The following is a 72,089-nucleotide window of genomic DNA, read 5'->3' as shown; positions in this document are numbered from 1 at the left end:
GGGGTGGAAAAAATGAATGTGTGAATGAGCACATTTCCCAGGGTCATAGACAGCTCGATGCGGACGTTATTGCAGATCTCGTGATAAGTACCTTTTTTGTATTTTAGATGTGTGAATGAACACGAATGTGTAATTAAATTCGTTCGATGTTATCGAGGCACTGATATCCTCTTCAATGCAGGGATGATAAAGTCTGAATCATCTGTGTCAATCTCTATGGTGCAAGAAAGGATAACTGCTAAATATGGCTTTCAAGTTTCCTACAGAAAGGCGTGGTATGCGAAGCAGAAAGCGATGGCAATTCTGTACGGTGATTGGGAGGAATCGTATGCTTTTTTACCAAGGTGGTGCGAATACATGCTTCGCTTTTCTCCAGGTTCATTTTATCATATACAAACTAATGATCTTTATGCCGAGCAGAGCTTAGTTTCTGGAAAAAAAGGTTTTTCATTGCATTTTTTGGACGTTTAGACAGTGTTGTGAGGCGTTCAAATTTGCCAAACCCGTCATCCAAATTGATGGAACACATTTATATGGAAAGTACAAAGGGAAATTGTTGGTGGCCACAGCCCAAGATGGTAATAATGAATGTTTACCGATCGCATTTGCCATCGTAGAAGTAGATATCCGGTTGACATGCACCAACTATCGCATGCACCTATCCGGTTGACATGCCTCAACTGTGTGGAAGTAGATAATAGGTGTGGGAGCAAGCCACAGATACTGCTGCTCTGGAGTCACGTCAAGCCACTCATATTCTATATATGGCTGCCACACCACCTACAAACAAAATGTGAAACAATATATAGAGTTACAAAAAAAAATAAACCCATAGACAAATAACAACACCGTAAGTATCTAACACCAAACCGCATCTCTACAGAGTGTGTCCAATGTTGCCCGATAATGGGTGACCTCATGAGGTTTAAACTTTTGTACAGCATTAAACCTGTCAATCAGAAACATTATCAACCATACATAATCGTCCAAAGTCAAGAAGTATACAGTTAGTATATACATTATTAACCATACATTATCGAAATCAAATGAAGTAAATAAATCATACCGACATCCATAATGTGTGCCCGGCTCTGGATGAGGAGGAAGGGGTGGAGCAATGGGTGGGAATCGTATCCATGCCCAAATTTGAAGGAGAATATGGCAACCACCCCATGTCGCTTCGACGGGCATATGTCACTTCACACAAATTCCTGAACAAGTGTGTCAAAACTGCAGATCCCCAGCTGAATCGGCCAATGTCCTCAAATCCTCCACCTAGCAACGGGACAAGCCGACAACCAAAATTGCTACCTCCAGACTTGTCCGCCAGCAACCAAGTCCCCAACATCCGGGCAATGTGGGCTTTTGTGAAGTAGATCTCGGCAGCATGATTCCCCTCATGATCAGTCCACCGAGTATAATGCTGATCCAAGAATGAGATGCGGAGGTCGCCGGAATGATGGAACTCACCGGCCTCTAGAACATGTCCAAAAACAGCAGCACAAACAGCGTGCCAATCCTCAGAGGTCGATCCGATGACGACAGTACCGTTGGTCGGCAAGCCCAAGATGCCTGCCACATCTTGTAAGGTGATCGTCATCTCACCTTGGGTCATGTGAAAGGTATGTGTCTCTGGTCTCCACCTCTCGACCAGAGCACTAATTAAAAATGTATCTATTTGTGATAAATTACGCAGTTATCACGTGTTAACGAGTTTTATTAAATAATTACATAAATACAAAACGACATAAATAACATACCTGGATATGTTGCATCCTGGCAACATGTATGAAACCCGCCTATCTGAGGTACTCTTCCACAACCTGTGGAATAGCACCGGTAGGTGGGCCCCCTTGTGGCTTCCCACGCCTAGTCTTAATCTTTCTTACATGCTCAGTATTCCACACTCGCTGTGAAATATGACCTTTCTGCGTCCTCTGACGGAGGACCTCCCACCTGTAGGGTCCAGGTATGATCCACATGCTGGGATCGGTGGGCTCTACATCCGAATCAGATCCCGAAGAAGATGATGACTCAGCCATTATCCTCAACTAACTACAAAGTTATGCACTCCCGCATTAATAACATCATAATACGAAATTTACAAAGTCTCTAACACTATTTATAAATCACTAATTAATATGCTAAACCCTAATACATAATTAAAAATCGGTAATAATAATAACTACGTAATAATAATATTACTATATCATTACAACATTCATAGCATGGCACAAAATTTCTAAGTAACTATCCTAATGTTCCAAGTCTCTAATATACAATCAATCCTAACATGTATTACTAACTAGCACTGTAATTTAAATGTATACATATGAGGTATTATGACCTTACCTACGTTGGCAGAGCTTCGCTACGAACCGCGGTTAGAGAGAGGTTGGAGAGAGGTTAGAGAGGTAAATGAGTAAGGAGTGAAAAAAGGAAAGTGGGGTATATATAGGTTGCACATGAGACGCCCTCTTTGGGCGTCACATGTGACGCCCAAAGAGGGCGTCTCATTGTGCAACAGATATATAATTTTTAACAAAACAGCATTAAATGCGTAATTATTTTAATTAATTACATTATTTTAATTTTTTTTGCCGTGGAACACTATCGTTCTCCCTTCGTCGCTTTCGTCTGCGTATTTGAAGATTATTACACTCTTTACATAGTTAAAAAATATTATCCAATTTTGTATTTCATCTTGTCATTTGTAAAATTATTGTTAAAATATTGAAAAGTTAATTGTGCATTTCAAAATTTGAAGTTGATAAATATTTACACGGGTTCTTAGTTTTAAAACTGAAAAGGAAATGCAAATGCAAGAAGTCATGATAACAAAAACATATTTCAAGGATATTTTGTTGTTTTATTTAAGGCTTTAATCTTTCTAAAGTGAATGTAGATAAATTATCTACATTTGCTCCAAAAACGACGTCGTTTTGGATTTAAAAACTAAAAAACTATTTACAAAAAAAAAAAAAAAAAAAAAAACTAAAAAACTATAATAAAAAAGACTATTATAACCTTTAAATAAATTATAATTATAAAAATACTTTGATTTTAGTCTCAAAACGACGTTATTTTGAGCTCAATGTAGATATAGATAAATTATCTACATTGACTGTAAAAAAAATGAACCCTTTATTTAAAGTAGTTAGACGCTATTTACCACACAAAAAAAGTAGTTAAACGCCTATGGTAATATATAAAAGGGATATAGGATGTTTTACCTATTTTTTTTATGCCTACCTTACCTATTTATCTCCAATATCATTATATCAGAATTTTAACTAATTTTCACTATTTATTTCTTCTCTTAAGATTCTGATAAAAAGTGTTGGAGATAAGTAAGTAATGTAGACATAAAAACAAAAAATAGACATATATCTTATCCCAATATAAAAATAAAGGAACAGACAAGTTATAGTAGCATTAACTTAATACTAAAAAAACCACTAGGATTAGTCTAATAGTGAGGGGTTTAGATAGTTTGTATTAGGTTACGTGTTCAATTTTAACTATTATACCAAAAAAAAATTAAAAACTTAATACTAAAAGAGGTGGAAATGTCATCCAATGGATATAGCTTTGGTAACACAAGTTGAGTAAGTGAGAAAATAACATGGCTTGATTTTCACCACACACTCGATTCTCACCAAATACATTTTTTAAATAGTTGAAGCTGGTGGGGATAAATAAATAAAAAAGAGGAGATTATTGTATTAATTGAATAAGTTGCATCTTTTAAAAAAAAATCAAAACTTACATATTATTTGTAACTAAGATAACCAAAAACCACTTATAGGTAAGAGGGAAAACATTTTCTTATGTTGCATGAGAATTCAATTCTCATGTTGTGATCCTTCGATTTGCGTGCAAAACTTTTTTTTCTTTTTCTTTTTTTAATATATGTGAAGTTCACTACTAGTTGAGTCACAACATGAAAATTGAATTCTCGTGCAACATGAGAAAATCAAATCCCTGGTAATTACAGTATAACTAAGGTTCATTTTCCAATGACAAATAATTTCTAACCTCACGTTAAATCCAAAACTAAAGATGATGATTTGCTCTTATTTTATTTTTATTTTTTTGGTAAATGATTTGCTCTTATTTTAAAATGGACATAGTCTCCCCTCACCCTAAATATTATTTTACCAAAAAAAACTACGCTCACAAAGAACAATGCCTGAGTTCATTTTCCAATGATAAATAATTTCTAACCTCACATTAAATCCAAACTAAAGATAATGATTTGCTCTTATTTTAAAATGGAGATAGTCTCCCCTCACCAGAAATATATTTTTACCAAAAAAAAAATAACGCTCACAAAGAACAATGTCAAATTCAGAGTAACAATAGCACTTCAAACTATGTAACTAGGAATGCCTTCTTGTAGTAAATGTAAGAGTCTTCTTGTACTACTACTTTTGTATCTCAAAGAGTCAAGACCACTCAAGTTAATTAGGATACAGACAAAGTCTGAATCAAGAGTACAACCCTCTAGGAGATCTCGAGTCATAAAAAGCTGTATCCTAACCATGAATACAAAAATCTCATAAATCTAAGTAAAGATATCTGAGGGAAAGCCATGAAGTAGACCATAAGATAAAGCCATAAGCAATATCGCAGCCTCCTTCTCATCCTTAGGGAAAACTTGTTGGAGAGCCAAGTTATTACTCAAGCTTATTGTCAAATCCTCAAAACCGAACTTCTTTCTACCTCGAGATGAATTGGCATTGGCTTCAAGTTTACGCTTCTTTTTCAACTTTGGTGCACTCTCGGTTTTGGACTTCCTCTCTTTGTTGTGCAACTTATTTCCCTTCACATGAGGTTTCTCAGCCCCCACTAAAATTGTACCATTTGCAGCGGCAATGGCACGTCTTGCCTTCCTTTGCCGTATCCCACAGGCATTGCAAAGTGACTATTACACCAAAAATTAATGGTTAATCTTTCAACATAGTTTAGTTAATTTAAATGAAATATTTCAATTGTTCAATTTCTACTTGCATTGTTTAGTGTCAATTTTTATCAAGTTTAATGTTGTTAATGTAAAGTTTGATTAGTTATAGGGACAATAAATGAAAATCCTAGAGCTAATTATTTATCATGAAAAAAATAAAATTTGTTAGGGGATGGATGAATCAATAGAGAGGTTAAACAAACAAAAAAAAAAAAAAAGGAAAAAAGATGTACCTTGGGACCTCTTGGTCCACTTCTCCAAAGAGGGGTCTTAGTGGTGTGACAATCAGAGCAAACCCTAACAGTGATACTACTGCTTTGGTTTGAAGAATTGTTGCCGCTATTATCAGTTCCTAGAAGTGATAATGGTAGCTTTTTCTCTTCATAATTTTTCTTAGAGATACCTGTTATATCAGAACAAGTTTGATCCAAGACCATCATCCTTTGCATCATTCTCACCTTTGAAGGCATCCACTTCACTGAACTATCCTCAGCTTGAAGATTTTCATGACTCCCATCTTCTTTCTTCCAAACTGTACTCAGCTTGAGGTCGCTGCTGTTTTCATTAAGATCCCATGATCCTCTTGAAGGAACAATCTTCTCGGCCTAAAGATAACATGATCAATTTGATTATAACAAAATATATATATATTTATATATATATATATATATATATATATATATATATATATATACACATCTTAATTAAAAAATAATGAAGATTATGATTTGCTACTTATTATACTATATCTATATGTGTGTGTGTGTGTAATATGCGTCACCTCTTCATCAGTTTGTAAGTGCTTTGGTTCCACGTGGTAAGATCCTCCTTGATCTTGATCCAGGTTGAAGAGTATAGAATATGACAAAGAAGAAGATGAAGAAGAGGGTTGATGGTTTATACTGAAGAGTTGGTGGGTGTGATCTTCATTAAGATCTAAAGGCATAGGAGAAGATACTGAATAACGATAAGTTGGTATCATGGAGTCATACACATAAACACACACACACACACACAAACAAAGCCAAGAGAGACAGAGAAGCAGAGAATGAAAGGTAATAAAAGGGTTGGGGGCGAGAAGAGAAGAAATAGAAGGCAAAAAGGTTCTGAGCATCTTACTCATACAAGACATAGTAAGACTCATTTAAAGGCGATAGAGATTACACATTTACAACTTTTACAGCCTTAAAAACACATAGCAAAAGCTATCACTATAAGACATTCACGTGACTTCAAGACATCTAAAGCCGACAAATCGAAAAGACAAACGGTTTCAGGAGTGTGTGGAATGCTACTGCGCTGACCCCATACTTATGACAAAAACCATATTTGCAGACTTTTTTTTTTTTTTTTTTTTATTACTGCACAGTGCCACAGCACTGGATTCTGCATATCTACTACTGATTAACCCTAGCTAGTTGAAACTAGAATCGATGGAAGAGATAGAATTTGATGATAGCCACACATGACAAAGATAATGTAGTCACACATCTCAAACCAATAATTTTGTCACAGGAATAATCTTGTGAATCAAATTCTTTTCCGCCAAACATATATTTGTATTTGGGCCCGTATATGGGCCAATTATATACGGGTTTAAAATTTTTAAAGTTATTTTAGATAATTTATTATAATATTCAATAAACTACAGGTCCATGTGGATTTATGTGATGAGAAAAAAATAGATCTCACACACTTTCATGAGTGTATTTTGATGAACATTAAATAAAATTATCTAAAGTAATTTTAAAAACTTTAAACTATCAGGTCCAATTGAAACTTGATTAATGTCTGGTTGTTGTTATTATTATTATTATTAATTTTCTGTTACTATGATAAACTTTATTATTTCACAACACATTTTTTTAGTGTAATATTTTATATCATTTAACCTTGGGTAAAGTGTGTGTCATTTTAAAGGATGTAAAGTTGTGTCATTTTAAGAGGGAGAAAGAGATAGATAAAGGAGGAAAGAGAGTTGACAAAAAAAAATAAAGGTGTAGGTCCCATTTTTTTGTGAGAGTAAAAGAATATAAGTTGTGTCATTTAAAAGCATAAATATTTTTCGCTTTAACTCTTAATATAATTGTCTCAAGAAATATTTGGCGTTAAGTGTTTGAACAGTTGTAGGAGTGGATTCCACTCTCGGGCTTCAAGCCGAGCTAATATAAAGTTCGATTTGAATCGAGCTCAGTTCAAATATTTAGTTTTTATAATTGTAAAATGTAATTACTTTATAAAATTAGAATTTTTTAAATTAAATTTTGTTATAATTTAATAAATAGTATGTATAATTTATTGAGACCAAGCCAATTAATTCAGCTTAATTAGTGTTTGATTTGGATGTGAAGTTAAACTTTAGGTTGATTTTCATAATTCAGTATTACCGCATTCAGTTATATCATTATTTGATAATAATAACATTAACAATTCAAATTATTGATAATCTTCTATGTCATTAAAGTATTTTTGGCGATTTTTAAATTAATGGGATGGTAAATTTCATAAAATGTATACAATATATATATATGGCCATGCTTCAGCCAAGGCACATGACTACACACAAAATCCATTCACCATGGGTAAGTTAAAAAATTTACACTCAGTTCTCACCATCAATTTTTATCAGATCTAGTGGCTTACACTAACACAAACCAATATTCATTAATCCAAAATAAACTATAAATCATGTGATCAGAATAGAAGAATCAGGAAATGATCATTATACTGCAATTGACGAGCCGGGAAAGAGGGTAAGTACTGGGATTCAATATATGCTGCAAAGGAAGCACACTAATCCTCGTGCCAACAAAGACAGGGCTATGGCGTAATAGTTCTCATCTCCAAAATGTTCCATTCTCCTAGGCGATCCCAGTTCTATGGCGTGTGTCCCAAAATTCATGCCAATTGATGTATTTGACTGCAATTTAGAGCCAATATGATGGCATTTGTAGTATCATATCCCCTCTCTGTCTTTGAAAGCTCATATTGATTGGTGGATTAAATATATTATAATTAGGGAAGGTAATTTTTTACGCAACCCGCTAACATAACATGAACATGATACTGAACATTCGTATTTAGGTTGATTCATTTTTAAATTTGTGTTGTCTTTATGTTGGCAAAAATTGACACGAAAAAATTCATGTCGTGTCGCATGTCAATCCGCAAACACAAAATTGACTCGCATTAATCTTTTTATGCTATTTGTTTCATATCGTGTCATGTCAACCAACATAATAAGATATACTCTTAAATATTGGTAGGTTATTTGTGTCATGTCATGTTATGTCAACGTGTACAGACTTTGAGATTAATGGGTTATTCTTGTTGTGTCAAGCTACAAAATAAGGAGGTCGTATTCATGACAAAGGTTTTAACCCGTTTTCAAATTCATATCGTGTTCGTGTTGAGTATATTCATGTTCATGTGAAATTCATGTTGTGTCATGCATATCAACTTATAATCGAAAGTATGGTTTAGATTATTCTACGTAGCAATTAGGTAAGTGTTGGGTCCATGACCCATGATGGATCTAGCCCTAATATCTTATATAGAAAATATGCTTAGATGCTTAGCCGCAACTGCTCAGAGTGAGAAAATAGAGGCAAACACAAAGAAAAAGAAACACGCAAGAGAAAACGAAAGCCAGAAACAAAGATCCTTTCAAGAAGAAATCTACTGTCATTGCTGAAGAAGAAAAATATACTGTAAAATAGGATTCCTATCCCTTTTTCTGAGGAAAACACTTGCTTAAGACACTTGTCTAATCCATCCTTTTAGAGGGTAAAGTCCTCTAGTTATTGTGTCAGAGGGAATATTTGTGTAATCTCATTATTCATAGTGAAAGTTTTATGGACTTGGTCATGTGGTTTTTATTTTCACATTGAAGAGATTATCCACATTAAAAGTTTTGGTGTTCTCTGTTACTCCCTTTATCTGTTTGTTTTTTATTTACTGTTTGTCCATTAACGCTTTCGCAGGCAGGCTATTGGATATTCGTTTAATATAAAAAAATAAAAGGAGAGAATTTCGTGTTAAGTCTACTTACACCAGTTGTAAGTGAATTATTATTATTATCATTATTATTATTATTATTATTATTAAGTCTAAGATATCAATTAAGCTGAACGGATGGTTACTAGTTGTCTTTATGTGGTATATAAAATGAAATTTTTTCACAAAAGTTAATTGTGACTATATAAAATATTGAAAAATAGATATGTCATGTTGTAAAAAATTGGTTGTGTCATGCTATAGACACAATCAATGTGGACCCCACCACTTTTAAAATAAAAAAGAAAAGAAAGTGGTGGGATCCACATTGGTTGTGTCGATAACATGACACAACCAATTTCTTACAACATGATACATCTATTTCCCTAAAATATTTTGAGTTTGACCTTCCTTAATAACTTATGTAGTCTAAATTATAGATTTAGTCTTATCTATATTTAAAAATTAAAAGACCTTATCAAAGCCTATTTGTCTTTTTAAACTTAGGACTATGAGACCGTATCAAAAAATAATATAAAAAATTAGAATAATAGTATTTTATGAGACAAGTTATTCTTACATCAATACAAGATACAAAGTATTACATTCATCTATTGGCATTGATTCACATGTATTGCCATTGATTCACATAACTAAAAAATTAGAAACATTAAATTCAAGTGGTATCAATGATCAAGATTAAGATATAACTTACGTTCTTAACCCTTATTTTATTATTTAAATTGTCTAAATAATAATTTTTTATTATATTTAAAATAAATAATATGATATTATATTGACCAACCTGTAATCTTATAGGACATGCTTTATAAAAATTTACTTGTGACCAATTTTATAAATAAACTTTTTGAGGCTTAAATATATTTTATTTTACTGAATATATTAGATATCATATGGCCTAAGTTGTAAGCTTCGAATGGATAGCATGGCCTATTTATATAAAAACATTAAGTGCGATAGTTAATGTGTGACATTCCATACGTTATGAGTAAATTAAGTTACGGTGAAAGGATAAGTTAAGCGCCGTTTGGTACAAGGTATTTTTTAGAATTTTCGAAAAACTGAAAGTGGTAATCATATTCACCCACGTTCGGGACAAGATTTTTAAAATTTTTTTGGGAATATGATTTTCTCGAGATTTTATTTTATGTGTAACTTTTTTTGAAAATACTATAAAGAAAATACTATCCAGGGGATGCACTACAAGAAAATATGTATTTTGCGACGGACATTCTGCGACGGTTAGATGCCAACCGTCGCAGAATAAGTTACAACGACGGTTACTTCGACGCTCCAATGAAACCTAGTTGAATATCACAATTCCACGACGGCAATTAGCGACGGTTCGGAACAGCCGCAGAATATTTAATTTTACGACGGTTACAAGCGACGCAGAATACAAAATCAGGGACGGTTATAAACAGCCGCAGGATATCTCACTTAACGACGGTTACAACCGCCTCAGAATACAAAATCAGAGACGGTTATTAACTGCCGCAGAATATTTCATTTAACGATGGTTGGAACCGACGCCAAATACAAAATCAGAAACGGTTATGATCAGCCGCAAAATATTTCATTTAAAGACGGTTACAACCGACGCAGAATACAAAATCAGAGACGGTTATTAACTGCTGTAGAATATTTCATTTAACGTCGGTTGAAACCGACGCTAAATACAAAATCAGAAACGGTTATGATCAGCCGCAGGATATTTCATTTAAAGACGGTTACAACCGACTCAGAATACAAAATCAGAGACGGTTATGAACAGCTGCAGGATATTTCATTTAAAGACGGTTACAACCGACGCAGAATAAAAAATCAGACGACAGTTACCAAAATGAATCAAAATATATAATTTCACGACACCCTGCCAAACGTTGCAGAATATACAATTTCATGAATATGTTTTTTGCGAACGTTCTTTGCGCATAACGGCACTTAGCAGGATTTGAACATAGTATACATTAGAGGAATTCAACGACAACAACCATTATGGCTTTAAATTCATAATTATATTTATTAGATACTTTTGTATAAATTTAAATGAAGCTTTTCCACCGAGTCAATGATAGGTGTAGGGTGTGCATAACAACCATTTTATTCCATAGCACTGTTTCTGAAAAGAAACAATTCTTTTATATTTCTGTGCATTGGAACAGTTTTTGAGAAAAAAATGTGTTTGATAACACAACAAATAATATACTAAAAAATAATATTCCTATTAAATATAAAAAAAAAATTGGATTATCATTTTGCTTTCCATATGGTGTGGTTGTGGTGGTGGTAGCGGCGGGGGTGGCATGGTGGTGGTGTTGCGACGGCAGTACGGTAGTGGTGGTAGCAGTGACATGGTGATGATCATAATGGTGGTGGTTGTGACGACAATGGCTTTGGTGATGGTGGTAGTGGTGGGCATGTTTGTGGTGGAGGTGACGGTAGCTGCGATAATGGTGGTGGCGTATGTGGTTGGTGGCATGGTGGTGGTGTTTCGGCGGTGGTACAGTAGTGGTGGTAGCAGTGACGTGGTGATGATAGTGGTGGTGGTTATGACGGCAATGGTCGTGGCGGTGGTGGTAGTGGTGGGGATGGTGGTGGTGGAGGTGACGGTAGCTGCGACAATGATGGTGGCATATGTGGTTGGTGGTGGCGATAATGGTGTAGCGCTGGCAAGGTAATGGTGTTTGTGATGACATCTTGGTGGTGGTAGTGGTTGCGGCAGTGGTGGTAGTGGTAGGTGACAGTGGTGGTAGCAGTGGCGATGGTGTTGTTATGATAGTGGCGATGGTGGTGTAATGGTGGCGATGATGGTGGTAGTGACGGTAGTAGCTGTGACGATGGTGGTGATGGTTGGTGGCAACAGCAGCGGTGACGGTAGTGACTGCAGTAATGGTAGTGGTTGTTGGTGACAATGGTGGTGATGGTAGCAGTGGTTGTGGTGGTGGCGGTGGTAGTGGTGGCGAAGGTGGCAATAGCGGTGATGGCAGTGGTCGCGATGATAGTGGTAGTGGTGATGGTGGTGGTGACGATGACGATAATAATGGTGGTGGCGGCAGCGGTGGTAGTTGTGGTGGTGGTGATTTAACTTGTTGTAGTTTCAAAGTACCATATATACCCATTGTGGTTATAAAAATGTATGACTAAGATCCCTTATGGTCTTATATATATAGAAAATTCATTTATTTAAATATATCCCTTTTGATTCACAATAAAAATAAATATTTTATTGTAAAAAAAATATTTGGACCTTATTTTGAATTTAATTCATTACATGATAGGGATTTGAATCTCATGTCTTATATTTTTATCATGAAAATAAATATAAATCAATTTTTTTTATCTAATATTGTTATAATATCATAGAAATAAATTTAAATTAAATAATTTCTTTTAGGTGCTTTGCTTGTGTTCCTCGTTGCCGTTCCGTTTGTGTTAACTTCAAGTTTGCTGCATTTGCCAAAGTTTTATGCTCTTCTCATAGGTAGCCTTCTTAGTCTCGTGAGCATTTGTTGCATGTGAATGTCTGCATTATTTGACAATAAGATGTACTAAAGGGATGATCATAAATATATATCTTGATTAATTCAGCTTCATTTTTAACTAAAAATAGCAGGTCTGTTGAGCCTAATTCATTAATTGTTATGTGATATGCCTATAGTATAAATTTTCAACTTTAATATGCGTGCAAGTTAGATTAATTAATAGTAATAGAAAATGAAAGGCAAAGAAGAAATTTGAACACGTAAAAGTTATTTCTATATGAAAGTACCGCTTGAAGTATATTTTTAAACATCTTTATTATAGTTGCAGGTAACTTGCTTTCATTTGAGTAGCAATTTCTAGCATTACTTTGGTTCTGTTGATAATATGATTTGAAAATAACTCACTATATTGATTTGGTAGGGAAGAAGGAAGAGAGAGAAAAGCAAATAAAAAGTATAGTACTACTAGTATAAGCATTGGTGTTCTAATACAAATTATGCAGTAAGACTACTAACCTTAATTAAATAATGAAAAAATAAGGAATTATAAATTAAATTAGGAAACAACCCCCAAGATTGCTTCCTCAATTAGATGACTAATTGATTCCCTGCTATATTTTAAATATCTTCGTAGATACTCCAAATATAGGTTAAAATAGTCTAATAAGATATACTGAATATATTATGACATATTCGTACTTGCCTTTTTTTTCATCTTGTATAGATGAGTGTTAACTATCTGGTCTTCTTTTGCAGGCTGTATTGGAGACTGTAGCTAAAATTACACATGAGAAAGCAAAGAGAAATGATACACATGAGGGAAAGTATGGTCATATGTTGCCTGATGTAGTTTCTCGATTTCAACTTACAATGCATAATTGGATGGAACTTATATTCATTGATAACTTTTTTTCTTTTTGAATGATTATTTTTAGTGTCACAAGATCATTTCAGTTGCAATATGTGTTCTCCCTGGAAAATGAAGATTCTGATGATGTGACAACCTTGATTGACAAAAAGGTGGGGTTGTTCTTCACTGTGATGTTAACTACTTTTTTTTTCATGTTTCAATCTTCTTACTGGTTTATGTAACTGTATGGCAGGACAATGTCTTTGTGATGTCAAACAAGAAATCCAAATATCCTGTTAAGAGGTCTTTATTTGTGATTTGTAGGCTTCATGTTTGGATTCCTCCATTTGTATCACAAGGTCTTCATCAAATATTAACATATCATCCACACAACAAGGTCAAAATGAAGGATTCGCAACTCCTTTTGATGACTCTTTCATGGATGACATTTAAATTCTAAATATTTTGAAAACTTTGTATTGACATTTTATTGGGTTTTTTTGTGATCTTTAATTTCTGTTTAGATATTATAGTACTTTGAGATTTTGGGATCTTTATTTTGTGAGCTATGGGAATACATTTTGTTGGACTTTTTTGTGATATTTACTTCTTGTTTAGATTACAATATTTTGAGATGATATTTTGTTACACTTTTTTGGAATCTAAACTTTCTGTTTAGATGATATTACAAAATATCAAGTTTGATGTTTTTGAACATTATGATCGATAAATGGTTTAACAAAAAAAAAAACACATTATCATAAATGAAATTTTTATGAATGATCCTTTTTTGTTAATAATTTTAATTATACTTGGACGACATGTGATCATGGTTTCATTGCTAGTAAAAAATTAAAGATATATTTCATAAATTATGTATGGAATATAATATTGTATATTTAAATATATTTATGAAATAAAAAGTATTTCAATAATAAAATAATAACAAATCACTATTATTCAAATTTAAAAAATTGGATTTTTGAAATATTTCATACACAAGTATTTCAAAAATTGATTAATTTTTTTTAAATTATTGAATAAAATCATAAAAAAGTATTATATAAATTTTTTAATTAAATTATCAAAATATTTAAATTAATTATTGAATTATTAATCAGAGACTGTTAAAAACCGGTTTCAAATTATTCAAAGGCGGTTCGTAACCGACGTGAAATAATACAGTATTACTTAATCAGCGACTGTTAAAAACCGATTCTAAATGTAAATACAGCGGCGGTTAGTAACCGACATAAAATACAGTATTACTTAATCAGTGGCTGTTAAAAACCACATCTAAATGTACATACATCAGCGGTTAGTAACCGACCTTAAATACAGTATTACTTAATCAGCGGCTGTTAAAAACCGCTTCCAAATTTACGTACAGCGGTGGTTCATAACCGTCGCTAATGATGGTGGTACTAAATCAAAGGTCGTTACAAACTGCCTCTAAATGTAAATACAGAGGCAGTTTGTAACCGACGCGCAATACATTGTTACTTAATCAGAGGCGGTTTCAAACTGCCTCCAAAAATAATATATACTACACTCGATGGTCATTCTGTGGCGGCTACACCGCCTTTGTAACCGTCGTTATATTGTTTTCGACGGTCGTTCCAGCGGGTCATTTTGACCGTCGTTGATTCCCTCCCGACGATTTATTTGGCGACGGTTGGTTAACCGCCGCACTACTATTTTTGCGACGGTTATAACCGTCGCAAAATGATAATTCAACCGCCGCTAAATGCACCTTTTCTTGTAGTGATGGTATTCTAAGATTTCTATGGAAAGAGAAAATTTAATACAACTAAATATAGAATTAAGAAAATTAATATAGTATTCCTGAGAATATTTTAGTCTACCAAATAACTTTTTGTTAACATTCCTAAAAAACTCATTTTTTTATCATATTCTTAAAAATCAGGATTCTCGGATAAAAAAAAATTTTCCTTTACGAAACACCTCCTAAGAAAATATGAATGAATACGCATGAGATTTCAAATGGGTGTTTTTTTCATATTCAAACAAGGAAACGTTGCATTTCTCGGGAATACATAGTCAAAGTGTTAAAATTGTTTTTTTTCTATCTACGACCGGAGCATATTAAATATTTTTTTCCTTGTGGGCTGTGTGATTACCGTTGACAAAAAGTACTGAATCATGTCCCAGCTGCACAAGATTTTCAGAATCTTGTGGGGTTACTGGCAGACAACTTTTAGCATCCACTCTCAGTAGGCCGACTAGATATTTTTCATGTATGCAGATATATACCATATCTAGCTTGCGAAAAAGGGCGAAAATAGTGACCTCCCTACACATATAATAACATAATTAAATTAAATGTAAATACACAAACATTACTGGCTAGCAAATATGAGAACGTACTACTCCTTTTTTAATATAATATATCAGAATACTATGGAGTCAAAAAAAAATTCAAACTGTCACGACACTATAGTCGTTGAGATAGTCAATTATTATGGATGAGACATGTGTCACTTTTCAAATGGTTGGACATGCAACCCAAAGTCGCTAAGGTAGTCAACTACTTTGGTTTCTAACCGTTGGGGAAGTGGTAGAAAAAAAATTTGATTCTGTGGCATATATTAAGATATATTATATTAAAAAAAAGGGACAATAGGGTCAATGTTCCAGTAAATATGCTAATGAGTACACACAAAACGACAAAATAGAGTGTACTGGTGTAAAATTTAATATATATTTTTGAGATATTTCAATAATTTCATCGTTTCGCAACTAGTTTGATTCAGGATAAATTTTGAGATTAAAACTTTAAACCCCTCCCAAATACGATACTGAAGAAGAATGAATATATGTTTTCACCATCACCTGCTCAATTCCGCCAATTGAACTCTCAATATTTGGTTGTAAAATTTAATATTGTACACATGCGAAGTATTTCACAATGTCAAAAAAAAGATAAAATTAGTATAGGGACTACATCAAATTTATACTTTAGTTTATAATTAAACGAAGATTAGAGTATTTTCCTCCTAATTAATTGCATCGATCTTCATGGTTATTATGATTAATTAATCTTCTTAATTAAAACCTAGTAAGATTGGTATCTAATATATTTGTTGATTTCATACTAGCATAGCTCGATTGTGATTCGAACCAATTAGCATCCTTGTATCTTGTGTGTTGTTCTCTTTAAATCATAATAATGACAAATTGATCGCGAGCCGTGAACTATACGAAACAGAAGGCTCTTTTTTCTCGAAGAAATTTTATATTATTAGATAATATTTTGTATTAATCTTTTTGAATAAAAATTATACTAAAAAGAAAACGTAAGATAATTGATACCTAGGCTAGAATGTCAAAGACTGCGCAAGAATGTTTTCTTTTTTTGTATAACAAAGGAAATTAAAAACAAAGCAAAAACTACAGGACCCTGACCAATCTAGGCCAAGCTACACCTCTAAAATCTCTATCTACTAATTCAGCACACCCTACAGGCGGGTTATCTAAAAACAGTACATCCCAATCAAGTGAGCAGGCATAATTGGAGAGCCAATCAGCTATCCCGTTTCCCTCTCTATAGACATGCTTAAAATCCACTTGCCAGTCCCAGCTTCTAATTAGGCCAATTCTTCTAATTAAACCCGCTAGAGGATGATTACTAGCAACTCCCTCAATGATTAGATCTAGAACAGATTGAGAATCAACTTCGATAATAACTTTCCTATGACCAAGATCCCATGCCATCTGCAGGCCTAGAAGCACTCCCCAGATTTCAGCTTTAGTCGAGTTTCACACTCCCAGTCTTTTCGCAAATCCCTTCAGCCAGAGACCAGAATCATTCCTCAAACATCCACCACAGCCTCCCTGCATATTACCATTCTTTGAGGATCCATCTGTGTTAACTTTAACCCAGCCCATAGGAGGAGGTGACCACTACACCAGAATTTCCTCTCTCCTTCTATTCAGCAGACCAGATCTGTTATATAAAGAGTTAGCATCCAAAATTTTTTTGAAATAAGTACAAGCCTGCCTGGCAGTGCTTCCCTCACTAGGTATCACACCTTCAAAAATAAAATTATTCCTTTCTTTCCAGATAAACCAGCAAACAATGCCAAAAAGGATGTTCCCTTTTACTCCTCCCAGCAGACAATTCTTGGGATCAAGATTGGTATACAACCAATCCTGAGTATGAGGAGCAAAAAACTCCGTCCACTTCTCTAGCTTAACTAGAGATTTCCATATCTTTTCTGACCACCTACAATCCCTCATAACATGGATGCACTCTTCAGGATCAAGGAGGCACCTGGGGCATAGGTTTGAAATTGCCAAGTGTCTATGAACTCTTCTTGAGTTTGTTAGAAGATTTTCCCCAAGCAAGAGCCACAGAAAAGTCTTTGCTCGAGGGGGACCACCCCACTCCCAAACTGAGTTCCAGTCAAACTCCAAAGAATTGGCTTCCTCCCTGCATAGCAAGTTGAAGGCAGATTTGATGGAAAAGCTGCCATCCTGAGAGTCCTCCCAGATTATTTTATCCTCATCATCCCCTGAGCTTGGAGGGTAGACCCCAACTATCAGATCCAGGGCCTCTTGGGTAATATACTGATTAAAGACCTGCCACTTCCAGCCTCCATCAGCATCAACCATGTCAGCTAAGGTTAAATCCTTCAACTCTATAGGAATCTCCTGGACTGAATGATTCAAGAGTGGGCCAATAGGTAGTCATTTATCACACCAGAAAGTAGTTCCCAGACCATTCCCCACCATCATATTCGAGCCTTCATAAACCTTTTGCCAAATCTTAGAAATAACCAGCCAAAGGTTTGAACAAAAGGACTGTTTAGGAATATTAGGCAGAAGCCCATCCTTAACTTTATACTTGTTTTTCAAAACTTGAACCCACAAGTCTTCTCTATGAGTCATTAGGCCATGCCCAATCTTCATCAGACAGGCTTTGTTAGCTAGTCTCAAGTTCCTAACTCCTAATCCCCCATTCTTTTTAGATTTACATACCACACTCCAAGGAGAAGCATGGATCTTCCTCTTCTCTTTATTTGATCCCCAAATGAAGCTTCTCATTTTCTGCTCCACAGCCTCACAAGTGGCTATTGGTATCAACGAAGTCTGCATTGCATAGGTAGGAAGAGCTGACAGAACAGATTTTGTCAGGACCAACCTATCAGCCAGGGATAGGCATTTTTCCTTCCAAGCATTCAGCTTCCTATTTGTTCTATCCAAAATAAATCTGAAAGTATTCTTATTCACCATTTTATGAAGAATAGGGATTCCAAGATACTTACCTAGATCAGTAGACACAGCAAAATTCAGGGATTGACTTAGCTCCCTTCTTCTAATGTGGTTCACATTCTTAGAAAAGAAACATCTGGTTTTACTGTTACTAATTTTATGACCAGAGGCACAGCAAAATTGATTCAGAATACTCCCAATTAGACTAGCTTGATCTCCACTAGCTTCTGAGAAAATTAAGAGATCATCCGCAAAAAATAAATGGGAAATAGGAGGCCCATTCCTTCCCATCTTAATCGGATGCCAGTCTTTCCTCTCTACTGCTGAGCTGATTAAATGCCCCAACCTCTCAATACATAGCACAAACAGATAGGGAGAGAGGGGGTCTCCTTGTCTGATGCCTCTTGTGGGGGAGAAATATTCGGTTTGCTTCCCATTCCATAAGATGTTCATAGCAGAAGAAGACACACAAGTCATAATGAGAACTACAAGCTTCTTGGGCATACAAGTCAAAAGTAAAGTCTCCTCCAAAAAAGACCAATTGACTCTATCATAGGCTTTCTCTAAGTCTACCTTTATAGCCATCCAACCCTTCCTACCTTTCTTAGTTCTCATAGTGTGAAAGATTTCCTGGCTAATGATGATATTATCAGACGCATGTCTGCCCTTCACAAAACTGCATTGATTTGGCATGATAAGGGAGCTCAAGTGATCTTTAAGCCGAGCAGTAATAATCTTAGTGATGACTTTGTATATCACATCACAAAAACTGATGGGTCTAAATTGGCTTATAACTTCAGGGCTCTCAACTTTAGGAACTTGCAAACTAAAGTCTGATTTACACCTAACACCTTCACTGGATCATTGAACACATCAAGAATAAAATTAGTGACAGATCTGCCCACCTTATCCCACTGTGACTGAAAGAAAATCGCATGGAGACCATCAGCACCAGGTGCCTTGTAAGGCTGCATCTTGGTAATGGTTCTTCTAATTTCCTCCACTGCAGGAATCTTCCCAATATTACTCCAAATCTGATCATCAAGAGCTGGAAACAGATTCACTGAATTTAGCTTCTGGGTACAGTGGTCTTCTCCTTCATAAAGCTTCTTAAAGAAACCAACAATCATATCTTTGAGAGCTTCTTGGTCCTGAACCCAATCTCCCCTCTCATCTTTTAGAGCTATGACCTTGTTTCTCCTAGTTCTAGCAACTGTTGCAGTGTGGAAGAAACTAGAATTCCTGTCACCAAACTCGAGCCAATTGCTTCTAGATTTCTGGAACCAGGTAATCTCTTCCTGGATGTAGATTTCATTTAGATCATGCCATAGCTCCCTGTGTAGTCTTTCTAGGGACTCATTCGGCCCCTCATTAAGTTGGATTTCAACTCCTTTTAACCTCCTCTGGATCTGAAATTTCCTTCTCTGACCTTCCTTGAAAACATGCTGATGCCAAGCAGCAGCTTCCTTTTGGAACTCGTTCTTAGCTGGAATCCAGCTTTTGTTCCCAATCCAGCACTTGTTAACAACTCCACTAAAACTCTCATTGGTTAACCAGGCAGCTAAAAACCTAAAAGGTTTAATTCCTCCCAAACAGAGGTTTCCACTACCATCCTTTACAATAATAGGTCTATGATCAGACCCATGGAAATGGGCATGAACTGAGGATCTGTTGGGGAACTCCAGAAACCAATCATCATTCACCACCAGCCTATCAATTCTTTCTTACAAATTTCCCATTTTCCAAGTGAATTTGGGTCCTGAGAAGCCTAGATCCGATAGACCACAATCACTTAGACAATTCTCAAAATCTTGTATGCTGCCCCACCCAACAGCAGAGCCACCTTGCTTATCACCTTCTTCAATATAGGCATTAAAGTCACCTATGACAGCCCATTTTTCAAAACCCCTAGCAGCTATACTCCTCAAACCATTCCATAACTCCATTCTATCAGATCTCCTGGGGCTGCCATAGATAAAAGTGAACTTCTCTTCAACTCCAGAAATATTCCACCGCAGGCTAGTATGAACAAACTGGTGATCCTCCTCAATAATCTTCACATCCGTACACATTTTATTCCATAGAATCCAAATTCCTCCCGAAAAGCCAACAACATCTCTAATGAAAAAACTATCAAAACCAAGCTTCCTAGCTACATTCTCTGCTTTTTTACCACTTATTCTAGTTTCTAGCAAAGCTAGAACTTGAATCTTATTTTGGAAAACCAAATCCTTAATGAGGGATGAAAATCTTTTTTTCCCTGCCCCTCTACAATTCCAAGAGCATACTATCATGAAAACTGACAAATAAAAGGAATGGGACAGAGACCAACCTCAAGACTAAACCAGTAATTTGGTTGCTGACTGGCTGCCAATGGCATTAGTGATGTCATCCAAGGCCATTGCAGCTCTACCATCATGACATAGGACTATGCCATCACCAACCTCATCAGGAGGGACTTCCTTCAAGCTAGGAGAAGACAGCTGGATCACTACCTCACTCCCTGCAGGATAATTCGAAGCCAAACTCCCAGAGGCCTTTGAACTTATGGGAAGTTCTCCCTGAGAGCTCCCCTTATTCCTACCCCTGTCTACAAGGATGGCTTCCCTTCGAGTGATGCTTTGACTGCTCCCCCTGGAAACCTTCTGCTGATGAGAATTTAAAATATTCTTCCCCAATGTTCTTGCTTCTGCTCCTAGCAACTGTTTCGAAGAACTGTTTTCAGAGTTGTTCTTCTTTTTTCTCCCATTATGGTTTTTCTTCTGGTTAATAACACCTTCAGCCTTGATACCACTAACACCCAAAACTGGGAGTTTAACTCCCTCCCCTACAGTAGCCTCCACTTCCTTTTCCTTCTAGTGGCCCAAATCTTGAACCAGTAGCAAGAATCTTAGGAGATTTACTGCTACTATCTATACCAGATTTCTCTTTATTCGCAAAGATCTCCTTCTGCTTCTGGAACTGCAATTGCCTCTTATTATTCCTTTTCTGGACAGTCATCCAGCTCCCAAAGCCATCTTCTTCTTGGCTTTTCTCAATTTCCCCTTTACTGATTCCTACTGATTGGTTGTGATCTGAGTTCTGACATGGATTCTCCTTGACAGCATCATCACCATTTGTATTCAAATTTGCTGGATTCATCAGACACTGATCCTTCCTGTGTCCATACTTTCCACACAGGAAGCAAATCATGTGGAGACCTTCATACCCAATGTATAACTGTCTCTGACCTATCCTAAACTTCGAGATGAGGCTCTTGCTCAAATCAATTTTCACACAAATTCGGGCAAACCTTCCCCTATCTGTGATTTCTTCCAGATGGCCTTGACCACTGATTCTTAGAGAACTTTCATCAATCCTCAACGTCTTCCCCACCATGTTTCCCATCCTCCAAAGGTCCTTGTGGGAATAGAATTCCCTGGGTACACCTGGAATTCTGATCCACACTGCTAGATTTTTCACCTGATCATCATACGGATCAAAATTAGGCCTCCACCTCTGAACAATTAGATAGTGATCAGCCACAATCCATGGGCCTTGTTGCTGGACAAAGAAATAATCCTGTGATTTCTCAAATTCAACCATGTAATGGTTGTTTTCCAGATCCAAAACCTTATACACTCCTTCGAGGTTCCATAGTCGATGCAGCCTATTCCGCAAGAATTTCGCTCCAAGATTCTTTCCCATGAGCTTGACTATCAGAGCCTTTCTCCATCTCTTGCACTGCTCAACCTTCTCCAGCACATCGAATTGGTAGTAAGGGTTTAGGGGATCATCCTCCCCTGATTGTGTGTACGCCTTCAACGCCTCCTCATCTTCGCACTCCTCCCTTCTGCATTCAGCCATCCAGTCATTATCATCATCTTCGGGGTTGCCATCCCAGACACCATTGACACGCAGAAGATGATCATTATACGAGACCAATTTGCGCGGATCCCTCTTCGGGTCTCCTTTGTCACCTTGCACCAGATCGGCGACCTCCACATCCAGTGGCTGACCTCCGCTCCCAACTTCAACCTCCATTGCGCCCGCAACCTGAGGTTCATCATGCATCTCCAGATCCAATAAAATCTCACCCTTCGCCTTCTTCAAATCCCTACAAATCATTGTTTCTCCCTCTGGAATGAGGGATCTACCCCCTTTTCCCACCATAAACCGCGTAAAACCTAGCAGAGCTCTAAAATTGCTTCCCACGCGCCCACGCGCTTTTTTTTAGACCTTTTTTTTTTTTTTTTTTTTTTTGATAACATAGACCTTTTCTTTTTCTAGCAAGAATGTTTTCCTCTTCAATTGAAACAACATATTTTCCTGTCTACATGTTCCCAACTAATAATATATGGGGTCTATTAATCTCATGTTTCATGAGATAATTATCTCATGTTGCATGAGATAATTATCTCATGCTACAAAGATAAGATTGTGGGGTTCATTATTTTTTTAATAAAATAAAAATAAAAATAATAAACCCCATTATTTTGTCTCTGTTGTATGAGATAATTATCTCATGCAACATGAGATAATTATTTCCCATAATATATAATCATAATATTTTTATGATACTGAGGTAGGCTACGTAAACAGTTTGAAAATCATTAATGCAGCATTGACGTGTCACTGACGGCAACGTCACAAGAAGTAGGTCTTTCCTTATAAAAAATAAAGGACCCATTTATCTCATGTTATGAGATAATTATTTCACATAATAGAGGAGATAGATTATTCTATCTACTTTTATTTTGTCTACTTTTGTGTACCTCTCTTAACACCGTTACATTATAATCTCATCTAACGGTGGAGATTTGCAGAATAAAATAAATCATTTTCTATTTTCTCTCTCCTTATTGTCTTCCACACGCTTTTTCTCTCATCCCCTTTCTCTCTATCAATTTGCATAATTTACAACCTGAATTTATTTTTGAATCTAAATTCATGCATTGATTAATGGCATGATAGTTCTATTGGATGAGTATAATTTTTAAAATTTATTGAATCTGATATAATTGAACATGGCAGAAATCACAAAATTACAAAAAAATGAAAACCACGAATAACCCTTCATTTAAATTAATCCACAATTATCGTAACGTTTCTACTTTGTTGTTGAAATTTGAAATGAATCAACTTATCTCCTTCTTCGTATCTTGTTTTTCACCTTAACTAGTGAATTACCCATGCGATAGGCGGGGGGAAAGAACGAAATTGTTGTCGGCCGTCGTTGGTTAATCATCGTCTCGTGTAAATCAACATTTTCATCGTAGCGCGAAGCTCTGAATTATAATATGCTAGAGATATAAACATAAAGTTATGAATATAACGGAACAAAAAACACAAAAAAACCATACCTGTTAGTTGTGAAATATCTAAAAAGGAAATCAAATATCGTGTTATTCTGTGGTACTTTTGAACTTGAAAAAACTACCGCATTCACGCAGAACTTGCCGTATTATTGAATGAAGCAAAAAATGCAACCGAATCCAGGACAATGCACAACAGTCAATGCGGCCAACAAATTTCAATTATTATTTTTTTTTATCTTTCATTCCTTGTGCAAAAAGTACACGTCGAGCAACCTACAAAAACCAAAAAGAAAACAACCATAAATTATATAGGATGAACACTATTTGAGAATGGAAATTTTAAATTAATATAGCAAGCAAGGAGTAAAAAAAAATTATAGATCGTATTAAATAAATTGGTCAAACATTTGAGATAATTTATATACTAATAATTAAACACATAACACTTATATTTTAAGATGTAGAAGAAATAGAATGCAATAAATCTTGTCTTATAGTGGATAAAAAAATCTACACCAATCTCTGAAATTCCTCCTTGTAGACAATGTTAAAGGTGCTCTCCGTAACACAACCATTACCATCAAGTATCAATATCTTCAATCCTTGTTTGCTCTTTACTCTCGATAGTGCCACATATAATTGTCCATGAGTGAAGACAGGCCTAGGGAGATAAATTTCAACATGAGAAAGAGATTGTCCTTGACTCTTGTTGATAGTCATTGCAAATGAAACAGTCAGGGGGAATTGTCTTCTCTGGAAATATACAGGAAATGTATGATTGGATGGGTTCATCGTCATTCTAGGGATCAAAACACTCTCACCTATATTGCTTCTTGTAAGAACAGTTGCCTCAACAACATGACTGCCTAATCTTGAAATAAGCAATCTTGTGATGTTTCATAAACCTCTTGACTTATCAATATTTTTCAACAGCATAAGTGGCACATTAACCTTCAGAGTTAATTTATGTTCAGGAAGACCTGAGCAGGAGAAAGTATTTAAAATATCAGGAGAGAATTCGTTGTCCTCTAGTTGAGTATTTGCATCCTGCTTCAACACATTATCCGAACTCAAATATGTTTTTTCCTCTCCCGGAACAAAGACATTAGGCGCTCGTTTAAGATGGAAACATCTGTCAATCTAGGAGTTAAAATTGCACGTTCTTTGAAGAAGCAAGATCTAAAACATGATCCATGATATTCGGGTACACAAATTCAACCATTTCCGAGAGTGGATCTTCAGATTCCCCAATCAATAATTTAGGTGGAATTACGATGAGAGATTCTCCATCGACACTATCTCCAATGTCACCATCCCCTGCCTGAAGAAGCCAATCAGAGAAATTTTTTATTTCCACTAAATTATGAACGCCACCTCCAGAATTAAGACGCATGTTCTTGGTCATATTCAGTAAATGACAATGCGTCCAAAGATGTGAGGAATTAATGGTTGCATGAACTATGTCCTGTCTGCTGCCATGAGGAATAACTGGCAATATCTGTTGAAAGTGACCTCCCAGAACAATGACCTTTCCACCAAATGGCTTATCAAAACAATTGGTATCAGAAAATCTCAGAATATCCCTTAGTGTTTTGTCCAAAGCCTCAAAGAAAAATCTGTGTACCATTGGGGCTTCGTCCCAAATGATTAATTTTGTTTTTGACAACAGCTCCGAAAGAGGAGAATTTTGCCTGATATTACAGGTTGAATCTTCAGTGATCTGAATGGGAATACGAAATCTAGAATGAGTTGTTCGTCCTCCAAGAAGCAAAAAGGAAGCAATTTCGCTGGAAGCGACATTTAGCACTATTTCCCCTTTAGATCTAACGAAAGCTGATAGAGTATTCCAAATGAATGTTTTTCCTGTACCACCATATCCATAAAGAAAAAAAATCCCCATGTACCTGCTAAAACAGCTGAAATAATCTTCTCATAAACAACTCTCTGCTCTTTAGTAAAAGAATTATTAAGTCTTTTATGCTCTTCCATCAAAGACGATGTATCATATGATAATTCATCCAACACCAATCTATTTTGCATATCAAACAAAGATGCATTGATTACGCGGGGCATTGTTGGATAATCAGAGAGGCGCCTTCCATTGCTTTGCAGTACCTTATCAATTTCAGCAAGTGTTGTGCTTTTGATAGACTCTTCATCAAGAACCGCATCTAATATTATATTATTAAAGAGTTAGAAAGAAATAATTAACGAAAAGAAAGATAACATGGAAAAACAAAATCTCTACAAAAACACGATCCAACTTAAAAAGAATTATTAATATATTTCGGATTTCTTAACGTACAAGAACAATTTTAAATTGCGCACTTCTGATTGACAACATGACAAGCACTGGCATAAACAAATAAAATGATTAAAAAAAAGTCACCAATGAGAAAGATAACACGGATAGAAAAATAAAATATAACACCAAATAATAATAATAATAAACAACACATACCTTGACGTCCGGTGTGTTTTCTATGCCTATAAAGAACATCGTCGGATAGAAATTTTCAACATTTATCCCAAACATTTTCTGGTTTCGTCATTGAGTTGCTTAATAAAAACAGAGCAAAAAGATTTCGAAGATAATAAGCAGACGCCCAGAAACTTGCCTCCTTAATTGCATCAAAGTACTCATTGTCATCACCAACAGTCCCAAAGAATAGCATGCATCCTTAAATAACGAAAAAAGCACGCCATTAATTGTTCTCAAATCATCATAACTTGTACAACCCTTTTGATAAGTAAGCAGGATCCGAAGATAGGAATCTTCTCCATTATTTGAGGAGAAAAGATTTATTCTTCCAATTGAAAATGCTCTTTTTCTCTGACGCCATTCTTGGGCGTCTTCTACGTAAACAAAATGAGTTGGATACTTGGCATAATTAAGACCTCTCTCTTCTGGAAATTTTTTATTTGCTTCCATCCATGTTTCAAAAATTGTTCTTCTAGACTCAGGCAATGTCTTTACATCAGAGATTGAAGCACTGTCATTGAAAACAACACTCTTTTGATTGGGGGCAGGTGGAAAGGCAGTCTTTGAATAAGAGGGTATCTGTAATGAATGTCGAATCCAAAAATACGCCATGTCGCTTCACATGCAGATACATACTTATTGTTAAAAAAGCAATGAAGTGAAATAAGCAGATAAAATTTCACAAATTAAATATGACAAAAAACGACAATGGACGTGAATAAATGTACCTGCAATCATAAAACATTTTAATTTCCTCGTTTGTGCGAGTTCCATGATGAGTTAAATTTGAATGATGTATGGCAGTTGTAACTCGATCATTTCCCTTATGAATGTATTTAAAAAGATATTTAATGGCACTACTCTGACAAGTATATTCAACGTTAATATGAGCTTGATACTTTAAAAGAAGCTTTGCATTATAAGGCACAATAAAATGATTATCAAGTTGAACACCATTTTTGTTCACAACCCTCCCATTGTTTAGTCTCCTATAATGAGCGAAGCCATCATCATCAATTAACGTACGAGAACAAAAGCTCTTGGGAAATAACAAAGGATACTGTAAGCCCAGATATAATGGATGTCTGACATCTATGCGCTGCAAAACTCTGTTTTGTGTCTCCACAATGATGTCCCTTTCACTCATTGCATTGTCTATATCTCCAACAATAAAAACAGCAACTTCAAATGCAGATGGGAGATTATAAACTCTTCCATCACTGCCAGGTCTTCGAATAAGCCGTAACTTGACACCATTGAAGTTATCTTCATCATAACGGTCTCTAGCGTACCGGAAAGATTGGGCAATACTATTGTGTTTATCTAACATCTCCTTCAAAGACCGGACAATATCAGGATCGAGAACATCTTCATTGTTGGTAGAACTGCAGTGGTAATAGAAACTAAATCAATGATCGAAAATTTAATCTCGAGAAAGAATGTAACGCATAAACGAACAATAACAAAACAACATAAATGGCATTACCTTAGGTAACCCAATCTATTGTCAACTTCATGCTCAGTATCGTATATATAGAGTTGAGCAAATTTAGGAGTTTGAAGGTCACCGGGAAGAAAACTGCCAATTAAATGATGAACCTGTCCTCCAACTCTAAATCAGTAAGGGCCAGAACCTTGATTCACTGAACCATCCACATTTCCCACAAATGAAGTGAAGGAAAAAATCATGTTGTACGCTTGAATATTTCTCAAGAAATGGCGGCTTTTCATATTTGAATTCTCATGCAGTTGAAGCAATGTATCAGGAGCTTTCTTTAACAAAGGAAGTTGAACTTTCCCATGTACGCAGCACAGATTAAATTGTGGTGCAATGGATTTACGTTGTTTGTTAATTTTTTCATCATACCACATTTGTGCTCCACAATTAGCACTTATATAGGTAGGATCCCCTACATTTGAATAATCTACATACATGGAAATACACATAAGTAATGTTAGTTGGCCAAGCCTATTTTGTATCAAACAAATAGAAAACTTTGAATTTATGTATATCATAATTTTACACAAAAAATAAATAAATTAAATTACAAATTAAATTTTTTGCGCAAGAAAAAGTGATGTCGCGCTAACATATGTCGTATGTTAATATAAACTAAATATATATCATCATTCTGTAATACAGTAATAGAAAACAATAAATTTATGTATGTCATTGTTTTGGACAAAAACAAAATTATGAAAACCACCTACAACATATGAATTATATAAAAATATTCTTACACCAACAGAATCACAAATTAAATTATTTGCGCAATAAAAAGTGATGTCGCGCTAACATATTATGTCGTATGTTAATATAAACTAAATATATATCATCATTATGTAATACAGAAATAGAAAACCTTAAATGAATGTATATCATGTTTTTAAGAAAAACAAAAAAGTAAACAAAATTACACAACACAACTAATGAATGATTTAAATAATTTTCAAACATTGTCAGAAACAGAAATTAATTATTTTTCGCAATAAAAAATGATGTTACGCTAACATATTATGCCACATGTGAATCTAAGCTAAAAAGATTGCAGGAGTACAATACCATCCTCAAACGTGATCTGAATTCGTTGACAATTATCTCTTGAAGCATTACCTGAACAATAATCACTTCGGAAACAGTATCCCAATATTTCAAAGAACAAAAAAGTCAGACATTAATATATCTACAGAATTAGCTAACGGGAGAACATATTATCCGAATATTGTACCGCAAATTGGAGTCGTCATTACATAAAGCAGTAACCGTTTAATGCGTGGTCATATCATCAGCGACATCAATTCCTGTTACCACATTCAAACATTTTATTTAAACAATTCTTAGCAAAAAATTGATATCTTCCATGGTATTGAATATATATTTATCATGAAATCAATTATTTAAATATTATGAGAAAATTACCATCCAAATCTGCCATTTTACTGATATTGAGAGAATTCACAAATAGGGTATCATTCCTCTTCTGACAAATTATTTTTTTGCGCCTCATCCTAGCATTTCTACTGTCTACAAAACATATCATAAGAGATAAAATTGTAACCAAATATATTTTTGATTTATTACCTGGTTACATATAATAGCATTTATGAAAAGCAATTAACAATTGAAAGGAACACTACCTTGACCTGGACATGAGTCATTATAGTCGTCTGCAACTGAGTAAAAAGCATTTAAACATGTCCACGTACTGTTTATGTCATGCAGCGCGTTTGAATTAAACCTGAAAAATATTATGAACTTATAATTAGTCACTTGGAACAATTGCGCTGAATCTATAAAATAATAAATGATGACCAAAAGGAACCTGTTTATGGGGGACACATTCCTTGGAGAACAATTTTCTACAGTTGATTTGTTCGTACCATTTGACGGTATAGAAGAATTAAAATTTGCAAAGGTGGAATTACATAAGTTATTATGCAAACGTCCTTTATTTCTTTTACTTTTCAAGGGAGTATCTGGTCACAGAAAAAAACAAATAACGTTGAAAAACAAAAATATCAGAATATATTAATTTCGCGCAACATGTTAATGAGGAAAATTGCTTATACATTATTGAATGTAGTTACGTACCGTTAGAAATATCACAAAGTGCTTGCCTAATGATGTCGAACTCATCCTGGATATTTTCGATTCCAGAAAGTCTACATGGTAAAAAAGAAAAGAAAAAATATTGACGCAAGGGGCATACTAACAAACGCCAAATAAACATATTTACGAAGAAATAATTCACGAAAAAGCTTACCTGCCAAGGGAGAAAGAATTCAAAGGAGCCAGATTTTCTAAAGTCGACGGAGAGGACGTAATATCTTCTGTAGGAGAGGAATTACATAACTTATCACCAAAACGACCATTCTTCTTTCTCTTCCTCGAAGGAGTTTGTTTGTCTAATGGATTTTTTCTCATAATGGTATGCAAACGGAACTCTGGAATTTTTGCAAAAGTCTAATGCAGTATGAGTTGAGTCCTTTCACCTTAAGATGTTAATGAACACGAAAAAGGAGAAAAAATGAAAAAAAGAAAAACGCTCATGATGAATTTTTCCTAAAAAAATGAATTGGCGTATTAAGTTGAATATTGGAAGACTAAAAAGATATTTAATTATCTTTATTAGATATAAAAGCATGTTCAAAGACTACTCTTTTACCAACAGTAATCATAATGGAAAGAATATGGAAGGTCTTTTACTTTGGAGTATTCAATCATAATAACACACTCATAATTAAAGAATATGGAAGGCATTTTCCTTTTGGAGTATTCAATCACAATAGCACACACATAATTAAAGAATATGGAAAGTTGTTTATTTATTGTTCAGCTTTAATCTTTGGTGCACCCAATAATTAAAGATTGCATTACAATTTCATTGTTTAATTGCAATGCATCATTTTATTGAATGATCCTTTGATTTCATTTTGGTCATTGATGTTAGGGTTCAACAAAAGAATGAAAAAGAACTCCTCAGGGAACAAATGTGCAAACGCAAAGTAAAAAAATAAATAAAAAAAACAAAAAAATTCATTACAAAATGTGTTGTAGTGTTGCGTCAGTTACAGTACTCACACTCAATGATGTTTTTTTGCCTAAATTGAGAAATGAATAACGTCTAGAACTTATCACGTTGTAAATAATTATTACGTCGATAATTGCTATATAATGAAGTATTTCGTTCATTGGATATATTAAAAGTATTATGCAGTATTTCTTTCATTGGATATAAGAAAAGGATTATGCAAACCTCACATAATATATTCCGAAACGGGGACAAATTACATAACATCATAAAGATACAATGCAACACGTTCAGTATTCACTGCCATTACTTCAACATCAGAAAAAGGAATACAAAGACTCGAATTTAAAACTCATCATCCTAAGAAATAAGATTAGACTATCGTCATTGCACAAAACAAATACACTTCAAAATCTACCTTGCAAAATTGGCATGTAACAGAAATATCATTTTGATCTACATCATTGTCCCACGGAGACAGTACATCAGTTAATGATCTCAATTTGCATATTTTGTAACTACAGAAGGTTGCCGAATTAGGGTTTCAAACGACTTTTCTACGCACCCACAAGCCTCGAACAAAACATCTAACACGTTTTCTACATTGTTGTAAACTGTTAGACTCATCCAGAGAACAAAAAATTTGAAATCCCAGATTTCTTTTATTGTCATCATCCCCTGACATCAATATCATGCAATAAAGATATTTGGCATCTTCGTGACCTTTCAGTGCTGCCGTTTTAATTCTGTCAAGAGGCAAGGCAAGCGTCTGAGGGCTGGAAGTCTCTTGGAAATATTGTATCAATCCTTCACGATACAAAATTTTAGGGTTGTGGCTCTACCTGCAACGTTCTAAGAATTTTATCTGCCTTTGTCTGTTGAACCTTGGCACGAGATTATAGAATTGCTTAGATACATCTTTTCTCTTCCCCGATTCATGGTCATCAACAAAGTAACTCTATACTCGATGAAGAAACGGTTTTTTATCAGCAATCCTTTCTAATGGCCCCAACGCAAACTTTTTCAACAAAACCCGTTCATTTACATAATCTGTTCCGGCAAGATGAAGAAATTGCTTGCAAGTAACTTTGACGTAGGATACATCCTCAATGGAATGAGAGGCCACCTTTCCAAATATCACGAATAATAAATCCGATGGAAGACTCTGCAGGGATTCAGGATTGCGATTCATAACTTTTGTGCGCTTGACAGGAAACATCGCCATTGAAAAGGGAAAGATGAATAATTTTAGAATAATTGAACTACTGTATACAAAATGAAGCTTGAGTCGTTTGAAGGGAAATACACAACCTCTTCAAGTGATTCACTATTTTGATAAAAGCAATGATTGAAATACTCATCTGACTTTGGAAAAAACAATTGAATTAATCGTTTGGACCAAGAATTAATTACGACGTTTAAGCATAGCCAGTTTATCAAAAAACGCAACTCTTGAAACCATAATTAAAACATTCTTTCATTTTATCATAGGATACGTTAAACAATGAACCGTCATTTAATAAAAATGAGAGATTATCAAATGGTTCAGATGAAATACTTCAAATGAATATAGACCAATTGTCTTGTTCAATGAACACATCCCATTTTCAAAAGTTTTAATAATTTTTTATCATTAGAAGGTTTAGAATTCATTCGCAATAAATGATAAATTTGGGATATGTGTTGTTCATGTAATCAATGCGAAACTCTTTACATTCAACTCAATAATATACCCTTCACATATTAATCTTTCATAGTAATACAATTAACTTATCAACCGTGGACCATGATGGAACCATCCTCACGTGATAACGAAGTGCAGAAGGCATTGCATACAAAACAAATTAAGGCACTGCATATTGAAATGGCATTGCATTACATCGAAGGAATTTTAAAAGGTTCTAAATTGTCATGGTTATCTAACAATACTACTATTGAAAAATAACAAAGAAAACTAAGGACACGCCACACTCATGGCATATCGTTTCAACTTTCAAGCATCATCGGTGGGTTGCCACTCTTGTAGCAACGTTTCAAGAATTGCACCTCACACTCCTTATTGAAACTTTTTAATGAACACAATTCGAATTCATACAACTCGAATTCAAACACTCTAACACCATACACCGATTTATCTTCATTCCCATAAACAAACACATTGCGGGTAATCCATTCCAAGTCAGATTTTAAAAACTTATTCAACGCTACGTTCTTGTAGACAAAATCGTGTTCTGCTAACTGCTGGAAATATTTGCAGCTCAATTTTACGTTGCAAATGTCCTCAATTGAATGAGATGCAACATTTGCAAAAATATATAACCACAAATATCTTGGAAGCTTTCTGACGTCCGAGATGTTTTTCTTCATATTGTATATATATATATATATTTGTTTTATCCGTAAATGCGTACAAATCTTTGTTGTAGAGTAGGGTAGGTTCAAGAATGATGGTCATCTGGCCAATTTATATAAGTCTTGATAAATTGGTTCACATAGAGACACAACAGTTCGACATTACAACTTCAATCGAAGACTGTAGAACTTCCAATTTAATGTATGATAAAAAAAATAGGACAAAGTAATAGGAAGCAAAATAATTAAAAAGGCATAAAAATCAAGAATATGATACAGCATAAAATGGCATGTTTTTTTATTCCAAAGACTTTCCGACAACAAAAACATCAACAACATATGAGGAAGTCGTTGTACATCTCAATTATCTCCATACAGCAGAAGTTGTATAGTTCATGTCCACATATACTCGTCATCCAGATAACTTTTAAATTCCTTGCAAGTTAGTAGCAGCATGTAGATATCAACGACCCCACCAGCTGCCACCCTAGCAAAAATTTCCATCAACTAATCATAAGGAAGAGATTTGAAATACTCCTCCTCTTCCCTCTCAATCTTCATCCGCTTTCCAGAAGAAGAAATAGCCATCGACAAAAGCTTAAATAACCGACAAAAGGAAATTCGCTTTATTGTTTTCATCAATTATTGCTCCCTCGTATAAGAAGTTAAGGAAGTTAATTTTAAAATTCATTTTTGTGCTCTATCGAGAAAAGAAAAAATGCATTAAAGGATGTCAGCACTGCGTGTGCAAAACATTTTTATGTTCATCGGTACTGTCACAATAATTAAATGATAAAATGCCCATTTAAGATGGAGAAGTTGAATGGTCTACGACTTGCAAAAGGAACAATCAATTGCAGCTGGGTTATCTAGCCACCATGCATTGATATTTTGTTAAAAATTAAGACTGTCGTTTTACCTCCCTTTGATTTCCTCAAGTGTGTTAAGAAGATCCAATTATTCTTAATGGCCACTTATACCAAATGAATCAACTAACTCCCAATAACCTTAGCCATTAATGGCATTATCATTCATACACTTGCACCAGTTTTCGTGTTCCAATGCAACCATCAAGTGACAACTTGTTATTAAATCCAAAGGCACTCAATAACAGGGACTTTTAAAGATATCAGACGTTAAGTTATCTGTCACAACATCTAAGCCCATTATTATAAACTATGACGTGCAGCAGTTCATCAATTGTTCAGAACCCCTTTCCACCTGAGTGAGGTTTTCGACATTACGCAATTAAAATCCATTGTCATTTACACGCATGCAGATGTCTTATAATTGAGATGGACGGTCCGCGTGTACTGATTGCATTTACAAAATATAAAATTCAAAAGAAAATCCACTAACTATTAATTACCAATTGCTTTCAGCAATTAATGGTATAATATTTCTCTCACATGAAGCTTTTTGTTATCCAATGTGTCCATCAACGTTTTAAAAAAAAATACAAATACATTGTACAACGGTGACATATCAAGTTATCATATACACCATCAATGGTAACAACATCTATACAAATATATAATGATATTTTTAAGTCGTATAAAATCATATCCAGAATCCCACATGTCGTGTTTAACAGCGATGGATATCATCAGTTGTACTGTAAATATATAATCCATTCAAATTATATAATCCATTCAAACAACGATGGACATTTACAATAATTCATAGTTTAATCAAGTTCTCCTTTCCACCAAATTATCTGCTTATCAGCACATACAATATGTAATAAGACACGGATATCCTTTCTCCGGTTTTGGTATCCAGCATCACCATTAAACCATTTTCAAAAAAATTACTTCCCACGTGTCAGTATTTAAACAAATATATAATGATTTATTTAAGTCGTATCAAATAATATCCAGAATCCCACACATTATGTTTAATAGCGATGGACATCTTTCATTGTACAGTAAATATATAATCCATTCAAACGTTGTAGTACATAATGGAACAACATGTCCAAAAAATCAGCATAACACAATGCCTATGAATCATAACAATTTTGCAAAACATTTACAATAATTCATAGTTTAATCAAATTCTCCTTTCCGCCAAATTATCTGTTGATCAGCACATACAATACGTAATAAGTCATGGATATCCTTCCTCCGATTTTGTGTCTCCAGCTTCACCATCAAACCTATTTCAAAAAAATAATTTCCCATGTGTCAGTGTTTAAAAAAATAACGTTTATAATTTAAATGAATAAAGTATAGAACATAGTAGAATTAACCGGCAAGCACTTAACTCTTTCTCCAGTTTAATCTTTTTCAAAGGACGGACAATAAAAGAATTACATTTGTCATCAACAACATTGTTTAAATTCAGAGATGGTGACAACAGAGACAGAGAAACGTCTGCATCTCCTGTACTCTCGCAGGTTTGACTCTCAACATCCTGAAACAAAAAAAAATGTCAAAAAATTCAGAACAATATGTATTTGAAAACGGAGACAATATTTATTCGATTGTTTATGTTAGTAGTTGTTTAGATACTGAAACTCATCCACGTTCATGGGATACAACATCATTGTCCTCCGTATTATCGAATATGGTGTCATCCTGCATTTTTTTAAAAAAGTAAAAAATCAAACCAAATAAACAAAGTAAAATAAGAAACACACACAGAAAGAAAAATCGCAACAAATCAAAGAAATCATATTAAAACAACATACATTTGATTCCATCACAGACTTAAGAAATGACTGGATAATAGATTCATTGCTGCAAACCCTTGAAACTTGATACTTTGGCTCGTTCAATGAGTCTAAATGCTTTTTTTTCACATTGACCTTAAACAACATGGTTTTGTCATTGATAATGTTAATTTCTTCTAGATAAAGCTCCAAATCAGCACCCTACAAAAAAAAAAGGAAACACATCAAAAAGGAATTAATAAGTACAAATATAGTCAATAGATGTCAAAATGTGAGAAATAAGTATAAAACCCGCTTGAAATGTTGTTCGCGTATTTCAGCAGCACCGATTCCTAATAAAGCTACACAAACTCTATCAAAAAGTATGAAAGAGGCAGAATCAGTGTTATCCACCACTCTGACCTGAACACTAAATCTGCTACACAGGAAAAACAGCAATGAACAAACAGATTGAATAACAAAATGAAAAGCTCACAACATAATACTTACTTCGGACAATAATCGTCCCAATGTTCCTGACAATACTTACAAAACCATTTTTCAAAATCCTCACATACAGAATATGGACATTTCTTGTAGGACTTGTACCACCAATTGTACTTCGACTCAATTGATTTTATTATTCCATACATAATGCAGGTAGTAATCTCACTGCAATTCTTAATGTCACTAATAGACTTCCTCTCCGTGTCTTTCATAAAATCATTTTCAAAAGAATACAATGATTGGCTAGACAATTGAGTCAACCTCATACCGCTCTCTATTGGATCAGATGAAAGCCTAAAACGCAACACAACAGCAAAACAATCACCAATCATACCAAAAACAACAATCAATATAAGACGCACACACGCATGGGATTTTCTTTTACGTTTTTTTTAACGAAGCGCGTAAACAAAATGCTCACCTTTTTTTGAACTCTATGATTTCAGGAAGGCTTGAATCGAAGAGTATCCTCGTCATATATTTTGTATTTAATCCTTGCAAGCTGGACGATCACAACGTTTTGAGGAGACTCGTTATTCGCCAACAAAGACTGTACTTTATCCAGATGCTGCTCCCACAAAGTAAATTCGAGCTTGTGACCTCTATTTTTAGGAAATTTGAGCGAAATAAAAATATATTTCATCTGAAAATATACTTCCCAATAATCATACAAATATACCTGAGGTCATCAAGTTCTAAAACAACCATCTTTGTTTTTCTACCGGATACAACATGTTCACAGACGTCTCCAATACCTGACAGCAAACCGATGACATCTACAAAGAAGAGAGGTTGAACATTTATCAATGACACTAACAGATAAAATATAACAGTAAACTCAGACAAAAACATTACCTACTAAATAAGGAAATTCAGTTGATTCCCTCTCTATGACATCAAAATCAACAAAACTAAATCCATAAGCAGGAATAGTAGCATCCACAATCGATTTGACATTCGTCCTCAAGTTGAAAGACAGACGATAATCATGTCTAGTCGGCCTGAAATGATCAATGTTCAACCCAACTCCAAAAATCTTTATAAAATAGACATCCCCCTCGCAAATTTTTTTACGGACATTCAGAGATCCTTTGACAGTAGCATGTATCCTTGCACCCTACAAAATAAATACATTAGATAAATTAACATCAGGGCCTTAAAAAAAATGAAACGAAAAAAAACTATAACAGAACGCAAAGTATTACCTTCTCGTCTAAGAGAACCATGTCCAGATTGTCGTCAAAATCTTTTCGCTGAAAATTTGGAACATTCCAAGTCCTAACCACCCTCACCTTAATCCTCCACTCCTTCTTCGACGAATTAAGATCCTTAATGAAATCATACCTCGAGTACATATTTCACACCAAAAAAGGTTGAGCAGATGAAGTTGCAAGAGAAAACAAACGAAAATAGGATAAGGAGGGGAAGAATCACAAAAGGCGATGACCAAAGGGAAGAACCAAGCAAAACATATGATATATATACACAACTTCCAAAATGGACTTGAAAAGTCTCTCAACTTCTTTTATCGTTCAGCGTATTATCATTTACATTTCAATTTAAATATTAAAGGCACATGACAATTACCCATTCATAAAATAGTGAAACTTTAATTCAGCCTGACCCCACAAAGATAAGGATTCCCTTTTTTTCCCACTAATTAATATTAATTTTCGACTTAAAAAATAATTTTTGATTAAAAAAAAATTCCAAAAGAAGAAACTTTTCAAACTTTCTCAAGTGTGAACGCATTGGTGAAATTAAAGGAGGGAGTGACACATCATCAAACTTTCCAATGTTGTTTATTCCCTTAGTATATATAATGAAGTGGGGGGAAAGATCTATGTTTTATCTATGTTACGCCCAAGACAGGAGGCCTACCTTGTTCCATAACATAGGCTATATGAGTTTATTTCTTCTTGACACCTCATTCCAATTTTTTATGTAAATGCTCGTAATAATAGTTGGGTTGGATGAATTGAGAAAAAAGCTTGCACCTTTTTTTGATGTTGAAGCGCCATTGAAGAGAGAGAAAGAGGAGGAGAGAGAAAGGGGTAAAAGAGTTTAATTTATATCGTAAATCTCCTCCGTTGGATGAGATTGTGATCTGATGGTATTGAAAGGGGTAGACAAAGGTAAGCAAAATAATAATAGGCAAAATAACCTATCACATAATGGAGATAAGATAGCGAAGTCTATTTTTTAAAAAATAAAATAAAATAGTGGACTCCATTATTTTGTCTCTATCGTATGAGATAATTATCCCATGCCACATGAAATAATTATTTCCCAAAAATAAAATATGAAAAGAAAATAAATATAAAGGTAAAATAGTATAAATGTACTATTTTTGTTTTTTATATTTGATAAAAGATGTATTAAATACTCGGTGTATACTGAAAATATCTTCATGTATTTGCTGTCTATCATAGTCCAGAATCGCGTACATTTTGAGCTACGTGGCAAATTATTTGCTCTCAATGCCAGAAGTCCCGTCCCCAAATCTGTAGCTCATTTTTTTTTTTATATTGGGAGTACATATTCTTTTATTCTTTTGTCAAAAATAAAAATATTGGATATGAATAGAATAAATATATAAAAAATAATATAAAAGTATTTTTTTAATTATATTTGATAAAAATATATCGAATACTCACTACAATAAGAGCATCAAAAATATTTTTCTAAATATAAGTATTAGAATAAGAGCATGTTTGTTTAACCTTTTAAAAAAGTAATTTTTATGCCTTATTTATTTTAGAAATTTTTTTTACAAAAGTTAAACGTATTTACATTTTAAAAAAAATATTGATTTTTTGAAAAAAAAAAAATTTTGAAAAAAAAAATTTAATTTTTGACTTCTGCTTTTTTAGAAACTAAAATTTTAGCTTTCAAAAAAAAGTAGATTTTTAATTTTTTTTGTGACTTCGACTTTTTTTTAAAACAGACATCTAAACGAATTTACAGTAAAAAAATATTTTTTTTCCTAAAAAAACAGTTTTTGGAAAAATAAATAAAAAATAAAATACCCCACTCAAATTGGCCATAAGTCATGTTGGGTGCAGAATTTACATGGGCAGGGCAAGGATGAGCGTCAAATTGAAGATTGCGTGATATTGTGCTATGGGATGCTACTATTCTGCTGAGCTACTAAAATGGATATGAAAGGCCGTGTACTTTGTTTAGAACTCAATTTAGTGCATACATAGAAGGATTAACTTATACCATTACTGATAATAGTTGATTCTATTTATATGGATATCGTTATGGCTTATGGTATATATACGATATGACTATTTTATATTAAATTCTTAATTTTAGTAGTTGATAAACTTATACCTAACAGTTTTAGTTTATTATTTACATGAGTCATTGCATAAATAAATCAATGATTAAGAGTAAGTATAAGAATTCTTATTTATAAAAATTACCTTCCTATATTTTTAAGAATTTAATTTCTCTCCTATTATAGGAGATATATATATATATATATATATATATATATATATATATATATATATATATATATATATATATTCATATGAAGTCATACGGAAAAAAGAGAGAGAAAAAGAAAATATGGATCTTACACATTTTTATGTGTCTGACATTAATCCCTATTTTTAATGAGAAAAATATTTCTGGCAAAAGTAGAAATGTTAAACCCTATTTAAATTAGTATATATGTTAATATATTCAGAATTGTTTTATTATTTACATGTTTTTATTTTATTTTATAAAAAAATGGTAAAATACCAAAAAAGCAATAACTTTTTTTGGAAGAAATAAAAAAATATTTTTGCTCTTTTTTAATTAATTAAAACTTACCCACTCATGCTATTTTTTTAAATGATTTTGATTCCCATTAAGATTTATACTAGTATAAGCCAAGTCAAATTATATGTTTTTTTTTTGTTTAATATTTAATATCTTGATTGCTTTTGTGAAATAAATTAAATATATTTAAGGTTATTTAATTTTACAATTAACTTGAGGGTGATTTATAAAGGTGTTGCGAATTGAAGTCACGACTATTTACTTACTGAATAGAGACTATTTACTTACTGAATAGAGACAGTGTGAATTGAACTAATGGCTATTTAATCATGTAAAAAATTATTCCAACCCAAAAATTAAATTATTGAGTGAAGTTATATTTATAACTTTATATTTCTCCAACAATTCCATCATAAATTTTATATTGAGAGGTAGAAAAGGTATAACACGAGATTGATGACTGACATTGAATCTTATGATATGGTTCGGGATAAAATCAATTAATCAACCAAGGAAGAAATGTGATTTGTGAATGATGATGATTGTGATGCGTACCATCCCAGTAAATATACTGAGAAGTGATTCAAGATTTCATGTAGACAGCAAGTTGTAGGTAATGACCACCATTTTAGAGGACTAGAGGAGTCCTTAAATTTGGACTTGCAGATCAAAAATGAAACCTTTGGGCCAATGTCATAGAGCATGCTCGAATAAGAATATGATGTAGTAGGCCTGTTCTACAAGAACATTTTGGGTTTCCAACCTGTACCCATTCCATATTTTACATTTAGATATGTATTACGTCCCAATCCATATCCTGAACTGATAAGCTTAGCACATTATTGGTGTATTGTTGGGGAGTGAATTTTTCACGTGTTAATTAACATAATTATATTATGTGAAAAAAATTTAATCATATAAAGATGGGTCAATGATAAGGAAAGAGAGATAAAAAAATATAAAAATATAAAATTATCACCATTAATTTAATTATCAATAATTAAGATTCTCTCCTATAATATAATTATATTAATTAACACATGATAGAATTTATTCCGTCTACTTTTGGTAACAACTAACTAGTCTGAAATTTGGCTTGATATTGTTGACAGAGGTAGGATATGTTAAAGCACCGTTCTTGACTCTTGTTGATAACCTAACACAAAAGTAAATTCGTTGTCCCACCCACCCACCCCAGATTCCATCCCAAAACGATAAAAATGAGCACTTGGACAAACATCGAAATTTGCGATGTGGGTTTCATTTGAACCCATATTTTCAAAAAATAAATAAAAATTGTAAATGCAAACGGAGCTTTTAAAAAAATAATAAAGTTCGTTTGAAAATAATTACATGTACTTGTTATATGGGAAAAACTTATTTCAAGTAATACGCATACTATTCTTTTCTGTTCTAAATGTATTTTCTCCCCTTTTATTTATGCCTTATAACAAAGTGAAAATAAGCACTTTTTAAATTTTTTATTTTTTTTGGATAGGGGTTGAGAAGAAATTATAATTAATGACTCCCATAAATATAAAATGTAATTATAGATATAGATTAATTGGGTATGAGCATATAGCCATCTGTTATCAATTATTATTAAGCTGTGGTTATGCTACTCCAATCTGTTAATTTATATACATTTTTGCATATCTCACTAACGCCAAACCAAAAATATTGGCATATATTAATAAAACGGTAGATTTGAAATAAATAAGCAAAAAAAAAAAAAAATTATTCAAACTTGAAGGTTAGTTAGAGATACAAGATATTATGATAAGAGCTGTGGAGCCGTTCAACAGATGGCCACAGTGAAAGCCGGCAAAGTTAGTTTGGATGCGTTTTATAGTGACAACGAAATGCTCTCCCCAATGTTTTGTGGTTCGGGTTATGATTAAGGAATCGAGTCTGAGTCATTTCAGATAAGTCATAACTAAACATAACATATCATCCACCGACAATTACACAAAGGAAAGCCACCTTTGTGTCTGCTTCTAGTTTCTACATTGCTTCTCTTTTTTTCAAAAATAATAAATAAATTAAATTAAGAAGTATTAAGCAATGGAAGCTTCTCTTAATAATGAGGAGCCAACCTAGCTCTAATTGTTATTATGACTTAAGCTCTATTGATTGTGCATTATATATAGTGGTTGTCTAAAATCGCCCATGCTTATATTATAACTTAATTGTAAGATGCATATAGTTCGCCCATTCATCTTATATTCCACAATACAATTAGAGGTTGCAAAGTGGACGGCTCGTCCCGCCCCGCCATGTCCCACCCCGCTGTTAATCCGTCAAAAAATGAGTCAGCTCCGCCCTGCTTTTGAAAGTGGACTGAAAAACTCAGCCCGCCCTACTCCGTTTGGCGGGTTGGGCGAATTGGCCCGCCAGTCCGAGCCTATTTTACACTGACCCGTCTCAACTCGCCTATGCCCGCCAAAAAATGAGCTCACCCCACTTTTGAGATGGGTTGAAAAACTCAATCCGCCCCGTCCCGTTGGGCGAATTGACCCGCCGAGCCGAGTCCGTCTTGCCGGCTCTAAATACAATAGTCTCAAACACAATTAAATTTGCAAGAATCAAAGTAGTCATAGTTCTAATATTGCTTTGAATCTATTAATTAACCCAACAACAAGGCACGCTTATCCAAAAAAAAAAATGGTTGAAAGAAGGGGCTTGTCTCATATACGGTTGTTATAGCCATCATCACATGGGTTCTCAGCACTTCAGCCACTATTACCAACCAGGCTGAGTTCCTTACGCAACAACACCTCGAAGCTAAAGTGATTTCCATAAACAGTACTTTTAGAGGCTGAGAGATAAATTGAAAGCCCCAAGATTTTTCTTGGCGTTTCCTACAGGTCATGGATCAAATTGCAAGGAAGGGGCATGGTCCCAACTCAACCAATTTCTATGCTTTTTTCCAGCTTTAAAAACCTTCAAACTTAATTCTCTCACAAGGAAAATTACTCTAATTTTTGGTAAGAGATGTGGTAGGTGTGCAACATATGTAAAAATATGCTACAAAAATTGCATGAAAACTTTCGAGTATTGGTTGAGTACTTAATTTTTGTTGTGTGTGAATAAGGTCGGTGACAAATACCGTTTGTAGTTTCGAAGTCAAGTAATTAAAGCTGTGGTGATTAGAACTGACCAAAAATAACATAAAAGATGGTTCTTAACTAATCCTCCGCCAATATTGATTTATAATTATTAAGACTTGGACTCATAGCTACTAGAAAACAAAAGGGTTCATGTTAGTTCAAATGTCAATTCTTTAACAAATACCTAATAAATTATTGTTACTAAGTCAATGATTATGTCATTAATCAAAGTGAATGCAGTCTGCCTAATGCATTGTGCTATTAAATTTATTTTGGTACCTAATTAAGCATAATTAATTATTTAGGTTTGAAAAACATAATATCGCTAACTCCTTATTCTCCAATAATATGCTTTTGATTTTGTTTTCAGATAATTCATAGGCGGAAGCTTCCGTTTCACTAAATAATAGTAGAAGGCTTAATTTGTCCTTATATATATTCAACTTTTCCAACTATAACTTTCTGAAGGGAACAAAAGCATCTAAATTACGCAACAAAACAGATATATCAAACAGAAGATGTTTACGATGCATTGAATTATGATAAGTTTTTAAAGTTTGTAGAAATTTGTATTTTGATGGTGAAAGATGTTGGGCTGCAAGATACTATTAAAATATCGTTTTAATAACAAGTAATTCCAATGTCAAATATCGTTTTCAGTGGATAGGCTGTGACATATATGAACTATTAAAATTCTTATAAAGCTCGACACATTGTTTATTATGGCTATTAGGAAAAGAGAACGCTTCGGTTATCCTTTTCACATCATGATTAGGATAACTAAAGAAATATATTCGCTTTATATGTTTCATGAATTATTATACATTAAAATTTCCCAATCTTTTAATAAAAGTGATACGTTTCATATAATTTTGTTCCATGATATATATGTGCAACTGGCATATCCCATTATGTCGTTGACATATGACGCTCGTGGTTCTCGTTGTATTTATATAGTTCACATAAAGGATGGATCGGAATGGTAAACAACCACGGTCCAGACAAGAACCCGTGTTTAAATTGTAAGACAATATTACTTATGAAAAGACCACATAACTCTCCGTAGTTCCACGATTCAACGCTAATCAACGTCGTAAACAATTTAAAATAAGATAAGCTTATAAATAATTTCTTGTGTTATTTATTTTTCAGTTTTTCTACCTATTTATTAATTATTTAAGCTGTGATATAATAACTCTGTGTTTGTTGATTTACTGTTTTTGTAACTTTTTTATATGTATAAAAAAGAGAAATATTTTAATTTCAGGACAAGATTAAAATATTTTACTTCATATTTCAACCGTTAATTTCTGTCTATCTAATTATATAAACAAGATAATTTTATGATTTTAATTTATTAATTATATGAATCATTTAATACAAGTAAATTAATATTTAAAACTGGCTATAAAAAAAATATTTAAAACTTGATAAGGCCCTCTAGATGTCCTGTATTCGTCTGAAATATTTAAGGCTTTGATCTATATTGATTAGTGTTATTTTTCAGAGAAAGATACCAACGATCAGCTTTTAAAAAGAAAAATTAATTTTGATTGATTGTGAGTGTGAATCTATTTACACTTAGTTTATTAATTAATTATGTTTTGTCATATTCATCAAAAATTGCATCCAATTTTTGAGTAAAATACTTAAGATATACCTGCAAGGTCATTTAATCGCATTCAATATGTCAAAATGTCAAATCAATATCTATCAAAGATAAATCTAATGATCACAATATTACACATGAGCTAAAGTTTTTGGAACAAAAAAGACGTGCAGGAAGAGCACATTTTCTATACTCCAAGCACACATTCTTTTCATTAAAAAGGAAATATTTGAATTAAAAAATTATTATGCAATTTTAATTTGTCCGTCGTGTTGAGTAAGTGATGCTCTTGGAGCAGTGTAATAATTTCAGTGCAGGAAGGTTGTAAAAACTTAATAAAAAAATATTAAGTCGATCTTCATTAATTTGATATTACATATTCCTTTATTGGGAAGAAATTTAAATGAGATTCATATGATATTAATTATAAAAAAGTAGATGAAATTTTCTAATTTTAATAAGTAATGTATTAAATTTTCAGTACCACAACGTGAACAAATTTTTAAATGGGGAATACGATTACAAAAAATATATCATACTAGATTACAGGTGATGTAGGATAACATGCTTGGTAGAAATGAATCTCTGTGTTCCTGTGTGTGATTCTTACTTTCTTAGCCTTTAATTTGATCAGAATCATAGTAGATGGATAATGAATGCGTCACGTACTCTAATTAGCTCCATATATCTATCTACATCAAAGAGATATTTTAGATGAGGGCACAAGGATCAAGGAAATAATGAATCATCTATCAAATGGTTGAGTACTCTTGACTAACCGACGCAGCACTCTCATCCCATCCTTATCCTCATCTTCATGTGTAGCTACATCCATGGCAACTTGGCAACTGATTTTTATGTTCTCCTATTGTTTCTGTTTCTCTCTTTAAACGAAAAAGTTAATTTGGGACACACTGTTATTTGCTAATAGTTAAAATTATCAATAGATTATGATTAGCTCCGTTAGTATGCCTATGTTGCATTAATTAAGCATTAAATTTTGTAATTTACCTTGTGTTTGTTTGGTATTACAATTTTTTTTTTTTTAATAATATGAAATAAAATAATGGGGTCCACTCACAAAGATGACTTTGCATTTTCATCATCCACTTATTCTTATAGTGTACGTTTTTTTATTTTCATCTGTCGATTAAATTATAATTGGAGGAAAAATAAACTAGTATTCATTTATTGCTTTTGCTTCTTGAACTGCCAAATGGTTACTGAGATGTGCATTTGGAAGGTATAAAGCGTGAAGCGAGTCATCCTCCGAACCAAGCCGAAAACCAATGAGGAAATTTTGGAGGGAATATGGACCCACACCTTCGGTGTGGAGACCCACAAATCGCAAATGCAGATATTTTTGCTTTTTATACTATCTCTTTTTTAAGGAATTACTCATTACTGAAGTAAGGTTCAAATGAAGCCTAGGCATAATTTTTATGGAAGGAAAGATTGAAAAAAGATATGAAAAATAAAGCAAAGTATTTTGTAAGATTCAAATATACTTTTATTACATGATTTATAATTTTATTAACTGACTTTTTCCAAGGTATTTTTTTAAATTTCGTTTTGTTTTTTTAACAATCAACACTTGAGTATTAACTCATGACTTGGTCGACTTTCTATTTATTACAACATTATGACTTGAATTCGAAATGTAAAATCTATCATTGCAAGGTAATTTGTAATCTTACTATAAATTCTTGTTGAGATTGATAATTTGTCCCGATTGTTATTAAAATTTCGATTTATTATTACGATTTTACGCTTTCATGATAAAAAAATAATGAATTACTTTTTTTCCTTACCTTCAACATTTTCTATATTAACTGAAATTGATTCCACGAAGTGGTGATATACTGATATCTTTGTCTCCCTTTAACGTCGCGTACAATATATGGAACAATCAAAAGGCAAAAATATTATACAATTTGTTTAATCATTCATGATAACAGAATAAAAATAGATTATTAATAAATAAAAATAAAACTTTATAACTTTAAAGATACGTTTTCCAAATAATATTCAGAACAATTATTTTTAATAAATAATCGTTTCCATAATATTTAATAAAAAACAAGTCAAGCGCTACACTAATTTTTTTTTTTCAAAAGCTTGATGCTGGTTTTTTTTTTTCTTTTGAGTGTTGAAAATAGTTGTATAATTTTTAAACTAGTGTTCTATCTATGTTTTGCCCGGAAATATTTTGTGTTAATTAGTTTTATTAACGATATTGTTTTGGTGAAATATATAAAATTGTAATAAAAAAAATTTATTAATGAAGATTGATTTATGTACCCAAAAAAAAAAAAAGATTGATTTAGTCAATCATTATCAATACTAATAAAAATTATAATAATTAAAACCACTAGGATTGGTATAGGGGTTTGGGTAATTTGGATTGGGTTATATATTCAAATCTCACTAATATATCTAAAAAAATATAATAATTAATACATACATTTTTTTGGTAGAATTAATACATACATTTAATATTTGGTAAATAAGTAAATGCAATTCAAGAAACAAAATATATTTTTAAGAAAATAACATAAAGAAATAAAGATAAGGTTTTTAATGCAAAATCCTCTTGAGAGTTTTTAATTTGTACATGTAAGCTTATGAGTAATAAAATAAAATAATTTTTTTTTTTAAATCCATTCTTTTCAATTAAAAACAAATATTTTTTATGACTAATGATCCAAACATCAAATCGTATTGAGAGGAATGAATCATCTTATGTCACATAAGTTCTTGGTAAATCATATCAATTATTCATAGATAAATTAATAATTAAAAATATTTGATTATTCATATTCTCCGAATTTCAACTAATTAAAGTTAGTTTTTGTAATAATTATTTAATTCAAAAAAATTTCTGACTGTGAAATTTAGATAATAAATAAAAACCATTTTTTTAAAAATAATTATTCAAAATATATGAATTACTAACCTTAGGCCATATTTCTATCATTTAAACATGGCTTCGTTTTTTCTGCAGTTACTGCAGATAAGTTATTTGCAGTAAGCCCAATACGACGTCGTTTTGAGACGGAAATCATGATGTATTTATAATTTTAATTTATTTCAGGATTATAATAGTCTTTATATTTATAATTTTTTAAGATTTCAATATCAAAACGATGTCGTTTTGATAATAAATGCAGATAATTTATCTATGCAGAAATATTTTTCCCTTTAAACATTACCTTTTTAGGATGGGCTTTGTTTCACGTCAATTTGCCGAAATTAGAAGTAGTTTGCGGAGTTCACGGCACAGCATTATTATGAACGGGGCATGTTATGATAATTGATACGAAGGGGAACCGGTTCAGTAATCCGAATGAAATGATTAAAGAAATACGTCATGGTACAGGCTGTTGAACTTGAATACGCGGCAACTTGGCTTTCTTTGGAGAGCCAATCCAATTTTTATTTTAAAAAAATATTAGAGAAATAAACCCTCCATATGTATTTCATCATCACTGTTTTTTTTTTTTTTTTTTTGTACTTTTCTTTGCTTTTCTTTTTAATTACAATTTATTGCGCTAAAAATGAAATCTTCAATTTTTACCATAGAAGACATCATCCAACACCTAATGTAGGGAATGATATGATAAACACCAAAGCAGTATAAAATGAGATTTAGGGTATATTTGATTTAAAAAATTTGGAAATAAATTAATTTTTGTGTTGTATAAATTAGAAAAAAAAAGGTTTTCAGAAAAATCTATAATAAAAATATCTTTTTTATATTAATTCAACTCCACCTTTGATTAAAAGATAAAATAAATTTAAAGTAAACTTGGTGCTTCTTCAACTAAAGCTTTGAGCTCATTCAACATTTTTTTTTTTCTAAAAATAATTTAACACTTGTCTAGCATATTAAAATTTTCTTTATTCTTTGATTGGTTACTCGCCTTTAATCAACAATTCAAAAGATCAATAATCAGCTTTTTGGAAGAAAAAAACCTAATTAAATAATTATATAATTGATGTAACACTTGACCATAATAATATAATACTGTACAAGCTTACCAAAAAAATATGTATATAATACTGTACAAAAAAACAAAGCTTTTTTAGCCAGATTGGGATTGCTAGGTAGACATTAAAATACCACGATTTGACTCAAAACCGGTTACAATAACGTATTTGTTTTGGTGTAATCTTGTTTGTTGTGGAAGGTAACATGAAATAAGCAATTCTTAAATGAGTATGTGTATATTAGGAGAAAAGGAGAAAAATTTCAGTGGTTCCTGGAAATGTGGATAATTTTTTTCACTTTGTTTTTTTTCTTTTTTTTATATTTTTTTTTATGTTTCAAATTTTTCAAAAGGTACCACTGAAATTTTTCGCGTATATTAGACGTAATCAATCCAAAATTTCAGATAATATTAAAATATTTTTAACAGACTTAATTTTCTTTTTTCTTTTTTTAAAAATTACTATTTTAATATATTTTGAGTCTTTAACTGTTTGTTTAAAATGGACACTGTACTCATAATAAGATTATTTCATAATTCGTTCTGTAAGCCACTGAAATCCAATCACCGAGTTATTACTGAATAAAATAAACTAATAAATATCAATTAATCATTTTTTGTATAAACAAACATGCTAACTTATTTTAACAGACACTCTTATCAATTAATTTTAGTTGAGTAACACTTTTTTTTCTAATTTTTTCTATAAATAAAAATTCTTATCTAGAAAGATAAAAAAAAATTAAAATGAATTGGTTTGATTATAATTTTTTTTATAAATTTAATTATGTAAATACTGAAATTCACTCATATAATATTTGAGGATTTGAACTGAATTGATCATTTTATCTTTATTAATTTAATTATAATTACCTATTTTGAGTAGGAATAATTATATAAAATACTAAAGTGGATTCATATTTAAATATAGGGTTCGCTTTTTCTGTAATTATTACAGATAAGTTATCTGCAGTAAGCCCAATACGACGTCATTTTGGGCAGAAATCATGATGTTTTTGTAATTTTAATTTATTTCAGGTTATTATAGTTTTTATAATTATAATTTTTTAATATTTCAATCCTAAAACGACATCATTTTGAGAATAAATGCAGATAACTTATCTGCAATAACTTGCAGAAATATTTTTCTTGTTAAATGTAATCCTAACATAATCATTCAAGATAAAATTTTAATTATTCAATAATAAGTTAACAGTTGACAATTAAAATGATTATTTTCTTCTTCTTCTTCTTCTTTTTTTATATAACTTATCATTGTTGATTTGTTAAACATAAATTTCTCAAATCACTTGATCTTACTAAAATAAAGGGACATGAGATATTCATTTCCACTGAATCAAGCCACATTTTTCCAAAGCAAAAGTTAAAGATTTCTTATAGTTAGTAGTTCCGTGTGAAGAATGTTATGATCCCCACATAAAAAAAAATGAGAAGTAAAAACACAAGTGTTGAAATTTGAAGAAAAACGGGTCCCACATCCCCTTCTCTTTGCTTTCGGTCTCCAAATCTATATAAAGCAGTTGCATTCGCATTCATTTAGCTCAACTCACCCATCAAAACCAAAACACTTCACCTTGCCAAAGTCTTGTAATAAAAGAACCTATCTATTTCTCAAAAAGCACCATTGTTGCTAAGATAAGTTGTTTTCTCTTTGTCCCTCTATCCTTTTAAGTTTCCAATGTATAAAGGAGAGTGAAGGAAAGAAAGACACCATTGTTGCTTTAAGAATTACATATAGCAGGTCATGGGTGGTTCTAGAGTTTTAATGATGGAGAGTTTAATGAGATCAATGTTATTATTATTATTATTACTTTTATGGGTTTGTGCTGTCACAGCCTCTGTGAGTTATGATCACAAAGCCATTTTGATTAATGGGCAGAGAAGAATTTTGATCTCTGGTTCCATCCATTATCCAAGAAGCACACCTGAGGTACTCATTCCACTTCCACTCTTACTAACATGCTTCATCAAAATTTTGTTTTTTCATTATTTTATTTTATTTTTTCATTCATGCATGCACCAAAGTGTTAATTCATTTCTTATTGCAGATGTGGCCAGCCCTAATTCAAAAGGCCAAAGATGGAGGCCTTGATGTTATTCAGACCTATGTGTTTTGGAATGGACATGAGCCTTCTCCTGGAAAAGTAATGCAAATTTAAAATAAAAATAAATAAATAAATTCCTTAGTTTTTATTTATTTTTGTGGGGGTGTTTCCATCCTTTGTTGTTAAAAGTTTAAAAGAAGACTCATATTCATGTTTTATGTAATGTTGAAAAAATTTCAGTATTATTTCGAAGAGAGGTTTGACTTGGTTAAGTTCATCAAGTTGGTTCAGCAAGCTGGCCTTTATGTTCATCTCCGTATTGGTCCCTACGTATGTGCTGAATGGAATTTTGGGTAATGATTTTAATGATGTACACCTTAACCTTCTTATGCTTTTGTTATATGAAGTGAAAAATTCTTGTGAGAGAAGAAAAATAATTCTTACAAAACCACTCAAAGGTCACATGCTCTGTTTTCTCTCTGTTTTGCAATTCAGGGGATTTCCTGTGTGGCTCAAGTATGTTCCTGGTATTGCTTTCAGAACAGACAATGAGCCCTTCAAGGTTGGACTTTTCAATTTGGAGCAATAGAGCATCTTTAAGTCTAATAATTCATTTATTATTGATTGATTATGTAATTTAATGAATGCTCTAACCAATAGTCCAATTTTGTCATGATGTGTGTAGGCGGCAATGCAAAAATTCACTGGGAAGATTGTCAGTTTGATGAAGTCAGAGAAGTTGTTTCAAAGTCAGGGTGGTCCAATAATTATGTCTCAGGTAAAATATTTGTATTTTTATTTTTGGGTGATAAAAAAATGGTATTTAAATAATATATATTTTGGGAAATAATACTCTCATGCCACATGAGATACTCCCATTTTCCTACACAAATTCGTTTTCCGTGCCAATTAATTTTTCTTTTCTTTTTTAATATAAAATATGGGACCCACATTTAACTTTTCTCTACTTTTTTTTATCTCCTACAATCCTACAACATAAGAAAAGTTAAACCCATATATTTTTTTGTACAATTGATTTCAGTTTTGTAATTTTTTTAGTATAAAGTTTATGCAGCCAATTAAAATAATGATGATGCTTAATTTAGTGTTTTATCTAATTGAATTGACAGGTAGAGAACGAGTATGGACCGGTGGAATGGGAAATTGGTGCTCCTGGAAAATCTTACACAAAATGGGCTGCTCAAATGGCTGTTGGTCTAAATACTGGTGTTCCTTGGGTTATGTGCAAGCAAGAAGATGCACCTGATCCTGTTGTAAGTTATTCTCCCTTTTTCTCTTGCTAAACGTTTGTGTGTGTGTGTGTGTGTTGCTGTCTTTTTTTGGCATAAAATTCTTATTTTAAACCAATAAATTTATGTGATCCATGGATATATATGGTGGTGGGGTTTTCAATAGTGTTTTTGCTTACTTTGATTGGGCTAAGGTTGTTTGTTGCTTTTAACCATATGGTAATATTTTGCTGTTCTCTTATATCTTACAAGCCCATTTGACCCTTTTGTCCGTTTTTATTTTCCTTTATTTGGAGGAAGGATTTCTATAATTGCAGTGATTGGTGTGCTTTTGTCTCCTTCACTTTTATTTCAAAAGAAAAAGAATATTTTAGAAAGTGCCAATTTTTGGTTTCAATTCAATGTTTCATGAGGGAAAAACGTGTGTTTTTCATAGGCAAAGTGATTTTTCTCCCTTGCATCCTTCTCTCTCTCATATCTGTATTTACTGACTGTGCTATAGATTGACACCTGCAATGGGTTCTACTGTGAGAATTTCTCTCCCAACAAGAACTACAAGCCCAAAATGTGGACTGAGAATTGGACTGGCTGGTAAGTCATACAAATGCTACCTTGTAAGATGAAAATATTTGATTTTTTTTTCTCGTATATTTAGTTTTATGTTTCCAATTCTGTAGGTATACTGATTTTGGGGGTGCAAACCCTCATAGACCTGCAGAAGACTTGGCATTCTCAGTTGCCAGATTTGTACAGAATCGTGGTTCATTTGTTAACTACTATATGGTATGTTGGTCCTCTTCACATATGATTTATCCATGGCATGGTGAATACTTGTGTGCTATATAAATTCATGTTCTAGAAACTTTGATTTGAATCTAATGTCTCATTTTTTGAGTCCAGTACCATGGAGGAACTAACTTTGGCCGGACATCTGGCGGCCGCTTCATTGCCACTAGCTATGACTATGATGCTCCCATTGATGAATATGGTAAGCAGTAAAGTTTAAATTGTTTACATGCTTTGGATGATGACAATTACACACAGTTAAAGCTCTTGAAAACATAAGGAAGCTTTTGGCTAGAGAAAAATAAATTTTTTTTTTCACAGCAAAATGCACATTTTTACTTTAGGCATCACATAGGTAAAGCTGAGATACATTTTCACATTAGCCTGACTCAAGCTTGTTCATCTATATCAGGACTTGTAAATCAACCAAAATGGGGGCATTTGAGAGATTTGCATAAAGCAATAAAACAATGTGAGCCGGCTTTAGTGTCCGTGGACCCCACAGTGTCATGGCCTGGAAAAAACCTTGAGGTAAAGTCCCTAAGCTGTTTTTGTGATTAAAACCAACAGAATTCCCTACTTTGAAAATTCATTTGATTCCTTTTGTTAATATAATCTTAGGTACATGTGTACAAGACAAAGTCTGGTGCCTGTGCTGCATTTCTTGCAAATTATGACACCATATCTTCCTCAAAAGTTACATTTGGAAATGGGCATTACGACCTACCACCTTGGTCTATCAGTATTCTTCCTGACTGCAAAACTGCAGTTTTCAACACTGCAAGGGTAACACAAGACTGCTGACTATGTTAAATAAGTTTTGCAATTTTATTTTTGCTTAATAGAAGTAATGTATGGTGAAATTATTTATACAGAAATCAATTTGTTAGTGATATCTTTAAAAAACTTGAGTTATAGTGTTTTCAGGAGAAATGGTATGTTAAGATTTTTTGTAGTGTGAATATTCATAATTCATTTATTTAACAATTTTATGCAGGTTGGTGCCCAGAGGTGGGAGAAAAAGATGACTCCTGTAAACAGTGCATTTGCTTGGCAGTCATACAATGAAGAACCTGCATCCTCCAGTGAAGCTGATTCAATCACAGCACATGCACTTTGGGAGCAGGTCAAAGTGACCAGGGATTCTTCAGATTATTTGTGGTATATGACAGAGTAAGCATCTTTAAACTTATCAAACTTCTTAAAGACAAGTATTAAAAATGTTAATCTCTTGATACTTATTCTATCCTCTCTCCATCTGATCAATATTGATATCCCTTGTTCAGTGTCAACATTAATGCTAATGAAGGTTTTATAAAGAATGGGCAATCTCTTCTTCTTACCGCAATGTCAGCTGGTGATGTTCTGCATGTTTTTGTTAATGGTCAATTTTCAGGTGAATAAAATTATCATGCCTCTTTTAAGTAGCATTTTTCTATTACAAACTCCAGTTTTACATATCCATCTCCTGTATGTATGCAGGAACTGTGTATGGGGGATTGGATAATCCTAAATTAACATTTAGTGGCAATGTGAAGCTGAGGGTTGGCAATAACAAGATTTCTTTACTTAGTGTTGCCGTTGGTCTCCCGGTTAGTTCTCTCTTTCTGATATCAATGTTTTCTGTAGCATTTATAACTTGCTGAGAAGTAATATCTTGATTTTAATTTTATTTTGTGTTCAATTAATACCAGAATGTTGGTCTGCACTTTGAAACATGGAATGCTGGGGTGCTAGGCCCAGTCACACTGAAGGGTCTAAATGAGGGGACACGAGACTTGTCTCGGCAGAAATGGTCTTACAAGGTTTGTTATCTAGTATATTTCATTGCTTACTAGCAACATTGAAAGGTTTTATAATAATGATGGGTGTATATAGCCCAAAAATAACATTAATTCAACTAACAATTTAATAAATACTGAGGTGAAGACTAGACAATGAGATAGTAATTATTAATATATGTTGAAACTTGATCACTAATGAAACAAAAATTCTAAGGAAACATCTGTGTCATTCTAGGATAAATAAGAATTGAAGATTGAAAATGTGGATGAAATTAGCCAGTGTAGGCACTAAGAAAAAGAAGAATATGTACATTGATTAGTGTAAAATCATCCAAAAGAATAAAAAGCAGAAAGAATTATTTATTTATGTACTTTTTATTTTGTAAAGTTGCAGTAGTAATGATTAACACATTTGTATGTTATTGGGCAGGTTGGACTGAAAGGTGAAACCTTGAGCCTTCATACCTTAAGTGGGAGTAACTCTGTTGAGTGGACACAAGGATCATTATTGGCTAGAAAACAACCTTTGACATGGTACAAGGTAAGAATAAATTTTGTACAGATGTTGCATTTCTATCACTGTTATAGATTATCACTTGCATCTGTATGAATTCTGAGTTATTTTATGCTTTAATGTTGTTAGACAACTTTTAACGCACCAGCTGGCAACGATCCATTGGCCCTAGATATGAGTAGCATGGGAAAGGGTGAAGTATGGATAAATGGTCAGAGCATTGGTCGCCATTGGCCTGGATATATAGCACATGGTAGTTGTGGTGGTTGTAATTATGCTGGAACTTACACTGATAAAAAATGCAGGACAAATTGTGGAGAACCTTCTCAGAGATGGTAAGAATTTATACAACTTATGTCACAACAGCGATGATGTAAACACTTGAATATCATGAGTGCCTAATTTTTCCTTTGGACAGGTATCATGTTCCTCGCTCATGGCTGAACCCAAGTGGGAACTCCTTGGTTGTGTTGGAAGAATGGGGAGGTGATCCTAGTGGAATTTCTTTGGTCAAAAGAACTTGAAGTGTGCTCATATGATGCTTCTAATAGGGTATTCCAACTATTCCATTTCTTTTAGTCTTGTCCTTTGTTAATAGCTTCATTCCAAGATATTCCTAATAAATCCTCAGCTAGAAGCCTTTGGATATCTGCTGAATTTCAGGAAGAAGTTTAACTAGTTTTTCTTGAAGGCCTCATGTAACTTTGTAGTCCCTGGATGTTCTTATGTTTTCCAATCTATCTTAGTTATTAAAATTCATGATATTCATATTTTCCTCACCCTTTATTTCTATCATATCTCTTGTTTTCTCTATTTCCTCAACTTTTATGGCAGCAACATGCAGAAATTACTAGATATAGATCATTTGGCATTGAAAAATTTCCAGTCTTTATGTTCTGATTATCCTCTAAAATGTTGTTATGCATCTCTGTGTCATTCTTATTATCAATTTCTTCTGCTGGTCTTTTTGCAGAATTGAATTGGCAAGCAATATTTACCTTATTACCCATCTCTAGGAAATGCAAAGAAGCTCTCGGTTGAGTTCCTATGCAGCTAGGATTCTGTGATACAGCAATTTACCAAATAAATGTGGTTCATATCTTACTAGGTTCAATATAAAAAGTATTTGAAGTTCAACATTGATGCTCCATCTCTTCTGGTAGTTCAAGTTTACACCAAAAAATTGCAAAGGCCTAATCATGCACCCCCTGGCCAAAAACAAAATGTATATAAAAGAAATTGGATGCAAAGATACTGTGTACTGTACATAGTCAAGCTATTCCGCTCAAAATTGCTCCATACATTACAGGGCTTTTAGCAATGAAAATTGAGCCCTTACACTTTGCTATAAAAAGGAAAAGAGTTGGACACGCCAAATGTGTTCCATTCTGCAAGAAATAAATGTATTTGTTTTTCCATTAGAAATATTATGTAAGAACAAATTGAAAGTAATAAAAGTTGCTTCTAAGTGGCATCTGGATGAATTTTTGTTATTATTTTTCTTTTCTGAATGTGGAATATTATATTTTTGTTTAAAAGGAAAGGTATAGACGCGTCAAAAAAATCTTAAAGATATTCAGGAAAGGGATCCTCACTAGTAACATAATCATTCTATTGGAGTGAGATTGATACACAATTTTTATTATAAAGGTACCTACGGTGATTGATTATGATGAATATTATATCTTTAATTTCAAGAAAAGGGTACAAAAGCTTATTATGTCAGGATAACAAGCCTATCAAATTTTCATCTAGCAATTAGTAGACCTTGATCAAGAACCAAACTACCCATTACCCAACCTTCCCTGCTAAGAAAAATATGTGAAAATAGACTTTGAATAATATCTCTTAACCAAAATAAGTTGGGCACTTGCTAGTATGCTGCATCATATTACAAAACATTATTACATGCCAAAGGGATTTTTTATTTTTTATTTTTTATTTTTTTATTTTTTGCTGAATGCTTAAGGGATTTCAGGTTCGAGGCGAACAAGCCTGTTTTTGTATAGCTAATTCACTGCCTTTGTTTTTTTTTTAATTGTAATAGACAGCCTAATGTAATAAAGCATTTCACAGGTATGGGCCGGTCTGGGTAAGATTCGACCCAACCAAACTTGGACACATGTGTGATTTGACATGGACCCAAATTTTTAGCATAGAATCTGACCCGATCCAACCAGCAAATTAATAAAAAAGAGTATCATATTTAGTAGATACCTCATTATACTCTGCACTGTCATATGAATCACTAGACACCCCATTATCCTCTACATTGTCATATTTAGCAGAAAATACCGCATTATCTTCACCTACTTGCACACCACATTCTAACCCATCCCTCCCTTGTGCAGGTGCTATAATATGAGTATTTGAAATGCAATCTTCAAAATAAAAATGTATCTCATTCTCATTAGCTAAGCCAGCTTCACACATGGCATTGATATCACAATCCTTACAAGAGGTTTTAGCCCTTGCTTTAAATCAGGCTCATCGGACTTTAGCCACAGCATGCTTCTACATTTTTCATACCCAAATCCCTTAAAAAGAGTGTCAAGGTCACACAAGTTTACAAAGTCAACATCCATCTCAGGCAACTCATCACTCTACCAAACTCAATAACAACCTCCCATGACGATACACAATCACTATATATTCAACCATATGTAACTCATACATAATTGACATCCTTTAATATTAATGAATGCAAAACAAATAATGCAATTATTTTACAATACCACATGCATAATGCAATTAATCTAAAATGTGCAAAGAGATAGACAAACATATTTTTTTCATTTTGCAATCAATTTACCCAACACTTGGGTCGACAATCCACTAAAATTTGCAAGGACTTTGCTCAAATAGGGACCACATAGAAAATGTTTTTAATTTTTGTATACCCTAAACTTTACTAAGGACCACATTTGGGAGACAACATAGACCACTGAATCTACATTACACAACCATTGTAGAAGGGACACACAACAGATTTTTTTGAGAAATAAACATATAGTTAGAACACTTACCTTATAACGAATTAAAGTATCAAGGTCTTCTCGTACTACACCCAAGCGCCTCAAATCCAAGTCCTTGCAAGTGGAGATGCGCTCTCAACGCAAAGAGAAAAATGGGATGCGATCTCGACGGAGAAAGCAAATGGAAAGCTGAAGAACAGAGAAGGTTGCTCACAAGAAAGGAGAAGGGAAATCTGTAGTATTTCTCCCCCAATGACGTTGTAAGCTGAATACCGAATAGAACATCATTTTATGTCCGACGTGAAATGTGACTCAGTGAATTAACTTTACACGTTAGTAACGTTATTAAGAGATCACGAGTCAACTTTTTTTCTAAGTGATTAATTGGGTCCCGTAAAATTTGTCGAAGACCCAAAAGAAACTTTACTCAATAAAAAATAGCAGCTGATTTGTTATGCATCTATTTTTTTTTAAAAAGAAAAAATTATTTTGTTCTTTTTTAACTAACTCTCTTGTCCTATATTAATAAGAAAAAAAACCTGTTAAATTCAAATGACTGCAATGGCATATATAGGACCAAAACTTTAGATAATAACTAATAAGTGTAGGGCACTTTTTGAATTTAGATAAAATTAAAAATATGTTAAAAAAATAATATTTAAAATTATAAACAAGTTGTTATAATTAATTAAAATAATATAAATTTAAAATGAAAAATTAGTGTAACGTATGGCATCCTTAAAAAAAGTTTCAAGAGCCTACTAAAACAAAAATACAAACAAAAGCTTTAAGATATTTTAGTGTATTTTAAATGGGAAATGTACTTTTGTTTTTTTTGTATAAGAAAAATTTGGCAGCAATACATAAATATGTCGATGGATTTTTTTTTTTAAGAATACGTGGGTTACACTTTTTTTTGTGTCTACTCAGAAAAAATGGTGCAGTGATAACAGAAAAAATGCACCCATTTTAAATTAGAAAAAAATATTTATCATTTTAAATGACATAATATTATCTCATTTTAAATGAAACGATATTATTTTTGTGCATGATTAATGATTTTTTACATTTTCTCTCTTTCTCTTACTCTTTCTCTTTCTCTTTCTCTCTCTTCTTAATTTTATGAAAGAGAAAAAATATAAAAAATATCAGTCATACACCAAAATAATGTCATTTAATCTAAAACGATACAAAGTTTTATAATTTAAATGAATTAAAAAAGTTCATCATGATAGCCTGCAACCGGAACTCATTTACAGTGTCACGTACCAATACGGATAATAAATATATCATCGGTAGTAAAAAAAAATCCTTTACTCTGGCGCTGACATAAGAGTATAATATACATGTGTCTTCTATTTTTTTAGTGTCTAAGTAGTATACCATCCATATACAAATGTACAACTTTTTAATACCACGATAGCACTCAATATTTCCCCTACTCAGCCCAAAGGTTATGCATGCAGGGTCGAATTGACTTTTTATTGGCCTTTTTAAATGTTAGCTAACCCAATCCATGAATCCACAATCCAGTTCATTTATGATCAATCCATTGCGGGCTATGTTGATACTGATTAAGTTAGTTTATTTACTCATTTAAAATAATAAAAAATAATATGAGTTAATTAAAGTCAATATCTTCGCAAATAACATGAAAATTATTGTAATTATTGACAATATATATATATATATATATATATATATATATATATATATATATATATATATTTGTAAAAGGGTCAGGATCATTTTACACCAGTGTAAGTTACACTCTCAATCTTGTCCACTGATCCCACTTATATTAAAGGGCTCAAATTTTTTAGTAACGTGAGCCATTGGATACAAGTGGATAAATGGTCAAGATTGAGTGTAAGACTTCTAACTTTTACATCGGTGTAAGAATATTATGTCCCTTTGTAAAATATTAATTTATAGATGAGTTGAATTTTGTAACCGTTGGCATTAATAAGGAAATTATCCCTCATTTATGATTTCTTAACTACCACATTAATGGAATAGTAAATCTCTCATTTACTTCCAAATTTGAGAAATTTATATTTGGATTAAGTATGCGTAAACTTAACAGATTACTTTTCCCAGGTGGAGTGAATTAATTATGTGATCATCGACGAAGGATATAGTCCTAAAGATTTATTACTATGCTCTTTTTTTCGTTTGCCAAGTTTTTTTTTTCTTTCTAGAAAAGCTTTTTCTTGGCCAAAGGTGTTTAATGAGATAGTTTTTGTAATGTTTTGATTGTGCATATCATGTACTCTCCTTCCTTCAATAATTTCTTCTCATTGAGTTTTCTAGCAAGGTTTTAAGAAGGCATGAACTTAGCGCGTCCAGGGGGAGTATTGTAAATGAACGTTACCAATTCAATTAAAAGAACATTATTACAATTTATTACGGAAGAAGATTACGAGATATCCATTATGAAATAGTATTGTAAATGAACGTTACCAATTTAATTAAATGAACATTATTACAATTTATTATGGAAGAAGATTATGAGATATCCATGATGAAAAATTGTAACTATTGCTCTTCTTCTGTAGCTCCATTAATAGCTATATGCATTAATTGTGGGGGATCTATTTTTCTTTACCAAACTTTTATCTCATTGCATTTTTCTTAGAAATGTTTTTCATGAGTCAATCTATATTAGCATATAAAAGGTGGTATAATAACTATGAATATTGTACTCTTTTGTGTCATTTTGTCTTGTAAAATGTCTTTTCACACACACATATATTGTTGGGACCAAACATAAACAAATACTCAATCTTAAAATAGTAAAGAGAGAATGGAAGAAAAAGGAGACATCGAATTTATCCTGATTCACTTAATGAGAGCTACGTTCAGTAATATTCACTATATTCTTCTCACTACACTTGTTACAACACTGTAGTTATAAGGAGAATATAAATAGGCATAGATACCTTAAGCAACAATAGTTATTATTGATCCAGGCCTAAACTACTAGAAAAGAAAAAAAATAAAATTAGCCACAGGCTCACAACAGTACAATGCCTCTGCGGTACCTCCGTTGGTTTTCTTTGCATCTTGTCAACAAGAGTCATGAATGTGAAATATAAGTTATACCCAATATATATAATCAGAATTATTTTACACTATTTTAAGATATATTCTTAATCTTGGTCATTAATCCAATTCATATCTGAATGCTTTGATTTATTAAATATGTGAGTCGTTAGATACAAATATATAAATAAACTATTGGGTGTAAAACTTATTCTCTTTATACTAGTATAAGAATAACATGCTCGATAAAGACACCAAATTATCCCACATAAAAGATTAAAAACTCATTGCAAACCTCATTTTTCTTTCCTATTGCAATTATTTATTAGGGATAATGGACTCTGATGCAATAAGAGATAGTAGTCTCCTACGATATACACAATCTTAATGGATATCACACTTAAAAAAAAGGAAAAAGAAAAGAAAATGAATGCACAAATCTCTATGAGTGTGTGGCATGATTTTCATGCAACATGAAAAAAACATTGCCCTATTTAATATTATGTAATGATTTTGTTTTAAATTATAAGTTATATGACATTTTTATTCTTTGTCGTTATATAATATAAGAATACTCTGCTTAATATATATATATATATATATATATATATATATATATATAGGCTCATCGTTTCTCAAGCTGCTTGAGATAATTTTATCTCCGGCTACTAAATCATAACAGTACAAAGATGGATCAATGGTGATAAAGGAAGAGAGAAAAAAGGGAATCATAACCATTCAAAGGTGAATCAATTAATATAGGGAAATAAATAAACAAAACGATGTAATTTTGGGATGGCCGGAGATAAACTTATATCAAGTTGCCGGAGAAATATTTTTCCCTATATATCTATATATAAATAGGCTTATCATTTCTCAAACCGCTTGAGATAACTTTATCTCCGGCTACTAAATCATAACCGTACAAAGGTGGATCAATGGTAATAGATAAAGAGAGAGAAAAAGCAAATCATAGCCATTCAAAGGTGAATTAATTAATATAAAGAAATAAATAAATAAAACGACGTAGTTTTGTGATAGACGGAGATAAATATATCTCAAGCTGTTTGAGAGATATTCTCTCTCTCTCTCTCTCTCTCTATATATATATATATATATATATATATATATATATTATTTATATATTTATATATATAGGAAAAGTATTTGTTATTTTAAATGACATAACTTTGTGTCAATTTTAATAAAACTACATCGTTTAGGTATGTTTTTGCATTCTCTTTCCTCAACTTTTCCACCCAAATTTTATAAAAAAGGAAAAATGTAAAAAAAAATGCCAAAAACACACTAAAATGATGTAATTTCATTAAAACGACACAAAATTAATATCACTGGTCGTTGTAATGGGACAAATATCCATTGCTCTTTTTGTCTTGGGACAGTGGAAACACTGTTACACACTCTTAGAGACTGTAAACATGCAAAATTGGTGTGAAATAAGCTGATTTGGCCGAGATGTGCCTTACAATTCTACAGCTTCGATTCAAAAAGCTGGGTGGAAAGTAATCTTACTTCTACGTAGGGTTTGGGTAATTGGCAAGGTATTTTTTTAATAGCTTGTTGGTTCCTTTGGAGTTGGCGTAACAAGTTGATTCATGAGGCCAACTTCAGATTTCCTGATCATCCGGATTTTATTATCAGAGCTTATGAGACAGAGGTGAATAGTTGTAGAGCTTTGGAATTAGTTCCAAATTTTCCCATTAGTCCCTTGCATACTCATTGGATTCCTCCTGCCCCTAATTGGGTTAAACTTAATGTAGATGATGCAGTTAGTACATCATCCAACTTGGCAGGCTGTGGTGGTATTTTTAGAACAGATGATGGTTCGTGGTTGGGAGGTTTTTCGTACCATATTGGTATCTGCTCTCCGATGATGACTGAATTCTGGGGAGCTCTAAAAGGCTTAGAAATTCCTGAAAGTTGGGGTTCCGTAAAGTTGAGCTAGAAGGAGACGCTTCAGAAGTTATTACGATGCTTGCTTGTAGAAGCAATGCAGCTTGTCTACCACACATAGTGGCAAGAGTACAAGCTCTTATTGATCAAGATTGGACAGTGGCTCTAAAGCACATCTCTAGAGTAGCAAATGAGTGTGTTGACTGGCTAGCTAAGTCTTCCATCTAGAGTTCATTTGGTCCCCAGTACTATCGGATCATGCCTGCGGAACTGATTCCCATTTTTAATTTAGATCTCCAGGCAACATCTCATTGCATAGATGTTGATCCTGGCTAGTTTGAATACTTTATTGTCCGTTTTTTAGTGGTTTATTTTGTTTTTTTGTTTTCTTGGGCCTTAGCCCCTATCTGTTATAAAAAAATGACAAATACTTAACCTTATATATATATATATATATATATATATATAAGGTTCGTTTTTTCTGCAGTCAATGTAGATAAGTTATCTAGATTGAACCCAAAATGACATCGTTTGACTCGTTTTGGGGCAAAAATCAAGGTATTTTTGTAATTATAATCTATTTAAGGGTTATAATAGTATTTCTAATTATAATTTTTAAACCCAAAACTATATCATTTTTTAAATAAATATAGATAACTTATCTACATTCACTGTAGAAACATTATGTCAGGACAAATTGATTTAGAATGCAATTCAATGGGAAGATTAACCATGTTATTACATATAGTCAAATAAGATAGGTTATATTAAGGAGGTAAATGGGTCAGACGGCTTAATAGGAGTCTACGATCCAATTTAAATCAGGCTATTTTCGATTTATTACATATAATAAAATAGAATAAGATCAGATTTAAAAAAAAAAACCTATTTAAATAGTAGACAATAGGTTGTCTTTTATATGCCAGACCTATAAATATATAGGTCGGCCTATAACAAGCATATATTTATTTTAAATAAAATAAATAAAATTATTATTTTAATGATTTTAAATAATAAAGTAATATTTTTTTAATTATTAAATACCTAATTGCTAATAATAGATTTAAAATATTTTATACATGGGTGATGTGTTTGCTTTTTCTATAGTCAATGTAAATAATTTATCTAGGGAGATTGGGAATGTGGTAAGTGTTTTAGTACACTTACCACTTCTCACACTCCTTCTAAGACTACGCCCTTTCTCAAAACGATGTCATTTTGAGACAAAAATTAAGATATTTTTATAATTATAATTTATTGCAGAGTTATAATAATCTTTTTTATTATAATTTTTTAGTTCAAAACAATATTATTTTGAGAATAAATATAAATAATTTACTTACATTCATGGTAGAAACATTAAAACCTTTATACAAACCTAACATATTTAAACGCACAGCCACTCCCAGCCATATACACCCCCTGGCGGTGAGCCATTGGGACAGACATAGATTGATCGTTTGTTTGTGTATTTGTTAGAAGTTAGAACGCAATTGTGATTGGGGCCACACACAGAGTCACAGATAGCAAACAAGGAAGAGATGGGATAGAGCGCCCGGAAACATCAAGAAGAAGGGTCCTGCTAGTTGGTCACGTGTCTCATCTGTCTTTATACATTAGTCCTGTCCTGTCCTGTCATATCCCAGATTTTTCTCATTTTTCATTACAAACAAGTCCTGTCCTGTGCCATCTCTATATATTTATCGTACTGTATCATTTCAGATCCTCAAAAAGTTACAAGAAATTAATCTGCCATGCGTCTATATATAAATCTTGAAGTGTATATATGAGCTAGAGCATAGAAAATGAGAGAAATTAATTTTAATCATTCATATACACAAAGTCTGTATTTTATTTTATTTTATTTTTTATTTATCGGTTCATCAAATATTTAATTAATTATATTCCAACATTATCAAATAAACACATTACTGGGATGACTCTCCGGTGACTTCTTCTTAACTATCTTCCCGCCTCTTCTTTTTTTAGTAAATAATCTTCCCCTTTCTCTTTTGGCTTTCTACATCTATATTATATAGGTAGTCACACTTCAACAGTTCAATTGATAAAAATCATATTATACATACATTTATTAAAGAGATTAATATTTCTTCTGCCACAAGAAATAAAATTATTTTCTATAATTCCAAAATAATAAAACAACATCATTATAGGATTATAGGAAAAAATAAAAAATATTTGTTTTCTTTATTAAATAACTTAAAAATATTAAATTTTAGACTTATATATATATAAACATTATTAGTAATGTAACACATATGCAAATGAAAATTATTAGTAATGTAATGAGCATACCATTTGCAGCATCAATGAGAAATCATGGTGTTTTTGTAATTTTAATTTACTTACGGGTTATTATAATCTTTATAATTATAATTTTCTAATCTTTCAATCTCAAAATGATATCGCTTTGCAAGTAAATGCACATAACTTATCTGCATTAACTGCAGAAATATTTTTCTCACACACACACACACATATATATATATATATATATGGTAAAATTATTTTTGCAGCCGCTTTACGTACAACAACGGTAGATGTATGGTTATGATTCTCCACATTTAAGGATTTCATCCTTTGTATGGTTATGATTCCCCGCATTTAATGCTTTCAAGTATATATATGAAAAATATTTGATTGCTGCACGTACAACAACTGCAGAAATGTAAATCCATATATATATATATATATATAGAGGTAGGATTCTTTGACACCAATGTCAAATTTGAAATTTGACACCTCAGTGTCACATGCTTATAAATCAGAGTTGTTGATCTTTTTTTATCTAACGGCTCTTAGATATGGTGTCAAATTTCAAATTTGACACTGGTGTCAAAGGATCCTACCTCATATATATATATATATATATATATATATATATATATATATATATATATATATATATATATATATATAGAGGCAGGATCCTTTGACACCGGTGTCAAATTTGACTTTTGACACTTCATCTGAGAGCCGTTAGATCAAAAAATATCAATGGTGTCACATGCTTACGAATCAGAGTGGTTGATATTTTTTGATCTAACGGCTCTCAGATGAGGTGTCAAACTTTAAATTTGACACTGGTGTCAAAGGATCCTGTCTCATATATATATATAGGGGAATGATATTGTAACAACCAAGTTGTGTTACTACCTTGTTTCTACCAATCAATCTCACCGTTAGATCGGTTATGTTGATCTAACGGTTATATTTATTTTCATCTTTGTATGGTTATGATTTCCCATATTTAAAGTGAAAGCATTAAATATGGAAAATCAGAACCATACAAAGGTGAAAATAAATATAAAGTATTAAGTTTGAGAAATCATGACCATACAAATATGGAAATAAATATAACCGTTGGATCAACATCATCGATCTAACGGTGAGATTGATTGATAGTAACTTGGTAGTAACATAACTTGGTTGTTACAATATCCTTCCCCATATATATATATATATATATATAGGAAAATAATTTCTGCAGCTGCTGTACCTACAGCAAGCAAGGATCCGCGTCCGGATCCTAGGATACGGCACCGGATCTTGAGTTTTTTTTTTTTTTTTTTAAAAAGCCGTGGGCCCACTTTTTGTGTCAGCTGTAGATAACATTATCTACGACAGCTATAAAAATGTTAAGCCCTATATATATATAAACGGGCCAGGATTTTGAAATTTGACACTAAATCTTATCATTTGATTTTCACCAATCAACGGTTATCATTTCTTGGGAGGTAGACTTATTAATTAATATTAATTCTCAATAAATGATAACCGTTGATTGACGAAAATCAACGAATAGTATTTGGTGTCAAATTTTAAAATTTGACACCGGTGTCAAAGAATTCTACCCCATATATATATATATATATATGGTAAAATCATTTCTGCAGCCGCTTTATGTACAGCAACGACAGATATATGGTTATGATTCCCCACATTTAATGCTTTCAAGTATATATATGGCAAGTATTTGATTGCTGCACATATAGCAGCTGCAGACATGTAAACCCCTATATATATATATATATATATATATATATATATATATATATATATATGGGGTAGGTTATATTTACAAAATATTTTGTTTACAAACTACACTATCTTCTTCCGGGAGAACACTAATCACACTACCTTCTCCCGGAAGAACATAGTGCAATTTGCATAAATTTGTAAAAAAATTTGTAAACAGATCATTCTCTTATATATATATATATATATATATATATATATATATATATATATATATATATATCCCTAACAGAATGACAATTAACGGGACTTTTAGGCTGCTACTATAACCCTCATTTACCAAGCATCTTACACACTATGTTCATGGCTCTTACTTACTGACTTGACTATGAAAGTGTTTTGTGAAGCACCATTGTCTTTAATCCAGCACACGAAGGAGCATACAGAATCACAATTACCGGGACTTTTAGGCTGCTACTATAACGCTCATTTACCAAGCATCTTACACACTATGTTCATGGCTCTTACTTACTGACTTGACTATGAAAGTGTTTTGTGAAGCACCATTGTCTTTAATCCAGCACACGAAGGAGCATTTTTCTGCCAGCACCATAACAACTACTTCCAATCGGGCTCCAGTTTGAGTCCCAAACAAAAAATTATATGTGTATTTATTTTTCGCTATTTTAGTTAATTCATATCATAATATATTTAAGAGTAAATACCATTTTTGGTCCCTAACAAAAAACACGATCCCCACTTAAGTCCCTTATAAAAATAAATTAGTCAGTTAGTCTATAACAAATTCAAAGTAGACTCATTTAGTTGAAATCGTGGTCCCTCACAAATTTAAAAAAGACCTATATTAGTCCCTCAAAGGGACTAAAATAGGTACACTTTGAATTTGTTAGGGACTAATTGACTAATTTATTTTTGTAAGAGACTAAAATGGAGACCGTGTTTTTTGTTAGGGACCCAAAAGGGTATTTACTCTATATTTAAATTATATTAAATATAGAGCACCTGAGCAGATAGCACCAAGAAGAGTTATAATTTTATTAAATATTTTTTAATTTTACTAAAAACATATCTTATTTTTTTATACAAGTAAAAAATGAACACATAACCTAATACAACTTACCCACATCTTTCACCAAAATTATTTTAAGTTTTAGATAGGGCCAAATTATAAATTGTAGTCCGGCCCAAATTATAATTTTAACCCAAGCCAAATTATAATTAATTATATAATTATATATAATAAATACAATTTGTTAAAATTTAGCCCAAACCAAGATCACACCCAACTAATACATGGCTCCGCCACTGCCTACTTCATAAAAATTCAAGCACAACCTCACATCATATCCACGTATACATATTTGAAACAGATTTGAAAGGAAAATAAAATTTTTCCTTTTGGATAATATTATTATCAGCTAACTCACATAATTGATGGTCCAAAAAAATTTAATTATAGTGATGAAAGTTATGAGAAAATTTTTATATATATATTTTTTAGTGAAATTATATTAACAAACTTTTTTTTTATAAACTTAAAACTATATTATATCTTACCAATAAGACATTTTTATAAAATATAATGAAGTTTGTAAGAGTTTATAAATTTGGTTTTATAAGAGTTATGTTGTAGGAAAAATGATTATGTAATATTATAGAGACTCGTTTTGCGTGCCGTAATTTTCTTTTTTTTTATTTTTTCTTCAAAAAGTGTGGGCCCCACAAAATGTGTGTATAGAAAAATTTGTTGTTTCATGTTAAATGACAAATGCAAACCCCTTATAAATTAGAAGTTTGTAAATATAACATTGGAAAAACATTTTCTCATGTTGCATGAGAATTCAATTCTCATGTTGTGATCCTTCGATTTGGGTGCAAATTTTGTTTTTTTGATAAATGTGGAGCTCACCACTAGTTAAGTCACAACATAAAAATTTAATTCTCATACAACGTAAAAATTCAATTCTCATACAACATAAGAAAATCAAACCCTTATAATTTTCCATTTTTTTTTATCATCAATACATTAAATTACGTTTCCTTTTTGCTCAGAAAAACAAACAATAACACATAATGACATAATCTTGTCGAGATCACTTTACAGATTATTTTTCTTGCAGGAATCCAAAAAAAGTTGCTAATTATTGAATGAACAAGACACATAGAATAATTCTGGGAAGCAACTTAAGTATCGAGTACTCCAAAAGCAGAAGCATAGCAAGTAGACAAGGAATAACTAATATGAATTAGTGGCAGCAGTATCAAGACATTCATTTCAGACGAAATCTCAGGTAATAAATATCGCACTGGCCTTTATATTTTCTGCCCTCAAAATCCAAATCGCCATTAATAGTGCATCATGGACGCCAATCAATTCATAGTTTAGTGTATCACTTTCCTCAAAGTTCTCTTCCTTTTCTTTTTTTTTCCTGAATTAAGAAAGGAAAAGTTTCCATTTAAGTGCACCTTAAGATTACTACATAAATTATTAAATATACCATATTTTCTTCCCCTCAACAAAATAAAAACAATAAATAGGAGAATAAATTCTCTTATATTCGGGAGTGGATCCTCTCATGTGCCATGTGGGGCAATCATAACCATACATGGGTGAATTAATGGTGATAAGAGAGGAGAGAAAAAAAATATAAGGATAGGAAGTTACACAATCATTACCGTTGATTTAATTATTAATGGTTAAGATCCTCTCACATGACATGATCATGTTAAATTACAAAGTTGGGGGGGGGGGGGGCGAGGCTCTGATACCATGTTAAGAACCTTGGAATACACCATCCCAAAAGCTAGCTCAAAAAGCTAGCTCAAAGGGTGGGAGTGCCCAAGGCCTTATAAACTCCACATTAGTTGTCCTTCAACTAATGTGAGACTATATATCTCAACACGCCTCCTCACGCAAGAGCCCTCTTGGCTTGAAGCGTGGATTATGCTACAGGCCCAATCTTTGGTTTACCTTTTTGTGCTTCCACTTTAAAGTGGGGGGCGGCGAGGCACTGATACCATGTAAAGAACCTTGAGATACACCACCCCAAAAGCTAGCTCAAAGGGTGGGAGTGCCCAAGGCCTTATAAACTCCACATTAGTTGCCCTTCAACCAATGTGGGACTATATATCTCAACACGCCCCCTCACGCAAGAGCCCTCTTGGCTTCCATTTCCATATTTTTTTGTCTTTAATCATTTATTATCATTGATATGTCTATTTTTTTTTTTTTGGATACATCATTGATATGTCTATAAACTCCATAAACACTGAAAATGTTTCACATAAAATCATATCTGATAGGTTATTCTGTCTATCCTTATTTTGTCTCTCATTCTTTCTCTCTCCTCCCTTTACTCTCTCTTCAATGACACTTTAGCATCAAAAAAGTGCAAGCTTTTTTCTCAATTTATCCAACTCAACAATTGTTATGAGTGTTTACATAAAAAATTGAAAAGGGGTGTCAAGAAGAAACAAACCCAGATGCCCTATGTTATGGAATTAGGTAAGCCTGTTGTTGAGCGTAACATAGAGAGAACAAAGATTATTTCTCCACTTCAAGGTGAAAAACAATATAAGAAGAAGGAGATAAGTTGATTCGATTTCAAATTTCGACAGCAAAGTTGAAATGTTACGGTAATCCTGGATTAATTCAAAGAAAGAGATTATTCGTGGTTTTCATTTTTTTGTATTTTTGTGATTTCTGTCATGTTCAATTATATCAGATTCAAGAAATTTTGAAAATTATAGTCATCCAACAAAACTAACATGCCATTAATTATTACATGGATTTAGATTCAAATATATATTCAGGTTGTAAATTACGCAAATCGATATAAAGAAAACGGAGGGGAGAGAAAAAGAGGCATTAAGGAGAGAAAAAAAGAAAAAGAAAATTATTTTATTCCGCAAATCTCCACTTTTAGATGAGATTGTAATCTAGCATAAAGGTAAGTAAAAATAGACAAAATAAGAGTAGGAAAAATAACATATCCCAAATCATATAACATGAAGGTAGTGTTTGGTTGAAGATTTATTTTAGGATTGATGGGAAAGTGTAGGTGGATATTGGAAAATATCACGTTTGGTTCAGGTTTTTTCAAGAAATACCAGACAAATAGGATAGATGGAAAAATGACTTTTGTGTTGATTTTTGGATGAAATTCACTGTTACAGAATACCACTTGAGATGTGGTATTGTGAGATGACTGGGGAAGTGAAAAAACAGGTGCAAAATTTCTCCCGAACATAGATTTTGCATATTTAAATAAATTTCCCTGGTAATATTTGGGTCAACCAAACAACTTTTTTTACATTTTCCTATCAAACTCACTTTCCAACCATTTTCTTATCAATTATATTTTCCTAGTAAAAAAAAATTTCTCTCGAACCAAACACTACCGAAATGATTCGTTTCCAAGAAAAGAAATAAGTTTCAGGATGAATTCATTATCATTTTCCATTTTAAAAGTAGCAGCATTAAACACAAAGAATATTGGATTGAGAGACTAATCAAACTTCAGAATCCACTCCTTTCCACCCCAATAAAACACAATCTTTAATCTTGTTAAGTCCTTGTCATACTATTCTTTTCACGTGCCTTTATATTGCATCCTAGACATCTTAGTTGACCAGCTAGGCCGTCCAAAATTACAAACTTCAAGCTGCTGGCATCATAAAAAAACAAAATAAAATAAAAAGGGTACTCTTTAAAACGTCCTTTTTTATTTATTTTGCTGCAAAAAAATTTATTTTTATATCAACTGATTATAGCTATATATTTACAAGAATATATAATTATGATTTTAAAATCATATTTTTCTCTCTTTAAAAATTATCTGTTGATATGGGGGAAAAATAATTTTTCAATTATA

At 32.6% G+C, this 72,089-nt stretch overlaps 3 protein-coding genes across 3 annotated transcripts; 1 reads left to right on the top strand and 2 right to left on the bottom strand.

The window, feature by feature from the left end:
- Positions 1 to 4,513: 4,513 nt before the first annotated feature.
- On the bottom strand, positions 4,514 to 5,451 carry LOC133306476 (GATA transcription factor 21-like). The gene is made up of 2 exons (XM_061506803.1): positions 5,200 to 5,451; positions 4,514 to 4,927 (listed from the first exon to the last, which is right to left on the bottom strand). The coding sequence occupies exons 1-2, from the start codon at positions 5,434 to 5,436 to the stop codon at positions 4,568 to 4,570; spliced, it is 597 nt and encodes a 198-aa protein (XP_061362787.1). The 5' UTR covers positions 5,437 to 5,451; the 3' UTR covers positions 4,514 to 4,567.
- Positions 5,452 to 35,325: 29,874 nt separating this feature from the next.
- LOC133306467 (uncharacterized) lies at positions 35,326 to 37,731 on the bottom strand. The gene is made up of 9 exons (XM_061506793.1): positions 37,582 to 37,731; positions 37,232 to 37,493; positions 37,056 to 37,188; positions 36,380 to 36,670; positions 36,182 to 36,305; positions 35,909 to 36,091; positions 35,757 to 35,795; positions 35,468 to 35,631; positions 35,326 to 35,374 (listed from the first exon to the last, which is right to left on the bottom strand). Exons 1-9 carry the CDS (start codon positions 37,729 to 37,731, stop codon positions 35,326 to 35,328), a joined length of 1,395 nt encoding a protein of 464 aa, XP_061362777.1.
- Positions 37,732 to 50,626: 12,895 nt separating this feature from the next.
- On the top strand, positions 50,627 to 56,613 carry LOC133306464 (beta-galactosidase-like). The gene is made up of 19 exons (XM_061506788.1): positions 50,627 to 50,812; positions 50,931 to 51,026; positions 51,168 to 51,280; positions 51,423 to 51,489; positions 51,613 to 51,705; positions 52,058 to 52,201; positions 52,680 to 52,768; positions 52,855 to 52,960; positions 53,078 to 53,165; positions 53,376 to 53,494; positions 53,585 to 53,749; positions 53,961 to 54,136; positions 54,250 to 54,359; positions 54,446 to 54,555; positions 54,658 to 54,768; positions 55,178 to 55,288; positions 55,391 to 55,596; positions 55,680 to 55,813; positions 56,235 to 56,613. Exons 1-18 carry the CDS (start codon positions 50,627 to 50,629, stop codon positions 55,783 to 55,785), a joined length of 2,196 nt encoding a protein of 731 aa, XP_061362772.1. The 3' UTR covers positions 55,786 to 55,813; positions 56,235 to 56,613.
- The last annotated feature ends 15,476 nt before the right edge of the window (positions 56,614 to 72,089 follow it).

This window comes from Gastrolobium bilobum, unplaced genomic scaffold (genome assembly GCF_033153095.1).
Source record: "Gastrolobium bilobum isolate Gb01-03AN ecotype WA unplaced genomic scaffold, APGP_CSIRO_Gbil_v1 utg1261, whole genome shotgun sequence".
In the NCBI taxonomy this organism is placed as follows: domain Eukaryota; kingdom Viridiplantae; phylum Streptophyta; class Magnoliopsida; order Fabales; family Fabaceae; genus Gastrolobium; species Gastrolobium bilobum.
This window is presented reverse-complemented; position numbering and strand designations above follow the sequence as displayed.

Bases quoted from the DNA above. Each gene is read 5' to 3' on its own strand.
- LOC133306467 (XM_061506793.1), bottom strand. From the start codon at position 37,731: ATGTACTCGAGGTATGATTTCATTAAGGATCTTAATTCGTCGAAGAAG. The intron at 37,494-37,581 runs GTAATACTTTGC...TTTATTTTGTAG, and splicing joins TGGTTCTCTTAGACGAGAAG to GGTGCAAGGATACATGCTAC. The intron at 36,092-36,181 runs GTTTTATACTTA...TTTTTTTTGTAG, and splicing joins GCGAACAACATTTCAAGCGG to GGTGCTGATTTGGAGCTTTA.
- LOC133306476 (XM_061506803.1), bottom strand. From the start codon at position 5,436: ATGCCTTCAAAGGTGAGAATGATGCAAAGGATGATGGTCTTGGATCAA. The intron at 4,928-5,199 runs GTACATCTTTTT...TTGGTGTAATAG, and splicing joins GTGGACCAAGAGGTCCCAAG to TCACTTTGCAATGCCTGTGG.
- LOC133306464 (XM_061506788.1), top strand. From the start codon at position 50,627: ATGGGTGGTTCTAGAGTTTTAATGATGGAGAGTTTAATGAGATCAATG. The intron at 51,490-51,612 runs GTTGGACTTTTC...TGATGTGTGTAG, and splicing joins CAGACAATGAGCCCTTCAAG to GCGGCAATGCAAAAATTCAC. The intron at 53,750-53,960 runs GTAACACAAGAC...AATTTTATGCAG, and splicing joins CAGTTTTCAACACTGCAAGG to GTTGGTGCCCAGAGGTGGGA.